Source organism: Muntiacus reevesi, chromosome 9, assembly GCF_963930625.1.
Source record: "Muntiacus reevesi chromosome 9, mMunRee1.1, whole genome shotgun sequence".
Taxonomy (NCBI): domain Eukaryota; kingdom Metazoa; phylum Chordata; class Mammalia; order Artiodactyla; family Cervidae; genus Muntiacus; species Muntiacus reevesi.
Genome location: NC_089257.1, coordinates 41073865 through 41134812, shown reverse-complemented (window position 1 = coordinate 41134812; position 60948 = coordinate 41073865). Strand labels below are relative to the sequence as shown.

General features: G+C 39.8%; 4 protein-coding genes across 4 annotated transcripts; 2 read left to right on the top strand and 2 right to left on the bottom strand.

Moving 5' to 3' along the window:
• Positions 1-8595: 8595 nt before the first annotated feature.
• Positions 8596-9567, top strand: OR51S1 (olfactory receptor family 51 subfamily S member 1). The gene has a single exon (XM_065943747.1). The coding sequence runs from the start codon at positions 8596-8598 to the stop codon at positions 9565-9567; it is 972 nt and encodes a 323-aa protein (XP_065799819.1).
• A 5606-nt stretch (positions 9568-15173) lies between these two features.
• Positions 15174-16115, bottom strand: LOC136175179 (olfactory receptor 51A7-like). Its single transcript, XM_065945503.1, has one exon. The coding sequence runs from the start codon at positions 16017-16019 to the stop codon at positions 15174-15176; it is 846 nt and encodes a 281-aa protein (XP_065801575.1). The 5' UTR covers positions 16020-16115.
• A 9644-nt stretch (positions 16116-25759) lies between these two features.
• Positions 25760-26710, bottom strand: OR51F2 (olfactory receptor family 51 subfamily F member 2). The gene has a single exon (XM_065945216.1). It carries the CDS (start codon positions 26708-26710, stop codon positions 25760-25762), a length of 951 nt encoding a protein of 316 aa, XP_065801288.1.
• A 15328-nt stretch (positions 26711-42038) lies between these two features.
• On the top strand, positions 42039-42995 carry LOC136175782 (olfactory receptor 52R1-like). The gene has a single exon (XM_065946002.1). It carries the CDS (start codon positions 42039-42041, stop codon positions 42993-42995), a length of 957 nt encoding a protein of 318 aa, XP_065802074.1.
• The last annotated feature ends 17953 nt before the right edge of the window (positions 42996-60948 follow it).

The window sequence follows — 60948 nt, the reverse complement described above, 5'->3', positions numbered from 1 at the left end:
CTCATGGCAATTAGTCAAAACAAAGACAAGCATCAAATCCAGAACGTGTCCCTATAGACTAAACCTGGGATACTCTCTGTAGCTCATTATCTGCTCTTTGAAAACAAAGGCTTGGGAGAGGTTGTAAACTGCCAAAGAGCAGAAAAGCCAGGACAAAACAGGGCCTCAAGACCTAATGGGCCTATGAGCTCAGGGTTAGTGTGGGGTGGGAAAAGATTTATTTTACAGGCTGTGAGAGGAAGACTTGATGCTGGGGATGGAAAGATTCTTCCATTCCAGCTACAGTTCAAAGGTTATCATGATGCTTCCTCTGGGCAGAACCATAGACCCTTAACTACAGCAGTCTCAGGATCCCCATGGGGCTCTGGCAACAAGAGACTGGACACCTGTGCTCTACTTTCCTGTACCCCACACCCCACCCACTCCCCCAGAAGCTGTACAACAAGGGTCACATAAAGAGTACATCTAAGTCAGTCCAATAGAACCCCAAAGTGTGTGAGGGTCGCTGGGAGAACCAAGTGAGTGAACCGCACAAAGGGAGAAGCAAGTGTGTAAAGGACCATAAGACTCGAGGTAAGAGTGATAAAGTAAATGGGAAGAGGGTAGTAACTGGGGAGATGAAACAAGAATGAGGAAAGCAGAGGGAGAAATAGGTGTGAAAGTTACTATTTCTGAGCCTGAGAGGGCAGAAAGAAGATAGGGTAAAGAATTTGACCATTTGCGTAAGTTGCTTCCATTTTTGAAGCATGGGAATGTAGATTTGGGTTGGAGAATTGGGATGGAGTAGTAGAAAGGTTAGAAAAGCACAATGGCATTTAGAGGGAGCTATGGACTCAGAATCTGGACAATTAGAGCAATTTTTACATAAGCAGACTCTTTAAAACAGCTCATGGAATTCAACAAATTTATTTCATGTATAATGGAAAGATACCATTATTATATGAATGAAAAACATAAGGGATAATATGTCTGTATACAGCTCACAGAGCAGCAGCAAGGCATGGAAAGTGTTACAATAGTGCACGAGTTTATGCTAGAGGAGCGCATAGAGTTAGGAGAATAAGAAGAAGTGATTTGTTTGCAGGGAGTAATATATTAACATTAGCAGGTCTATGGGAACTGGTAGCAGATGAGCCCTTGTAAGAATAAATTGTTTGCTGAAATGGATAATGGTGTGAAGGTAGAAATAACTGTCCATGCAAAGGCATGGATTCTGAACCAGCTTGCAGTATTCAGGATTGGGTTAAAGTCTTGGAGACTAGACATAAAGGACTCACAGTTGCCACCATACTTTAGAGATAGGAAGTCACTTGAAGCAGACTTTGAAGACCAAATATATCACTGAGAGATGTCTTAAAATTAATATGGTATAGTTCTTAAAGCGCATAACCCACGAGGACCTACTACGTAGCACGGGGAACTCTGCTCAATATTATGTGGCAGGCTGGATGGGAGGGGAGTTTGGGGAAGAATGGATACATTTACAGTCATGGCTGAGTCTCTTTGATATCCACCTGAAACTATCACAACATTGGTAATCAGCTATACCCCAATAGAAACTAAAAAGCCATTGGAAGAATTAATGCAGTATAGTTCTAAGCTTACTGGTGGCCAAAATCTGGATGGTGGAGCATGAGGAATCTTGAAAATTCAGTAGCAGTGTATGCTATCCTCTATACGTGGGCTGGCTTTCTCCTACCTTAGACCCCTGATAAGATTACCAGGGGTCCTTTTCCCCAGATTCTTCAGAGCAAAGCTAAATCCCATGGGTGTCCTCACAAAGACACAGTGTGAGAAAAAATCTGAATATACGGAGTAGCAGAGCTGATCCCCGCCTTGTATTCCAACTAGCCACAGATTTGAGACCAAAAATAGACAGCTTATTACCAAAAGTTAGGCTCTATAATTTACCAAATCAATTTTGTTCTCTGGATTGTTTTATTTCTCAATCCCACATGTGACACCCTTTATAAAATGTTTCTTATATGCCTAGGTCTCTTGCGTATTCAAATTTCATAATGTATCTGATTTGATCTCTTACTTTGTCTTATGGATATACCACCTGTCTCCAGCAGATTCATTGGTTCTTGGCCCTGAAAATATCTCTTTCTGTACAGTCAAGGTTAATATGGAGACAAGCGGAGGTCTCTCAGGAAATGGTGGGGCAATCATCACCTTGGAGAAAAGTCCAATCCCTTAGCCATTTCTTCCTTGGGTGATTTATCCCTTAAGACCTAACTTAGCAATTTCTCAAATTGGCCACTTCTAATTCTGTAGCATTCATCTGCAACTGAAGTCCCTGTCTGACACATACATTCTTTGATGCTGGTCTGGTAAGTAGCAAGGAGAATTGTAGTGAGAACCCTACAACCAGTCTTGGTCTGGACACAACTGTAAATTGAGAACATTTGTTCATAATACTCTGCCATCTTTATATGGCTGCTCCAATCTCTCCATTGCACCAGCCTCAAATCTCCCATATAACCAAATGTACCATGTTCCACCCCTTTAGTAACCTGAGCCACTTGTAATTCAAATGGCAGGGAACTAAGCCAGTAATGAGTGAAACTTGTCCTCTCCCCGAAAACGTTAAGTAATTATACATGTCTTTTGTTGATAATGTCCCCACTTTCAGTTTTGAATCACAGGAATAAACCTTAGAAAGCAAGATTTCAGTATGAGAAAAATGGAGCTTATACTTGTCTTTGAAGTAAAATACGGATAAAAAATGGTCTAAGTAAAATATAGATAAAAATGAGTGATGCGAGATGTGATTGTTAGATATGTGTTTATGATCCCCTGCATTTCTGATGGGTGCAGATGTATGTTTGTGTCCTGCATACTGAGGGAAGTTTGTGAACATCTGAGGAATATGTGTATGTGAAGAGGTAGACTTACTCATTGTCTGCAGGTGTGTTTATGGAAAATGATTGAGTCTGTATTTACTTGGCTGTGACCGTGTAAAGCAGCAAAAGATTGGTTAAGGGCACTTGCCATTCACAGTCTGTGGAGATGAGTGTATGTATGATAATGATATACTAATACGTGTATGTACAGGTGCTTTTGTTCCACATGAATTTTCATATGAATATGTGTGTACATATCAGTACATGTTCAGAAGTGCTTCTATCTTAGGGAATGAGCATTTTGTATGTCTCTGCATGGCTCAGTGTTTGCATGAGTGCATTACATTTTGTTTAAACATGTGCTCATTTAATATGCATCAGCCTCAAAAATACCTCTCTGTCCATGAATAAACCTTTTTTTTACATGAGTACATGAAAGTGTATGTATTTCTGTGTATCAGTATGAATAAACATGTGTGAATGCATATGTATATGTCTGTGTTGTGTGTGGGCATGCATGTTGATTACCAGATGTGAGTGTCCTTTTGTGTGTGAATAGTGTAAATAGGAGACAATATAAGTACTTCTTGTATACCTGTTAGGTATGTAAGAGAGGAATTTGACGATTCTGAAAAGTTCAGCTGGTTAAGAATCCGCCTGCAATGAGGGAGACCTGGGTTCAACACCTGGGCTGGGAAGATCCCCTGGAGAAGGGAACGGCTTTCCATTTCAGTATTCTGGTCCGGAGACTTCCATGGACTATATATAAAGTCCATGGGGTGGCAAAGAGTTGGACACGACTGAGCGACTTTCACTTTCACTTTCATTCCTTAGTGGATTCGCCAAGTACGGTGGCTTAAATATCCCCACAACAGAAACCTGTCCCAAGCATATTTCTACCTTACATCCATCAAGCATAACCCACTACCTGACCTGTTTTAACGAACAGGGATGTTCTGTGAAATGTATGCTATATAGCAGGAACCTTCCTTCTCCTGATTGCAAGCTGCAACACTCAGAAGCTCCATCTAGTGGTTAGAGAGGCAGAGAACCCAAGAAACAGGAGGGGAAGGTGTGAACTAGAAATACGTTGGGAAGAAAGCACTCCACTGAAAGAAAGAATAACATTTTGAAGAAACTTATATGAGATCTGCATTAGGGGTGGATGGGAAGCTTTGAGAAAGGTGATAATTATGGAATAATAAAACCAAGTGGGCATTTGAGAAAGTGATCAAATCCAGGAGAAAATTTAGAGAAATAGAACAGCAGAAGTGCAAAATAGTAATACAAAAGACTTATGAATCAAATTTATTTGCAGCTTAATATAAACTATTAATAGAAGCCCTGTAGGTGGCACAGTGGTAAAGAATTCACCTGCCAATGCAGGAAACACGAGAGAGGTGGGTTTGATCCCTTAGTTGTGAAGATCCCCTGGAGGAGAAAATGACAGAAGCCTACTCCAGAATTCTTGCCTGTAAAATTCATGGACAGAGGAGCCTGGCAGGCTACTGTCCATGGAGTTGCAGAGTTGGACATGAGTGAGTACACTGAACACCCACACATAAACTAGAAACTGGAATCGCTATAATGAATAAAATAAAGAACCATAGCTTAAGGAAGTAACAGTACATTGAGAAGGAAGGCATAGAAGGAAATATTAATAACTGAGAATGTTAGAGACTGTATTAGAGAATGTGCCAGAGTGTGACAGGAGAGGGTAAGTAATCTGTCCCCAGCCCTGGGAGAAAAGGTGGCCCGCAGGGGTTCAGGGGAGAAGCAGTATCTGTGCTGGAACTCCATGAGATATATGAGGCATGATGGTACAGAGAGAGAGAAGAACACTGCACTTATGTATTGTATTTTTGAAGATGTGAAAGTCAGTGACATACCTGAGAATCACAGTAGGGCTGGAAGGCTAAAACGGGTGAGTAGAAATAGAACAGAATTGGATTAAACAGTAAACGTTGTTTGGGGCCAGACGGTACGGGGTTTTGGACTCTGTTTTAAAGCAGTAGAAAACCACATGGATTTGAGGAAAGACATCACGGCCACGTTATCGGACAGCAAACTAGAAATAACACTGTGTGATCTGTATGGTGGAGGATTAAAAAGCAGAAGAATTGGTAGCAGGAAAACCAATCGAGATAATGCAAATATAAGCTTCAGCAAAGACCACAGCATTATTGATAAGTGAAAGAATTGGATTAGAGAGAAATATCTGGTAAGAAACAATGGAGCTTACCAAGTAATTGACAGTTAGTCATTTGATACAAGAAGCTATCAGGTTGAAAAAATAAAATATTAGGCTTAAGGCCAAAGTCATCTTTGAATTCCTATCCTCAGTCTAGTATTAGTCCCTTTTTCACAGCCATTGCTACTCTAATCAAATGGATTGAATGCAAATCCTTCCAGGGCTTCTAGGCATTTAAGTACAAATGTAGCTATCAGGGAGACAGAGTACTTTAAGAGGGTTTTAAACTGATGCCATTGTATAGAAATCACTATACATTTTTTAACTCAACAATATATTTTCATTCTTAACGATTAAGATTTTTACTTATCATGACCATCTCCCTGATTAATTAGTTATCAGACTAATTAATTGAAGAATTATAAAGAACTCTACTTCTTTTTTCCTTTTGCAAACAAAAATTTTTTTTATGCCTCTTTATGCATATGAGAATTGTTCTGTCTGATTAACATATCAAGAACTAGAACTACCAAATAAGGTTTTTGTTTTAATGAGTTCTGCCAAGTTGCTCCCAAAAGGGCTACACAGTTTTATAATCTTGCAACCTTGATTAGGAGCAGGCCCTTAATCTTTTCCAGAATATAATTTTATCAGATTTTATGATTTATTCCATGTGATGGGTAGGAAAACTTTTATTATTTTGAAAGTGTGTATTCTTTTTGTGACCATGGGGACTGATTTTATTGTACATTTGCCTAGTATTTGTATTTATCCTTATAAGGAAAAGAATTCATATTTTGCAAAATTTGATATTAGATCACTCATCTTTCTTATCTATTTGTAGTTTTTAAACATATTTCACATTCTAAACTTCATTCAGTAATGTAAACTGCAAATATTGTTCCATTTAGGGACACTCTATTCCATTGTTTCCCTAATCTTTTAACCTCGTATAAAATACCATGGTTATATTAGATTTTTTTTTTTGCTTTGAAATTTTTTATTTTAAGAATGAATCATGAGATCTAACCTCTTAAATTTTTAAGTTGGTAACTCTAGGTACAGAAGATTTCTAGAACTTTTTCATCTGGCATAACTGAAACTTTTTGTTCATTAAACAGAATTTTCCCCCTCTCCCGGCAACCACCATTCTCCTCTTTGTTTCTATGAATCTGACTATTGATATACTTCATATAAGTGGAATCATGCAGTATTTGTCCTTCTGTGACAGGCTTATTTCACTTAGCATACTATCTCCAGGTCCATCCATGTTCTTGTATTTTGCAAGTTATCCTTCATTCTTAAGGCTGAATAACCTTCTTTCTAGGCTTCCCTATTGACTCAGTGGTTAAAAAAAAAAAAAAAAAAAATCCACCTGCTAATGCAGGAGGCACTGGTTCCAGCCCTGCATCAAGAAGACCCCCAGGAGAAGGAAATGGTTACCTGCTCCAGTATTCTTGCCTTGGAAATCGCACGGACAGAGGAACCTGGCAGGCTACAGTCCACGAGGTCGCAAAAAGTCCAACATGACTTAGTGACTAAGTAACAATAGAAGAAGCCTTCCTTGTGTGTATGCCTTCATTTATCCACTGATTGACATTTAGGTTGTTTCCATATATTGACTATCATGAATAGTGCTCCAAGGAACATGGGGGTGCAGATATCCTTTGAGATTCTGATCTCAATTTTTTTAATGTATACCCCAAAACAGATTTATGGATCATTTGGCAATTCCATTTTTAATATTTTGAGGAACACTACCGTTTTCCTTGGTGACTGCACCATTTCACATTCCCAGTAACAGTGCACAAGGGTTCCAATTTCTTCATATCCTTGCAACTCCTATCTTTTTAAAAAAAATTATAGTCATCTCAACAAGTGTGAGGTTATTATATAATTAAGATTTTATTTGCATTTCCTTGATTATTACTGATGTTGAGTATATTTTCATGTATCTGTTGGCCATTTGTACGTAGTCTTGGGAGAAATGCCTACTCAATTCCTTTTCTGTTTTTAAAATGGAGTTATTCCTTTTTTGCTATTGAGCTGTAGAAACTCTTCATTCATTTTAGATATTAGATTTATTAGATTTATGGTTTAAAAACATCCTCTTCCATTTTGTAGGTTCTTTCTATTCCGTTGATTGTTTCCTCTGCTATAAGGAAGGTTTTCTGTTGATACGGTGCCACTTTCCTAATTTTGCTTTCGTCACATGTGCTTTTAGTGTCATACTCAAGAAATTATCATCAATCCCTATGTTATGAAGCTTTTCCCTTATATTTTCATCTAACAATTCCAGGTCTTATGTTTAAATCTTTAAACCTTCTTGAGTTGATTTTTGTTTGCAGTATAAGAACAAAGCACAATTTAATATTTTGTATGTGAATACATTTGTTAAGATCTGATTTGGATTATTTGAAATTAAAATGCTTACAACATCTAAGTAGAGATTTGAGTGAGCTAAATATAGAATGATCTGGGGATATATTTATGATTCACCAATTTATAAAGTGTAGTTGAAGTCAGGAAGAATGCCACTGAGGAAAAATGAAATAACCAAATAAGGATTCTCAAAAATACCAGTGTATAAATTGTATGGGACAGGGCATGGAGAGCTAAGAATATTAAATTCTGAGAGGTAGAACTAAAAAGAAAAGGAGAAAGTGTTTCATAAGAGCCAAAGCTCATTGAGAAATACATCAGCTTAGGATATGTAAGTGCCCCTAGATTTAGTAATAAAGGCATGAAAGTGAAACAAAGTGACATAGCTGAGTCGTGTCTGACTCTTTGCGGTCCCATGGACTGTAGCCCAGCAGGCTCCTCCATCCATGGAATTTTCCAGGCAAGAGTACTTGGAGTGGGTTGCCATTTCTGTCCCCAGAGGATCTTCCTGACCCAGGGATCAAACCCAGGTCTCCCGCATTGCAGGCAGATACTTTACCATCTGAGCCACCAGGGAAGTCATGGATGACTAATGAGAGCAGTTAAAGTGAACTGAAATGTGTGTTAAGGCAGCACAGAAGTCAGATTGCCTGGGACTGGGAGGAGCAGAAAACATGTTTAGGGACTTCCCTGGTGGTCCAGAGGCTAACACTCAATACTCACAATGCAGGAAGCCTGGGGTTCAATCCCGGGTCAGGGAACTAGATCCCACATGCTGCAACTGAGTTTGCATGTTGCAACTAAGATCCTGCATAGCCAAATTCATTTAAAAAAGAAAAAAAGAAAATGTGATCATAGGAGTATAGACCCCCTTCTGGGTGTTTTCCATTAATGGAGGGACCAAATTAGGAAGAAAGCTACAGTGAAAAACAGGGTTGAGGAAAATGGGAAAATAATTTAAGAGAGAATCAGAGCTTTGAGAACAGCTATAGAAAATGCTCCAAGGCAAGGGATGACTATGGCATAGATACTAGAATGAGTATGTGTATGTGTGCCTGGGGCAGGAGAGGGAGGGGGCAGGCAGTTTTAGAAAGCCTTATGCAAATGTATCATAAGCTTAAATAAATCTTTCTAATCAGTTTTCAGTTTCCAGAGTTCAAAGTGGGATCCTGAAGTATGTCAGCATTCCTCACCCACTCAGCTCCCAATACCAGCACTTTGATGGCCCCCACCTTCCTATTGGTGGGCCTACCAGGCCTGTCGGCTGTACCCTCCTGGTGGGCGATACCCCTCATCACTGTCTACCTTCTCTCTGCCCTGGGTAATGGTGCTATCCTCTGGATCATTGCCCTGGAGCCCACACTGCACCGCCCAATGTACTTCTTCCTCTTCCTGCTCAGCGTGTCTGATGTTGGCTTGGCCACAGCCCTGATGCCCACCCTGCTGGGTCTTGCCTGTGCGAATACTCATGCTGTCTCTGCCTCAGCCTGCCTCCTCCAGATGTTCTTTGTCCATGTCTTTTCCGTCATGGAGTCCTCTGTCTTACTCGCTATGGCCTTGGATCGGGCACTGGCCATTTGCCGCCCTCTCCACTACCCAACACTCCTCACCAATGGGGTCATCAGCAAGATCTGTGTGGCCATTGCTTTCCGATGCCTGGGTCTCCACCTGCCCCTGCCATTCCTCCTGGCCCACATGCCTTACTGCCGTCCACAGGTCCTAACCCATTCTTACTGCTTGCACCCGGATATGGCCCGTTTGTCCTGCCCCGGAGGTGGGGGAGCAGTCTACAGCCTCTTTGTGGTCCTGTCAGCCATGGGCTTGGATCCTCTGCTTATTTTCTTCTCCTATGGCCTAATTGGCAGGGTGTTGCAAGGCTTGGGATCCAGGGAGGATCGCTGGAAGGCTGGCCAAACCTGCGCTGCCCACCTCTCTGCTGTGCTTCTCTTCTATGTGCCCATGGTCCTCCTGGCTCTCATTGATCGTCTCAGGATGCCAGTTCCTCAGCCTGCCCATACTCTTCTCTCCTATGTCCATTTCCTGCTTCCCCCATTGGTAAACCCCATTCTCTACAGTGTCAAGATGAAGGAGATTAGAGAGAGAATCCACAAGAGGTTGCAGCCCAGGAAGGTGGGTTGTGCTCAGTGAGAAGGATGTTCCCTTCATGTATGGTGGTTACCTGATACAAAGGTTTCCATGACTGAGAACTCAGTTCATCATGCATAAAATGTCATTCAGGTACACAAAAGTGCATGTACACAGATATATATCCCTGCCCCTTGAAGTGTGCATGTGCATATTGATGAAAGTTTATGAGACCTAGAAAAGGGGAGTGGTCTATTTTAACCCCCAATTAATATCACGTCTGTGGCACAGAAAGGTTCAGAATCTAAGTCTTGTCACAATTGTTCAGGTGTGTAGGAGCGTGCTTTTTCTGCATGTCCCCTGCAGAATTCCCCTTACCATTATTCTTAGATTTTCATCAATTTTATTAGTGACAATAATCTCATTTTACTTTACATCAGATTTTCCTAATAGAAACAGTGTCTTTCACATGTCTGTTGGCTATTTTGTTTCCTCCTCTATGAAGTCTCTTCAAAAAGCCTTCATCCATTTTTCTACTGGATTGTTTATGGTTTTAAAAACAAATGTGCAAGAAATCCTTTATATAAAATGCTTTTTATACCTTTGCCAATATAGTACTTGCCTTTTTCATTATTTAAGCATCCAAATCTCAAGTAAATACAATTTTACACAATCAAATCCATTTTATATATCTTTATAATTTTTGTGTTTCATGTGTTGCTTTTAAAACAAGTGTCTTTAGCCTGTTCTGCACATATTCTCTTAAGCCTTTTTTAAAAGAACTATTATAATGACTTTTCTAAGTTCAATGTTATGTTAACAAGTTAATTATGTACTTGTGGTAGCATCAACTATTAAATATATTCTCTTTTTCTCACTGAAATAAAAAACTATGTATGTCATCTTTTTGGCTTCCCTAGTGGCTCAGATGGTAAAGAATCTCCCTGTAATGCAGGAGACCTGGTTCAATCCCTGGATTGGGAATATTCCCTGGTGAAGGGAATGGCAACCCACTCCAGTACTCTTGCCTGGAGAATCCCATGAATAGAGGAACTTAGCAGACTACAGTCCATGGAATCGCAGACTCAGACGTGACTGACTAAGCAGCATATATGTCATATTTTAGGTGTGTGCATGGACTTGGATATGGATATGGACTTTACTTTAGAAATCTTTTTATGAAGTATGATATATATGTGAAAAAGCTGACTTAAAATTCAACATTCAAAAAATGAAGATCTTGGCATCTGGTCCCGTCACTTCATGGCAAATAGATGGGGAAACAATGGAAACAGTGAGAGACTTTATTTCCTTGGGCTGCAAAATCACTGCAGATGGTGACTGCAGCCATGAAATTAAAAGATGCTTGCTCCTTGGAAGAAAAGCTATGACAAACCTAGACAGCATATTAAAAAGCAGAGACATCATTTTGCCAACAAGGCAAAGTCAAAGCTATAGTTTTTCCAGTAGTCATGTACAGACGTGAGAGCTGAACCATAAAGAAGGCTGAGCACTGAAGAACTGGATGCTTTCAAACTGTGGTGCTAGAGAAGACTCTTGAGAGTCCCTTGGACAGCAAAGGAGGTCAAACCAGTCAATCCTAAAGGAAATCAACCCTGAATATTCATTGGAAGGATTGATGCTGAAGCTCCAATACTTTGGCCCCCTGATGTGAAGAGCTGACTCTTTGAACAAGACTGATGCTTGGAAAGGGCAGGAGGAGAAGGGGCTGACAGAGGATAAGATGGTTGGATGACATCATTGACTCAATGGACATGAGTTTGAGCAAAATCTGGGAGTTGGTGATGGACAGGGAGGCCTGGTATGCTGCAGTCCTTGGGGTTGCAGAATCGGACACAAATGAGTAACTGAACAACAACAAAGTATGTGTCGTATATATTCACATATCACTGATCTATTAGACTAGCCTCATAGTGTGATTTGGTTAATATGCAGTATAGAGTGATCCTCTCTCAAAAACAATGAAAAACTTTGAAATTCTAATAAGAATTACATTTTGATAGATTAAATATAACCAAATAAGCATTCATAAGTTTTCATATACAAGAATTTATGTATTTCATTTATTAATACCTTTTTTACACTTTTCAATAAAATTATTCAGTTTATTTAAATCTATTTCTATGTAGTTTTTGAAATGCATGATTGTGTTGCTATTATAAATAAAACATTACCCCATTTCTGTGTGTGTGTGTGCTTAGCTGAAGGAGGAAACAGACAGAACAAGCGCCATCTTGAAAGCAGGACTCCATCTTGGGCTGGACTGTGGACTTTGAGCTATATGCCCAGTATCTGTGGAAATGACATACCCGCTGGAAAACCAGACCCCCTGAGTGGAAGAGCCCCAGGGCTCGTACCTAGACTCTCCGTTGCCTAAAAGAATACCCTAATTATCTGTGTAACCGAATAGAATCATAAATTCTATTATGCTTTTTGGGGTATGACCACAGGCCTATTGATAGTTGTCCACTGTTAACTACCTAGGCTTAAGGCGTACAAATCATGGCTTAACTTTGATTGTATCTTTCTTTTCCTTTGTTCAGACTAGTTTCAGGGAATTTGGGGAGGTGGGTTTGAGCACATACACTTAGGGTATATAAGGTTTTCACAAAAACTGGCTGTGGTCCTTGGCTAAGAGGAGACTCTGCCTTGGGCCCGCCAGTGTAATAAACTGCACTCCACTATCTGCATTGTCCTTCTGAGTGAGTGAGTTTCCCGGAACACGTGGCTACAACACAGCCATGTCTGACTCCTAGCAATGCCCAGGACTATAGCCTGCCAGGCTCCTCTCTCCCTGTGTTTCCCCAGGCAAGAATACTGGAGAGGGTGGCCATTTCCTTCTCCAGGGGATCTTCCTAGCCCAGGAATCAAGCCCATGTCTCTCGAGTCTCTTGCATTGGCAGGCAGGTTCTTTACCACTAGCACCACCTGGGAAGCCCTTAACGTATAACCACCTTGGGTGGTAAGGATGAAAATTTTTTGTGGCCTGTACGGGGATCAAACCCACGACCTTGGTGTTATTAGCACCACGCTCTAATCAACTGAGATAACCAGCCATTTCTATCTCCACATATATATTGCTAGACTGAGAAAAACATTTTTATCTTGCATTAGTATGTACTTTACCAAATTATCATAAACTTTTAGAAACATTTTTTTAATTTTTGTATTTTATTTGTATTTCTTAATAGCATTCATAAGTAAAAATAGGTAACAGGTAATGTTCCCCTAATAGTCATATAAATTATTTCATTTTCTTATTTTATTAAATTCATTGGAATCTCCAACCCATTACAAAAGTTTAAGAGTGAACATAAAATGCTGTTTCTCATTTTATTTAAATGGCATTAGTGTTTCACTTACTGGCACAATGGTTGACTGCTAGATCTTTGAATAAACTTTATAATGCTTAAATTGTTCATTTATGTTACATTTAAAAAAATTTAATAAGCTTACTTAATGAATCCTATTAAATGTTTTTTCAACATTCACTAACACAGTAATTTTCTACTTTAATATGTTGAACAGTTGAAACATCCTTGTTACTTGTGATTATAGAAGAACACATTTTAAATGAAAAGTGAAAAAAATCAAATTTTCAGATCAAATCCATTTAGTGACAAGATAAGAACACACAATGATACATTAGAATATATTCTAGGAATACAGAAGCAGTTATAGCCTCATATTTTATCAAACTATTCTTTAAGATATATATTCTCCTGATTAACTAATTAGATGTCATTCTCTCAATTTCACAAATGAGAATACTGAGGGGGAGATTTTAAGAATGCCCCATCTATAAAATTAGTTACTAAACAGAATTTATTTTCAGATTTGTCTTAATTTAAAACCCCTGCTACAAAACACTGTTTTAAAATTATTAAATGGAGAAACAGCTTGGTCTTGAAGAACAGTGATGAGGTCTCTGAGAAACTTTTTTGTTTTGTTTTGTTTTTTGTTTTCTGTTTTTCCCAGAGCCCACTCCTCCCTGGAACACCTACCTCCATCTTCCAATTTATTTACCAAGAGTAGAATGTTGGATAGAAAGAATGTGGAGTCCCATAGGCCTGGCTTAGATTCCTCAGTCCATTATCCCTGAGTGACTTGGCACTAGCTGTCCCATGTTTGTAAAATAGATGTAATAGGATTTCATGCGGTCAAGTCTCTGTATCATAGTGTCTGAACATATAAAATATTCAATTAATGGTAGTTTTATTGGAATTAATCATGGAAATTAAAATAACTATATTTAAACTTCATATGCACATTCAATCTGAATAAAGAACTTTACAGTTGGAAGTTTCTTTAAGTTCCTACCACCTCATTGTATACACGAAACTACTGAAAGCATTTGAATGGCCCTTTGTAACTTGGTGGTGGATGAGCTAAATGCAGACTCAGACTGCCTCCGTGTGTTTATTACTTTACTAAGAGATGGGAGCAAAGAGCTCTTCATTTACAGCAGGGCCTCAACTGCTCTCGCCTGCCTCTCACTCTCTCCTGACCACTGGCCACACCCACATCAATCCTTTAGCATCTTTGGTTTTCAGTGCTCACTATTACCATTCATGGTACTGTTCTCTCTCTGAAAATCATTCCACATCAACTTGAATGATAACCTTCAGGAAGAACGCAAATGTTCTTTCTCCTCTCAGCAGCACATATGGGGATAGAGATATTAATAAGAACTTCTGGAACCATAATTTGTCCTCTAATGTCTATTATGCTTCTTTGTGCTAGCCGTTTTACCCACACCCTTTCATTTAGCCTATTCTTTTAGTTCAAATTGAGATACACCTGCCAAACATATACAGTGGCTGAAGTATTTCATCTTGAAGAGACTTTTAAATTTGAATCATTCACAACTCTTTCCTTATGCAAATTCACAGTGTGTCTATGAGAGAGATGTATGAATGTTGATGATGCATATAGGTCTCCATCCTTTGTGCCCCAAGGATTTCCTCCTACAATTTCCCCCCAAATTGGCTTTAGCAAAAGACACACTCTCTAGATTTCCCTTTCACATTACCCCAGGAAAATATTTTGTATTTTTCAACCATTAATGTACACACCAATCACCTAGAATCTTGTTAAAAGATTCTGACTTAATAGACTTGAAGAAGGATGAGATCCTATGATTCTTATTATTTCCCAGATGCTGCTGAGGCACATCAGTATACCACCCTTTGGTTAGCAAGGAAGAAAACTTACTTAGACAAACCTAGTCACATTGGAAAGTATTTAATATAAATCACAAGGAGGAATCAAATGCTGAGAGGCGAATATAAAGATGCTAAATGGTCCAGAACCTTGCAGAATTCTCCCAGTTACAGTTCAACTCCTACTTAGAAGCTTCTCTGATGTTAGACATCCTCTTTGCTCTTTTACCTGAGGATAGATGTCCTCATCTCCCCCAGCAACATTAGGATCACTACCTACTTTATAAACTGTAGATGTCTTCTTCCTTAATATCAAAAAACTGTAGTGTGTGACATCTTTGATAGATATTAATTGATTACTTATTTAATTATCTAATATAATTAAGAACTCTAAAGTAAATGGAAGCATCTCCTATTTGGAAGAAATGTTGTCCTACTCCTAAGACAATTCGGTGTAGAGAAAATGGAACTTCCACCTTTGCCTCATCATTTAGACTTCAGACCCAGGTTTTCCAATTTTTCCAGAACCTTAACTCTAATCTGCTGAGTTTTCACACAGTACAAGATGGGATTCATCAAGGGTGGTACCAGTAAGAATGCATCAGCTATCAGAATCATAGCCAAAGGGGACACATGCTTGGGAAGGCGATGCATAATAGCCAAGGTGATGTTGGGCACATAGAAGATGAGCACAGCGCAGGTGTGGGACACACAGGTGTTGAGAGCTTTGAGCCATTCCCCATGAGATGCAACACCCAATACAGTCTTCAGAATAAACACATAGAAGACAGCAATTAGCATACTGTCTGACATCATACAGAGTGCAACGAACAGACCATAGTAGAAGTTAACTCTATTGTCAGAGCACGCCAGCTTCATGACATCCTGGTGGAGGCAGAAGGAGTGGGATAACAGGCATTTATTACAGTATTTGAGTCTCTTTAAAGTGAAAGGAAGGGGAAGAACTAGGAGAATGCTTTTAAAAGCAAATGCTAGTCCAATGTGCAAAACTCTGGAGCTAGTAAGGATGGAACTGTATCTCAGGGGGTTGCGAATGGCTACAAAGCGATCAAAGGACATGATCAGGAGTACAGAGGACTCCATTTCTGTGAATCCATGGATGAAAAATTCCTGAGCAATGCAGGCGTCAGCAGAAATCTCTATGGTGTTGAACAAAAAGATCCTCAGCATGGTGGGAAGAGAAGAGAAAGACAGGCCCAGGTCTGATAATGCCAGCATGGGGAGGAAATGGTACATGGGTTCATGCAGAGAAGGCTCTGTCCTGATGACAAATAGAATGGTGCAGTTGCCCAGGATAGCCATGAGGTACATGAGGCAGATAGGGATGGAGATCCAAATGTGTACACCCTCAAGCCCTGGGATCCCAACCAACAGGAATGTGGAGACTGCAGCTTCTGAGGCATTGAGAGGAAGCATCATAAATAGGTCTCTTACATATCTGCTCCTGGTAGATAAATAATCATATTATTATTCTCTTAGTTATATTTACTGAACACAACTCACTTTAGTTATCAGTTAAATTAAACACAGTTCACATTTAGCTGTCAAGGAATAATGTTATATAACTTTTTCTATATAAAGAAAAATGAGTAAATTTTAAAAGGTTCTTCATTTTTATCTAAGACCTTTATACTCTTCGAGTCTATCTTTATTCCCTTATATACTTCTAAACAACTCTAGAAGTCTGTGTGTGTGTGCTAAGTCTCTTCAGTTGTATCCGACTCTTGGCAACCCTATGGACTGTAGCCCGCCAGGCTCCTCTGTCCATGGAATTATCCAGGCAAGAATACTGGAGTGGGTTGCCATGCCCTCCTCCAGAGGATCTTCCCAACCCAAGGATTGAACCCAAGTGTCTTCTATCTTCTTCATTGGCAGGTGGGTTCTTTACCACTAGCGCCACCTGGGAAGCCTGTCTATAGAAGTAGTAGAGTGCTTTAATAACTTTTTTATTTTTTAAAGCCATTGCATTTGGAGGTTTATGCATCAAGTAAACTAAATTGGAATATATTGCAATCTGGAAAAGCTATAACATCGTGGATGTGGACAATGGTCATTTACTCAAACAAACCACAGGTGCTATAGTAACAGGAGTTAAAAGAGGATTAAATCTTATATTATTGTTCATGGTACATGTTTATGAAAATATAAAATCGATCTACCACAATCCTGAGGGTGCATTGTGTCTCAAACTTTCAGATGTGGTTAATGTTCCCTTGGCATGCGGTACATAACACAGTAGTTATTTGTTGCTGCCTAAAGACTCACATCCTTTCATGCAATTGCTACTGGTCCTGCTCAAAATAGCCACATATTTTGCTCTTTTTCCCCTCTTCCAAGTTCTTTTCCCATTGTTCTTGGCTTCTCTGTGAATGCCCTTAAAGTGGTGACTTGACCTCAGGTTCTTATCTCTGCTGTTTAGACTTGGCCCTGCTCACACCGCTGGCATCATCATCACTGACACCTTGACTGACTCTCCTTTTAACAACTCTATACCAGAGAAGCCCCAGTGGTGCAGCTGACAGCCTGCCTTTGTGGGGGAATGGAATTCAGAGGCAGAAAGAAAAGGGATAACCCCTTGTCCATTCTTACTTAATGAAACCCTTCAAAATGGGTAATTTCCAAAGTTCCATGTCTGAGGTTTTTATTGACAGGCTTCCAACCTAATTCAGGTAACTAAATAAATGAGCTACTGTTGATAATATCATTTTTTCAACTGTTCATTATGCAAATAGAAAGATGTACCCCATCCCACTTACAGACCCTAATCTTTTCAGCTATCAACACTGTCCCAAACATAACTTGATCCCTTAGCTGGAGAACCTATGAAACATTTTTATCTCTAGCCCCCTGAAAGGCATTGGGTTGATGCCTACAAATTGCAGAGTTTTCCTTGGAAAACATAAAAGCATCTTAAGGAAGTTTAGTTTGAGTCTTCAGGACACCTGCCAGGCTCCTCGTTACCTTATCCCAGAGCAATGGTGGCACGGTTTCAGGTTATTCAGGTTCGGCAGCTTCTTTGCTCCAGCGACCTGCTGGGAATCCGCATCCTTATTAATGCTCTCATACCCTTCTCTAGGAAGCACAGGCACATCCTCATGAGAATGAACAGATACTGTACCCCTGGGAATACTGACTCCGCTCGCTTGATCACTGTCTGTCAATAATAATCTCTCCTAAGAAACTGCAGAGAGTAAGTTTCTGTCTCACAGTCAGATTTAACTCCTGTGAGCCTGTTCCCACATCAGGTACAGGCTTTGGGAATGCCAGTCTCAGATGTTGGTAAGGCAGCCCATATCCAGCTGTAGCTCCAAGATAAAGTGTATACTTAGCAGACTCAATGTGAGACTATCACAGACCTTATGTAGAGTTCTGTCCACAAAATTTTATTTGGTCATCACAGTGTTTAATTTTAGCTTTAATGTGAATTCATTTAAGTAGTTTATGGACTCTCAAATTTATCAAAGATTCCTTCTTTTATCATTGTCTTCACATTTACTGGCAACCAAAGGCATTTGATCTCATGAGCAAAAAGCCAAGGGTCACAAGTAGTCCTCGTATCTTGGACCCTCAAGTTTAGAAGAGAAAATCAATTTTTATCTAGCCCTCAACTTTGAAGATTGAAAGTAAATAAAAGGTGTAATTTTGATAATGTTTTATGGGATGACGTGATTTTTCAGGCAGAGAGTATTTAGTAAATACTAAATATTAGTAAGATTAGTAAGTATTAGTAAGTAAGTATTAGTAAGATCTAGTAAAACATCTTACTCTTGAAAAAGTAAGAAGAGATAAATGAATCAGTTTTAATGAGCCAACAGTGATGACTCTGTCTCCAGGTTAGTAGAAGAGGGGATGTGCTGGGGATGGGGCTACAGTCATCAACTTGGATCAGGAACGAAATTGAACAAAAGATGCCTGTAAACTATTAATTTTGGTTTTCCACTCCCCTCCAAAAATGTTCATTCCAGATGAAGCACTATATAAAGTAATATAAATGTCTAGCCTTGATATACATATCACTCTAGGATCATAATGCAATTATATGGCTCAAGTTCAACTATGTTAGTTCTTCCCATCACTTTTTGACAGGTATCTGCTTCGTTTTGAGCTGAAAATCCATTGGTCTCCAGGTAACAAAATGGGACCAGGAGGAAAAGCAGCTGGAATCAAATTAAAAAAAAAGTGTGTTTTGTTTATTTGTTTGTTTTTTCAGGGAGGAAGGCAGGGGAACTCTGGACCTATGGGGTCTATATTTAAGTAAAAGGTGCATTTATCTAAGTAAATTTAGGTAAAGTCAGGTAAAATATGAAATAAAATATATTATTTTCTTCCGATTTTCTTCTTCCAATCCAAAATTGCTGCGCAATCCCTACCACTTTCATTTATTTTTTCCCCTTGTTCTTTTTTTTCTTATTGTTAATATTATTATTTTAATGGAAAAGTCCATGAAATTAACAATAAATATTTCTGATAAAAGGGACTGCTCTGAGTGGTCTTTCTGAGACCACTTCTGTATACATCATGTACTCATAGCACTTTCCCCATTGCCCTGGAGATACGTTCATTCTTTTTAAAGCAGATTGCCTATGAAAACCTTTTTCTGGATCATTTTTCTTCTCTAGGGTTTAAAATACAAAGGAACAGAAGTTTATAACTATATGACTCTAACTGACTTTATAGGGCTTCCCTAGTGATTTAGTGGTAAAGAATCTTCCTGCCAATACAGGAGACAAGGGTTTGATCCCTGGGTCAAGAAGATCCTCTGGAGGAAGAAATGGCAACCCACTGCATTATTCTTGCCTGGAAAATCCTATGGAAAGAGGAGCCTGGCGGGCTCAGACATGACTGAGCAACTAAACAACAACAGTTGACTTATGGGGATTTAAAGGGACAATACAACTTGCACAAAAAACAAAAAACGATTAACTTTACAGTACAATAGGCAGGATGGCCCAAACCTCACTCTGAAACAACCAAATCTTTCAACCCACAAACTCTCCAGGCTAGAATATCATGGTCTGAGTTTGCCTTGAAAGTTTTTTGCAGTGTACAATTCAAATCTTTCAGCCTCTTTGTATAGTCACTGGTGCAGTAAGCAGCCCCATCATCCATTTATTTCACACAGAGAAAACAAGATATTAGACTGCTTTGGGCCTGCACCATGCACCTCTTGCTTCTTGCCACAGGACTGACCCTGAGCAGTGAGATTTTCATAAGTACCATTAGGTGTTCATGCTGTAGTCCATAAGGTCACAAAGAGTCATACATGACTGACTGACTGAACTGAACTGAACTAGGTGTTCATGAGGGCTTCTCTGGTGGCTCAACAGTAAAGACTCTGCCTGCTAATGCAGGAGATGCAGATTTGATCCCTGGGTCCAGAAGATCCCCTGGAGAAGGAAATGGCAACCCACTCCAGTATTCTTGCCTGGAAAATCCCATGGACAGAGGAGCCTGGCAGGCTACAGCCCATGGGGTCATAAAAGAGTTTGACACAACTTAGTGACTAAACAACAACAATAACTAACTGTTCATGAATCTGCAACCCAGAAGTATGGGGCAGTCAGCAACAAATGGGATCAGTTTTGACCAAATAGGATCCAATGGAGAACTCTCCCCCACTTTATTTTCCTGGATAGAGTATCAAGAAGCATATTTGATAAGGCTTCAGGGATGGATCTGCAGGATTTGCAATAGTCACCCATAATGGTATCTGGCTTACTGATTTGTCATCTCTCAGCTCCAGATTTCTTTTCACCTGCTCCATGATGATGGTGTTGGATTCTGTGACTATTTCTCTTCTGTCAGTTGGCACAATGTTAAGACATGTCACTAGAGGGTGCAAGGGGAACACCAGAGCCAGAGGGGTTTTCTCTTCCTGTTTTCTGAGTTGCTTGCAGGCCAGACTCACAGAAACATGTTAATTCCCCATTGCCGGGCACTGTGAGGCTTCTTCAGTGCTCAGTTCCAGCAGCGCATAGCTTCCTCCAGCATTTATACCCTGAGCTTTCTCCAACTCTCCAATGAGACAGCAGGGATATAACCAGGGGCCCAGCCAGAATGGACCAGCATCCCAGCTGAAACAGCTTCCCTACCTCTTCTGATAGCCTTGGCTATGTGACTGTACATTGAGTCAGTACCAGCTGAGTTGTCTAACAACCTGGCCACTAAAACCTCCTCCCAGAAAGGCATCCTGGAACTACCTCAGGCTGAGCCTAAGGCAGCCTTCCTGTATTCTAGTTCAAGTAGCACCTAACAGTCATAGGCTTCTCTGGCATCTAGAGTTCAGAGTGCCAACTAAAAAAATAATAACAATCTAAAAGTTTGAGAGTTGTGGGTGTTTGTTTTTTTTTCAGCAGACATACTGAGTACTTCAAACCCATGAGGCAGCATCTCAAGTAACTGAGAAAACTGCTCTGAGGAGTTGGGGGGTGGGGGGGAGCAGGTAGCTAGGATATATAGGAATTTTGCAACAAAGGCAGGTAGTCAGATCAAAAGATTAGTGTTAAAAATAGACCAGTCACCTCAAGTTACAGAATTTCGAATTTCGTAGTTTTCTACATACAGGAAGATACAAGAGTCTGGGCATGTTCATCTCAAGTATCTGGGGCCATATCCTGGGTTTTCTCATCCTGTATTCCCTTAGGGCTCCCCCCACTGTGAGTGGCTGCAGTCTGGTAGTTGCTAGATTGCAAGTATTCTTTGTTTCCTTTCTGAGTTTTCACTGCTGACTGTGACATCCTTTGTTTGCTATTCTGGCAGGGAATATGTTATTTTTCAAGAGGCTCGGCAACTTCCTGTAGAAGCCCTTTCTTGACCTTCCCATGGGGCAGATTTTTGGCAAGCCTCCCAAATAAGTCACTTTAGTAATCTCACAGGCTTAAATAAAAGAGAGAAAGGTTCTTCCTTGGATACCCCACCTCAATTCTAGAAGTAGTGATTACTCCTTACATCTTCTTCTCTCATAGGTTCTTTATATTTCTCTTTTAACTTTTACTAGCCAATTTCCCCACTAGTATACTTTTTAATAACAGAATTCTTTATATTAAATTTTCCCTTTTCAAATCATTGCGTGGTCTCTGTCTCCTGTTGGACCCTTAACAACACAGCATCCAATTTAAAAAAAAAATTTATTACCCTTCCCGCTTTGACTTCAGTTGTTCCTCATGCATCTTTGCTGAAATCACTTTATCAATAACATGGTCGGTTTATAACCAAGAATCTATTGCCAGTGGTCAATGGACTGACAGTGATTTACGAAATGCAACAGTATCACAAGTAAGACTCTCACTTGTTGACAGGATGAGATTCAGGTGGAAGGTGCGATGTTAAGTTACATGGTGACTGTGGATCTTCAATCTAGTCTCCCATTTTTATTAAAAAAACATTTGCTATCAAGATTGTGGAATGAACTGATGGTCCCTGCACTGAAAACCTTTGGTAGGAAAATTATTCAATTAGGACAGCCACTGACAATTCAGGACATGTGTGGAAGTCAGAGCGCCGCTATAGGAACTTTTAAGGAAACCTTTATCTCCTGCACCCAAAGATCATACAGTTCTAAAAAGATTCAGCAGATGATGTAACTGAAAGAGTAACAGAGTTTCAAGGCAGCCTGAATGTTCAGTTTTGATACATTGTCTTTCATTAAGTCAGAACACTGGAAAATACAGGGAATTAAAAACTGAGGAAGTAATGTGATCCTCACTCCCGGAATGTGGACGTTTGTATGAATAAGCTTCAAAATCTCAAAATCTCTTAAGAGTTCACGCCAGAAGAAAGAACTCTATTCTCATTTTACAGAGGATAATTGTTTTATCATATCTGGACACCTCACAAAACCAAGCCTGACTGAGCGCAGTGCCTTACAAGATGGTACTTCTCCCATGCAAGGTCTGCCCCCATCATTTCTCACTGTACCCAAGCCAATAAGCAATCATATCTCAGCAAAGCATGAACAGGGGGTAATGTTAATAACATTTTGGGAGAAAATAGATTAACCACTGAAGCCACTACAGAATCTACCTAAATGTACTAGCTGGAATCAAATGAACCCTTGTAAAACTGGATCTTGAAAGTGATGGATTTGAGACAGCAGAGGAAGTGACTGGTGATATAAGTTGACATAGAGAATAATTTATTGACATAAGGACACTCATACACAGTTGGAGTTCACCATTACGTCAAAGAAGCCTGCAAACTATGATAATGCACTGCTGAGATGGTTGCTTGAAACTTTAACATGATTTACCTATAGAAAATTAGGTAGAGATGCCATATCTGCTCGGCAAAATATATAGAAATCTAAAGGAGGTGAAAATATTAGAATGGATTTATCATGTAGGACCAGATAATTTATCACATGATTATTTTCTCTGGAAGGAAAGAAAGGATATTCCCTCACAAAGGCAATAAAGAAGGGGTTTGCAACAGAGTATCTGATATCTTTGAATAGTTTGGTAGATGCTGTGCTTTGTAGGCTGGACTTGGCAGTGAAAACTGCTTCTGTGGAGCAACTCCCCACTAACAATGAGAATAGAGAGATTTTGAAACCACATGGCGGTACTTAACAATAAGAAGTAAGCTAAATAACTGCAGTAGAGAGTAGCAAGTCTTGAATGACGATCAAGGTGGCAGCACCCATAATGATCTGTTGCATTTGATGATAGCATTGAAAACAAGCTAAGTGGACAGTGACTACTTGAAATACATTTAAAACGGAGAACTTCTGACCATCAGACTGGCATCAACCACTCTAACAGAAAGCTGTTAGACTCCTCAGATTATCTGAAAGATTTGAGTCACTTCACATACTGGGTAGTCATCACCTTGGTTCCCTTGACGAAATAACCTGCCATGCCATTATAAGTACGCAGCTACAACAGCAAAAAATACCCAGGTCTTTCCCCAAATAGACATACATCCATTTACAAAAGTCCTTGTTGACTGGGGAAAGACAAATACCCAGATTCTTTGAGGACTATTGGATATAGGATATAATATCTCACTGATATAGGAAACCAAATATACCATCATGTTCTTATTTGGTTAAAATATGAGATTATTGAAGCAAGATGATTGATGGAATTCTGGACCAAGTTTAACTCTTAGTGAACCTGATGATTTTCAGTTTTACCTGTGTAGAGATACACAGTGATATACACAGATGCCTGAGTATATGACTGGCAAGATTACATTTAGTGGCTGATGAAATCTCATGTTATAACTCTATCTGGGACGTTTAAACCATTATGGTGGGAAAGACAAAGTGCAAGGTCCCATTCACATAATTTATTTATACAAAGCACAAATAAATTATGTGAATGAATGGTTGTCCTAGAATCCAATGGAATCTATCACTGGTATTATGGGTGGATTGGTGGACAATTTGGGGCTGAAAGAAAACTGTAGTCGCTCGGTCATGTCCGACTCTTTGCGACCCTGTGGACTGTAGCCTGCCAGGCTCCTCTTGTTCTTAAGATTTTCCAAGCAAGAATACTGGAGTGGGTTGCCATTTCCTTCTCCAGGGGATCTTCCAGACCCAGGGATAGAACTTGGCCCTCCTGCATTGCAGTCAGACTCTTTACGGTCTGAGCCACAAAATATAATACAACAGCAAAACAGTCCCACACGTGGTGGTTATTAAAAAAAAAAGATGAAGAAAAATTCTCATAATGCACGGTTCTCTTTGTTGTCAACGTTGTGTAGAAAGAGAGGTTATCTGATGTATGTGGATATACAGGGACTTCTGTACTTTTCTGAAAGGTGTGGATAGTTGGTCATGGGATAGAATAAGCAACTTTGAAAGAAGAGAAAAAAGGAAGTCTGTAGAAGATGTATGTGAAGTACATACTGAAGAGGTCTTAAAGAGTGAAAGTCCTTTATCTCATGCTGAAAGTGAAAGAGTTAATCACCCAATCATGTCCAACTCTTTGTGACCCCATGGACTGTAGCCTACCAGGCTCTTCTGCCCATAGGATTCTCCAGGGAAGAATACTAGGGTGGGTTGCCATTCTCTTCTCCAGGGTATCTTCCCAACCGGAGGATCAAACCTGGGTCTCCAGCATTGCAGACAGATTCTTTACTATCTGAGCCACAAAAGAAGCCCCTTACTTCATGCTACTGCTGCTGCTGCTAAGTCACTTTAGTCATGTCCAACTCTGTGAGACCATACCTCATGCTACCACCCACTAAATCTCATGCTACCACCCACCAAACAGTACTTGCCTCAGTGGAGGAACTCAATAACCAAGTGGAGGGAACCTACATAGAAATATCACTTGGCCTTAGCTCCACTGCTGCTGGTCCAGTGGGCCCATCGATGGAGTCACAATGGCAGAGTTGGAAATAAAGCATGAGCCAAAAGTATGAGCTCTCTTTTCTCAAGTCTGATCATGAGGAAACAGTACAATCATCACTCCTGGGATGTTAGAAATGTTATTACAAGTGTTTAGCATTCAGCTAACAGCAGCAAAACTGATCCAGAGCACTTGATATGACATTTTACATTGACGTTGGGTATGCCCCTATAACATAATAAAGGACCAAGATAAATTTACCTACATAAGATACAATATTAGCTTACACTGATGTATATTTTAGGATCCACTATATATATATATATATATATATATATATATATATATATATATCTGTTTTGTAAGCATGCAGAGAATTGAGAGTTTTAAGAAAAAAAGTTCAATTATTAGAAGTGATTTTTATATATACTCAGAAAAGAACTGGCTTATTAATAAAGTTTCCTACATAAATCTGAGCTTTTATTATTGCAGAATCTGACGAATATTTTATTCAGGCCTTTTACTACTTTCAAATATAAATATTTGTTTGCATACATTATTTCACTTTATCTTAAAAACAAAATAATTTAGGTGGCATTAATATGAACTTACTGAATAAGAAAACTAAGCAAATATCATACAACTTATAAGTTGAATAGTTTGTACTGTTGGAGGCATCTCTAGGCTTTTGGTGAGCAGATACACCATTCTACCAAAGCACTCATTCAAAGCACTTAGCTCTGAGACAACTAAAGATTAGATTTGGAGTCGCTTCTGAATTAAGACCTTGATAACAGCCTTTTGAATCTGCTTAGTCTTCACACTATAGATGATAGGGTTGAGCACAGGAGGAATAAGCAGGAAGATATTGGCCATGATGGTGTGGACAAAGGGAGGTGCTGAATGGCCATAGCGATGGACAAGAGACAGGCTGATGAGAGGAATGTAGAAGATGGCAACAGCACTGATGTGGGAAATGCAGGTGTTGAAGGCTTTCTGCCTGCCCTCTATGGAAGCAATGCTGAGGACAGATCGGATGATCAGGACATAGGAGAGCAAGATACAAGGACAGTCAAACCCTGTCGTGGAGAAGAGTGCAAACAGACCAAGGATGCTGTTGATTCTGTTGTCTGTGCATGAGAGTTGAATGAGATCAACATGGTAGCAGTAAGAATGTGAAAGGACCGTAGAACCGCAGAAGGAGAGCCTCTTGACAAAAAGCACAACTGGCAACATGACAGCAACATTTCTTGTCAACATGCTCATCCCAATCTGGGCGATCCTGGCATTGGTGAGGATGGTGGTGTATCTCAGTGGGTCACAGATGGCCACAAAACGGTCAAAGGCCATGGCCAGCAAAACCCCAGACTCCATGAAAGTAAATCCATGGAGAAAGAACATCTGGGCAATGCAGGCATTTAAGTTGATCTCTCGAGCTTCAAACCAGAAGACCCCAAGGGTAGTGGAAAGTGTGCACAAGGATAAACTCAGGTCTGTGGCTGAAAGCATAGAGAGGAAATAATACATGGGCTCATGAAGGCTCTGTTCACGGAGGACCACAAACAGGATCATGCTGTTCCCAGAGAGGGCGATGGCATACAGGAGACAAACAGGGATGGAGACCCAGATCTGGGCTGCTCTCAGTCCTGGAATACCCGTCAAGAGGAAGGTCAGAGGCTGAGCACTGGTATTGTTGATGACCCACATAATGAGGGGCTGAGAAGACAAGGATATTTGAATAATTAAGCATAACACATGATAAAAATGTAGCTTATCACTTAGACACTCTGAAAGTCACTAAATTACTACTGCTGATCTAGGGATTTTAGTATTTTATGAGTTTTATAGAGCCACAAGTTTCTTTCCCTGTCCCTCAGTATTTCTCATTTTTGAGAATTGAAGATTCCCTGGATTATTTTACATCAAATTTTCTTAAGTCTATAATTGTCTTTGGTGGCAACAATAACATAGTTCAATCTTTCCTAACTATAAAAGTCCCCAGTAGAATACCTAAACAATATGCTGATAAATCTGGTTTCCAGGATTTTTAAAAATAATTTATTGATCATAGAATAAAGAACCAGAAAATCAGCTCATATTTGAAATGTGGATATTATTAGGTTTTCCAGGGATATATTCAGAAGTATGTAAGGAATCTGACCACAATGCAGGAGACCTGGGTTCAATCCCTGGGTAGAGAGAATCCCCTGGAGAAGGGAATGGCAACCCACTCTAGTACTCTTGCCTGGAGAATTCCATGGACAGAGGAGCCTGGAAGTCTATAGTCAATGGGGTCGCAAGAGTTGGACACAACTGAGTGACTAACACACATGTGTCTAAGGCATTCCGAAGACTCACATATTTATATATGTGATGATGGGCCCAAGAATCACACTAAGAAAAATTAGTATATCTCTCATTTGTTGAAATTTCCCTGTGTTGTTGACAAATTCTAGTAAGCATTATATGATTTTACCCATACACTAACACTCGAAGGTAGGTAGTATGTATAAGTGTATATATGGCATATGAGGAAATGAAGACTTAATTAAATAACCCCCAGATTAATCTTTAAAGATAAAGATAATAATTGTTGAGAGAAACCACATATTTAGGAAAGGTGGAGGAAAGAAGGAAAGTATAAAAGGAAGAAAGGGAGGGAAGAAGAAAGGAAGGAAGAAAGAAAAATAGACGAAACTTGCCATTATTTTAACACAGTCCAGTAACACCTCATTTTGATAAATTTGGCAAGCTACTGCTAAAATGGCTTCCCTGGTAGCTCAGTGGTAAAGGATCCTCCTTCAGTGCAAGAGACATGGGTTCTATCCCAGGTTGCGAAGATCTCCTGGAGAAGGAAATGGCAACCCACTCCAGTTTTCTTGCTTGGGAAATCCCATGGACAGAGGAGCCTGGTGGGCTACAGTTCATAGGGTCGCCAAAGAGTCGGACATGACTTAGCAACTAAGCAACTACTGAAACCCAAAGAACTACAGAGGCTAACATTTCTTAAATACAAACCACGTGACAGATGTGATTATCTTCATATCCATAATCTGATCTAATAATCATAACTGTCCAATCAAGTACAAAAAAATGTTATCTTTAATATATAAATGGGGAAACTGATGTTTAAAGTGATTGAGTTAATTTCCCCCAGATTATGGAGTTAGACATAGAAGAGCTGAAGTTGGAACCTTCACGTATGTCCCCAATGCACGTATGACCTCGTTCAATGAGGCTGAGGCACATAGAGAAGGGGTCCCTAACATAGTCTGACAAATGTCCATGACAAATATGTTTTAGATGCTTACTTTCAGACACCTAAAATGTTAATTCCATGTCAGCTGTGTGGGTATGATGCTGCTTAGGCTTCTCAAGAAAAGAATCTCATCATGAATAGTCCTGTGTGCAAAGGACCCAGAGAATTAGATGTTAAGGATACACCCAGTATGGAAGACCATGCCAAAGTATAATAGAACCTCCAAAGCCAGTTGAATCATTTTGGTGACCGTCTTATTTATCCACCACTTACACATTATTCTGACAACCCCTTCTTTCTGAAAGTTTTCCTCTCTATATATATTATATGGCAAAAGTCTCTATTATTTTTCTCCTGCCATTCAACAACTTCCCCCTGAACCCCCAGCAAAGGATTCAGTATCAATAGCAACATTCATTTATTAAAAATCTTCTCTATGATAGAAAAATATAAATGAGAAAAATAATATTTTAAACTGAATAAAAATGAGAAAAACACATATCAGAACCTGTGAGGCAATGCACTGAAGGCAGTATATTAACCTGAAAAATATACATTTATTAGAAAACAATGATGGGCTTCCCTGGTGGTTCAAATGGTTAAGAATCCACTTGCAAAGAGAGACCTGGATTTGATCCCTGGATTAGGAAGATTCCCTGGAGGAGGGAATGGCAATCCACTTCAGTATTCTTGCCTGGAGAATCCCCATGGACAAAGGAGCCTGGAGGGCCACAGTCCATGGGGTTACAAAGAGTCAGACACGACTGAGTGACTAAACACAGCTCATATTGGTCAAACCCTCATTGTTTTAATGAAACTTTCTTTTATTCAATGCAGAAAGAAATGATATAAAATATTTTTGTTTTCGGCTTAAGATGTTAGCAAAATATTTAAATAAAAGTCAGAGAAAAAATTAATACAGAAAATGAGCACAAATTAATGCATTAACAATAAAACCAAAGTCGATTATTTAAAAAGAAAATATGTAAATTTTCAAGAAAGTTTTAGAAAAAGCATGACTAACTGGATGAGAAATGATAAGAACAGAGAAGTAAAAGTTTATAATAGAATAGTATGCATAAGTACAATACTATATTTGGCAACATATACAAAATAGATAACATTTATAGAAAAGCAATCACCAAATGAGCCTATGCTATCCATGGTATGACTACACCAATAGAGCAAGGGAAGCAAATGATGATTTTCTGAAGAGATGAGGAGGAAATCAGTAAATTCAATGGCAGTCTGTGATAATATTCTTAATATTTCAAATACAAATAGTGTTCCAAATGAAAGGTTTCTTTCAGAAATTTGGAGCAAATGTATTTACCAGTGACCTATGAAAAGCAGATTTATTAAAGTTAATGACAAGATAAAGATTTTTTTTAGGGAGGGGAAAATTTCCCCCCTACCCATATTGAGTTTTTGGCTAATCTAGTAATTAAATTGACACCAGGCAGATTAACAGGTGAAGCACACACACACACACACATATATTAAATTTGATATCTACATGTGGAGTGTGGAGGTCTCATAGAAACGGAACATAAGAAGTAGCCAAAGTTGGCAGCTTTATGCTCTTAAGACAAAGAAACAGCATATCTGTGAGGAAATGACCAGACAAAGAAACTTAGGCTTGGGTGCTTAATTAGTGACACATCTAAACAGAGTTTTGGTTTGGGGTGGTAAATTAGTAAAGAAGTAGTGAGGTCTGTCTGTACAGTCTTCTGGGTCTCTGATGATAAGGTCCTCTCTTTACCCTATAGTACGGGGAAGGTTTCACATGGGAGATTTATTTCCTACTTTCAGAAAGAGAGAAGACAGTCAGAGTGTCCTTCTTGCACTGGTTGTTTCTTTTTTTTAATTTTTATTTATTTATTTATTTATTTTTTTAATATTATTTTATTAGTTGGAGGCCAATCACTTCATAACATTTCAGTGGGTTTTGTCATACATTGACATGAATGAATGGTTGTTTCTAAAGTAACTTTTAATTCAAAATAGTCAACATGCCATTGTAATGTATTTTGGGATGGACTGCCCTGAGCCCCAACGATATTTATTAACACAACTACTATTCAACATTTAATGGAACCGTCTTCATAAATGAAAAAAGCAAGTAAATAAAAGGAGATAGTGTTACCTTTGAGACAAAGCAAAAATGTCTTTATTTAGGTTTTAATTAATCATTTAAAAGAATAGACCGAAAACTCTTAAAAACAGAATCTGCCAAAGTGATTGTATAGACGATCAATATCACAAATTAATAGCTTTTTTCTGTCACAGAAGTTAGCCACTGAGAGTAAACTCACAGATATAGAAAACAAACTTGTTACCAGAGGCTAAAGGTGGGGTGGAGAAGGGATAAACTGGAAGATTGAGACTGATAAACTATCATGTGTAAAATAGATAACTATTAAGAACCTGTTGTATAGCTCGGGGAACTCCACTCAATATTCTATCATGGCCTATATGAGAAAAGAAATTTAAAAAGCGTGGACACATGTATATGTATAACTGATTCACTTTGATGTACACCTGAAAATAACACAACATTGTAAACCAACTACGCTCCAATAAAATTTTTTAAAAAAGAAATTAACTGCTGGGGAAATTTTATAAAAGTAAGGATTTATTTATAACAGTTACAAAGCTATAAAATGCATTTGTATGACAGAAGTTTATGTCTGGCAGAGATAGGGGAAGTCTGTAAAGACTTACTGAAGAACATTAAGTCCTTTATTCCTTTCCTAAAAGTAAGAATTAATATTCAACAGTAAAATGATGTGAATTTTCCTATTAACACTCCCATAAATTCAGTGTCATCAGTCAATAACACAAAAATTTTTAATGGATAGTGACAGATGTATTATAAAATGTATTAGGTACTATAAATGTGCAAATATATTTGGTATAATATGGAAGCAACACAGATGGGATATCCTTTGACATGTCAAAATGTAATGGAAAGCTATTATAATTTAAAAAATGTAATGGTCAAAGGTTTAAAAATATATACCCCCAGAATAGAAGAGTATTTCCAAAAAATGTATAAATGAAGATAAAGAATATATTGACAATGGCATGTTACATCACCAGGAAAAATTTGATATGATAAATAATACTTGGTCTGTTGGTTAACAATTTATTAAAATATGAAAGGATCCCTATTTCACACATCTCTGCACTTGGGTTAAAAATTCCAAAGCCGAAAAAAAAGCTATAATAATCAACTTTAGAATAAATAAGGGAAAATGCATATTTTTTTAGGGAGTGCCTTCTTAAATAAGATGAAATGAATACAGTTAAGTAAAATACCAATACAGAACACACTATGTTAAACTTAAATACAACTGGTTACAAAAGATATGTGTAAGTAAAATAAGTTGTAGAGCAAATATACACATTAGACTGCTAAGGCCAGAGAACACTGCTGCATCTGATTTAAAGTAGATGGTGCATGTGTTATTTATTTGGTGACAGGCTGTGGTTAGATAGACGGTAAGAAAGTTGGGAACAGGAACAATAACACTTAATACATTTTTGTGTCCAGAGGCTTTGATCATGGATGTTGGGATGTATTATTCTGGCCCAGTATAATAATAAAGATGAAGGTACAAGTCCTTGCTCCTACATTGACACTGGTGAGAAGTAGGACCTTAGTAACCCATTCTCATCTAAGATTCCTTATCTGTAAAGCTTGGACTTAAATATCCCTGGTTCCAAACTCCTAATTTATTTCATATACACACTACTATATATAATATAGCTAACCATCAATGACCTACAGTATAGCACAGGGAACCATACTCAATGTCTTATAATAATCTGTAATGAAAAAGAATCTGAAAATAATATTTATACATATGTATATAACTGAATCATTTGCTGTACACTAGAAACCGATACAACATTGAAAATTAACTATATTTCAGTTAAAAAATAAAATCCCAGGTCTGCCAATATCCAGCTGTTTCTATAATTATCAAATGACAAGATGTATTTGAAGTACTTCTTTCTAAACATAAAAGATTTCTTAGAAGCTCAGACTATAAGGATCCTGTAAAAGGTGGAACTGATGCCAACTGAAAGAATTCAAGAAATTTACTTTCTAACAAATAGGGAGACAGAAATCAAATTTAAAAGCTGTGTGAAATAACAATAAAATATACAATAAATATCAAACTTGGGCCACACAGCAGTACAATTCACTCAATTTCTTGATAGAACTGAATTTCATGCTTTTCCTGTAGACATATATGTGCTTGCAAATGCGTCCCTTAACTTTCACAAGCTGTAGCTTTGGGGCTGTCACTCTGATCCCCTCTACTCTCCCTCCTCAGGTGTGTGTTCTTTTGCCTCCCCTCATCCCTCCTTCTGCTCTGTCCCTTGCCCATCTGATGCGGTTTTCAACAGTCCCTCTTCTTGGTCCACACCTTCTGGTCCTAGCATCTTACCTGGCTCCCAGCAGAGGGGCAGCTGCCTTTTCCTCTATCACCCAGCCGACTGTACAGTGGGTAGCCCTCGGACCCAGCCTTCTGAGGAGCCCAGCATGTGACTCAGCCCTGCTGCCAGGAGCCCCTTGGGGCTTGGAGAAAGTAAAACTAGATGAGCAGCATAATCCTGGGTCATGTCCCAGCATAATCCCAGGAGGCTCACCTGGGAAATACTAAATAGTATGCTTTAGATTGAAGAAAATCTAAATAATATGCTTGCCATTTCTCTTTTAGTTACTTCACCATCTTTATAAAATGTTCCATGAATGTAAACAGTCTTTTTCTTCTCCATTAATTTTCAATTTTGTTTATTGCTGTGCAGGGTGCAGACAAGAAATGCCCTTATCCTTATCTCCTGTCATCATTCCCAGATATTAATATAATCACCTACACCATAATATTTGTCTGAATATGTATATAAATTTATATATGGTTTTATGAGTTTGAGTAAACTCCGGGAGTTGGTGATGGACAGGGAGGCCTGGCGTGCTGTGATTCACGGGGTCACAAAGAGTCGGACACGACTGAATGACTGAACTGATGAACTGAACTGAACTGATGGTCTTATAGCTATTATTACATATACTATATTTGTGTTTCAGTTGTTTGAACTTTAAAGCAAATCAATTTTGATTGGGATATGATTAAATAAACATTATTCAACACAGAATCTAAAACCCGAGAAATTTTCTGTAACTAAACGCATATATGCCTTCCTAGGTGGCTCAGTGGGTAAAGAATCCACCACAGTGCAGGAGATGCGGGAGAGTCGAGTTTATTCCCTGGATCGGGAAAATCCCTGGAAAAGAGCATGGCAACCCACTCCAGCATTCTTGCCTAGGGAATACCGTGGACAGAGGAGCCTGGCTCTACAGTCCATAGGATGACAGAGTTGGACATGACCGAGGGGACTCAGCACGCAAACACTGTGAGAGGAGGCATCCATTCAACACAGTAAAATCACTTTATTTTTTCCTTTGGCTCTGATTCAATTACCCATATTTATGTCACATTTCTGTTTAATTTACACTGGACCATGGATTTCTGGGATAACATTTTGCTTTCTCCAGAATTCAAGTTATCTTTCATTTTGCCCACTAGCAATTTAAAGGGATAAAGACAAGCTTCCAACATTCAGAGATTACGACTGCTGATTTCAGTCTGAGATGGGAAGAAGACATGTTGCTTGTTCTGTGTCCTCCAGAGAGGCTCTAGAAAAGTAGGAAGACTTCCTCCATACACAAACCCTCCAGGAGGGAGGTTGGATCTGAACCCTGTACTACTCCAGAATTATTGTTCTGGGTCTTAGTTTAAAATACACCAAAGTACAAAAAATAGAATCTCAACTTCCCTGAAGCTATTCATTAGCTAAATCTCATCCCATTTATGTCTTTATCCCTTTGGGCTTGAGCAACATGGATTGAACTGATATTTCACTTTGTGAGTCAGTGTGAAGGCACCAGATTCTGTAGGAATTCAGGAAAAAGTACAGAGAGAAAAGACAGACACCTCTCTAGGGATCTCCTTTCCCATTTCAGACTTGGGTGGCAGGTCAACATTGCTTCTCCATTGTCCACCCAGGGGGGGAAAAAAAAATTGCGATCTGAAAGTCAGAATCAGCAGAATAGAATGAGGAAGCTGAGAGGCATCTCTTTGGAGGGAACTTTGGTCTGTGAAAAAGACATTAGAGAGTCTGGAAAATAGATGAATTAGTGGAGACAAGCTGGTTTTGAAAGGGGCTACAGCAAATGAGCAGCTGAACCCTGGTTGAGAATAGCCACCACCCCTAAAGGAGTTTACGGAAGAGGTGAGTTTTCTGTTAAGGCTCATGGGCAGAAGGCAATAAAGACACCATCCTAGAGAAGGCAGTCTATACCCAGAGATGCCAGAAAATCAACCTGGAATCTTGTTATAGAGGCAACCAGTCCAATGAAAAGCAGAGTTCTGCATTCAAATGCAGATTTCCCTATAATTTGTAGGTCCCCTTTGTATCTGGCTTTTTCATGACAAGGCAGGCAAAATTCTCTTCTGTGTGCTACCAGAGTGAGTGTGCCAATCAATCACTATCTAGCTGAGGCAGTGGTGTGGACCACTAAGAGCACTGGGTGTGGAGTTATGCACTCGGCACTAATTTATTGGGTTTCCCTTGTGGCTGAGCTGGTAAAGAATTCACCTGCAATGCAGGAGATCTGGGTTTGAACCCTGGGTTGGGAAGATCCCCTGGTGAAGGGAAAGACTACCCATTCCAGTATTCTGGCCCAGAGAATTCCATGGACTGTATAGTCCATGGGGTCTCAAAGAGTTGGACACGACTGAGCGACTATCACTTCCAAATTTATTATGTGGTCTTGGGCAAATCACAGTCACATCCACAATTGGGCATTGTTTTGCTTTGGCTCTGTCTCTTCATTTTTCTGGAATTACTCCACTCTTCTCCAGTAGCATATCGGGCACCTACTGACCTCGGGAGTTCATCTTTCAGTGTCCTATCTTTTTGCCTTTTCATACTGTCCGTGGAGTTCTCAAGGCAAAAATACTGAAGTGGTTTTCCATTGCCTTCTCCAGTAACCACGTTTTGTCAAAACATCTCCACCATATCCTGTCCGTCTAAGCTCAATCAAGATGGCAGAGTAGAAGGACGTGCACTTGTCTTCACTCATCTTCTCTTGTGAGAACCCCAAAATTACAACTCATTGCTTAATAACCATCTATAGGAAAATGTTGGATCCCACCAAAAAAAGATACCCCATGTCTAAGGGCAAAGGAGAAGCCCCAGCAAGATGGTAGGAGGTGTGAAATTGCATTTAGAATCAAACCCCATACCTGCCAGAGATGCTCAGAGGGCTCAAACAAAACCTTGTGCACACCAGGGGACCCCACAGAGACTGAACCAGACCTGCCTTTGAGCGTTTGAGTGTCTTCTGTGGAGGTATGGGTCAGCAGTGGCCTGCAGCGGGGGCAGGGGCCCTGGATGCAGCAGACCTGGGTATGGTATAAGCCCTCTTGGAGGAGGTCGCCATTAATCCCACCATAGAGTCACCAAAACTTACACAAGACTGGGGAAACAGATTCTTGGAGGGCACAAACAAAACCTTGTGCACACCAGAACCCAGGAAAAAGGAGCAGAGACCTCACAAGAAACTGACTCAGATTTGCCCATGAGTGTGTCCAGGGGTCTCTGATGGATGTGTGGGTCAGCAGTGGCCTACTGAAGCTTCGGGGGCACCGAATACAGCAGTGCGTGTATGGGACCTTTTGAAGGAAGTCGCCATTATCTTCATTACCTCCACCATAGTTTGGGCCGTGCCCATCAACAGAAAACTGGATTAAAGATTTACTGAGTATTGCCTCACCCATCAGAAAAAAAAACAAACCCAGTTTCGCCCATCAGTCAGTATCTCCCATCAGGAAGCTTCTTATCTTATCCATCAGAGGACAGACAGAATGAAAATCACAATCACAGAAATCTAATCAAACTGGTCACATGGACCACAGCCTTGTGTAACTCAATGAAACTATGAGCCATGCCATGTAGGTGCATGTCTCAATGTCCAAATTTTCCCTTTTTAGGAGGAGATCGGTCATATAGACTAGGAACCCTCTCTGCTTCAGCATGAAATTATTATTACTAGTTTATTTTCATTTCATTTTATTATTTATTTATTATTATTATTAGTTTTAATTACATCTGCAATGAGCTTGTTTCCAAAGAGTTGGACATGACTGAGCGACTAAGCATAGCACAACATGAGCTTATTTCCAAATGAGGTCACATTCAGAGGTACTAGAGGTTAGAACATCAGTATCTGAATTCAAGTCCTTACTGTTGAAGTCAAATCCACCCTCTGTACCCCAGCATGAAACTAATTCTCAGACAGAGTTTTCGGTGAAATAGAAAATAATAGCTTTATTGATATTGTAATGCCGTCACACTCTGTCTCCAAATCCGGAGGGATTATGAAGAACTTTATAGTAATGGCTCAAAGGCGACATGGTCATCTATTGGACAGTCTTCTGATTGGTTGGTTGTGTGCTAATAAGTGGGAGTCAGCATCATCAACCTTCTGGTTCCAAGTGGTCTGGGGTCTACATGTTTGTGGGAAGCATACAATTAATTTCTCCCACTTGGTGGGATGTTCAGATCTGCAAAACAGTTCAAAGATATTGTTATGTATATCCCTTGAGAGAGGATCAGGGCACTGCCCCAAGGCTTCACTATTTTGTGTGTGTGGTGGGGGGGTGTTATTTTGACTGTTCCTCCCTTTGTCTCTGTTTCACCTCCCTTCCGTAGCTAGCAACTGTTGAACCCACTCACTGGAATTCAGGGAGTCAAGGATACTGAATAAAGACTATTTCCTGTAACTAAGAAATGGTGTTGCAGAAAGGGGATACCTTCCAGAAACCACTGGTTGGTGGCTAGATGGCTTAATGGCAGGCAATATTCTTTTCTTACTGAAATGGCAGGTGACATTGTTTTCTCCACATGTATAGTGAACTCGCCCTCACAGAGGCCTGTTATCACACTAAAATGTATACTTCACACAAGTAATTATTTGTCCTTGCACGTATATACAATTTAACATACAAACATCCTCAAGAAAATCCACTCGTTTACATGCATATTTATTACTATCACTCATATATACACATCAATATACATGACAAATGAACACACTTGCACATTGCACAAAATATCCCTTCAGTTGTAAATATACATACTCTGGCAAACAATAAAGTACATGCATATAGATAAAGTTACACTCATACGATCAGTGGACATGAATTTGAGCAAATTCCGGGAGACAATGAAGGACAGGGAAGCCTAGTGTCCTGCACTCTTTGGGGTCACAAAGAGTCAAACCCATCTTGGTAGCTGAACAAAAACAATCTCAGCAACACACATTATTATGTGTGCCTTCAAATGCACTTATATAGAGAATTCACACATATAGAGAAGAAGGGAGATTTAGGGGTTAATGCTTCCACTTTTAGTGTCCAGGCTTAGAGGAAGTCAGTTCAAGTAAGAGGCAGTGGGACCTAGGAGGGTGGAGAGAATTGGGACTTGGGGGAAAGGAAAGTGTAAACACTCACAGGTTTTAAAGAGGCTCCATTCAGTGTTCTCGGTTATAAGCTGTTTTCCAGAAGCCATTTACAGTTGTGTCTGGTAAAGTTGGAGTTGGTTAGAGATAAAGCAGAGCTTTCAGTGAGCGGTGCCCTGGGCCCCAGTTCTCTCTGCCCATCCCAGGGAGCAATAGGACTCACAGTATAGGAGCTAGAGGCATGGTATGCTCTGTGCAGAATGGCCTGACTCACTGGGGGCTCCAGGCCCAGAGATCATGACTGCTGATCTCCAGCCTGAGATGGCAAGAAGACTTGCTGCTTGTTCTGTGTCCTCCAGGAAAATTCTAGAAAAGTGAAGTACTACCTCTTTATGCAATCCATCCAGGAAGGAGGTTGGATCAGGACGCCATACTACTCTGGAATTATGGTTCTGGGTCTCAGTTTTAAATGCCCCAAAGTAATAACTGCTACTGCTGCTGCTAAGCCACTTCAGCCATGTCCGACTCTGTGTGACCCCATAGATGGTAGTCCACTAGACTCCTCCGTCCCTGGGATTCTCCAGGCAAGAACACTGGAGTGGGGTGCCATTGCCTTCTCCATCCCAAAGTAATAAAACAGAGTGTAAAATTCCCGGAAGCTGTTCCCTAGCAAGATAGCCCATTTAGTCTTTATCCCTGTGGGTTTGAGCAATGTGGATTGAACTGATATTTCATCAGCTGAGTGATAGTGAAGGTACCAGATTTCAAAGGAACAGAGCAGAAAGTGCAGAAAGGGAGGCGCCTCTCAAGAAGCTCCCATCTTCTACTCAGACTTGAATTTCAGATCATCTCTGCTCTTCCACTGTTGACCCAAGAAAGAAAATCTGAGACCTGAATGTCAGAGCCAACAGAATAGAGGAATAGAGTGAAGAAACTGAGAGGCATCACTCATGAGGTTACTTTGGTCTGTGAAAAGGCCATGGGAGAGTCTGGAAAGTAGATCTATCAGTGAAGAAAAACTGGTTTTGAAAGAAGCTACCATATATGAGTAGTTGAACCCTGGTTGAGAAGAGAGTCACCACCCCAAAAGGAGTTTATATAACAGGTGAGTTTCTACTAAGGCTTGTGGGCAGATTCAGTAAAGATGCCATTCAGCAGTCTATACCCAGAGGTGCCAGAAAATCCACCTGGAACCTATCATAGAGGCATCCAGGTCAGTGACTTAGTGGGGTTCCAGATTCAAATGCAGATCTATCTGTAATTCACTCAACAATTTCATAGGTCCCCTTTGTACCTGGCTTTTTCATGACAGGGCAACAATCACCGCTGTATCCTACCAGCATGGGTGTTCCAATCAGTCGCTATCTTGCAGAGGCAGTGTTGTGGACCACCAAGACCACTGGGTGTGGAGCTGTGCGCTTGGCACTAATCTACTGTGTGGTTTTGGCCAATCATGTAGCTACCCTCGGTTCTGATTCTCTCACTGTAAATAAAGGTGCAGAGGCTTTACGAGAGAAACAATAAAAGGTAAAATTGTATAGTGTTGTATCTACAAAAATAACAGTATCTTTCAGAATTAATCAAAGAGATTATTATTCACTTTGATAAATGTATCTCCAGGATCATCACCAGTACCCACTGCAACAGTGAGGATGACTCAAGTATGCTTTTCCAAGTGACCTTAAGCCTCCGTGACTATGTCCTTGCAAGTGAAGAGTGGCACACAGGAGGTGAAAAGAGGGAAATGAGGGAGCCTCTAGAGTAAACACAGTATATGACTGTATGAGAACATCAGGCCAGGTTAAAGGGGATACAACACAGCCCTAGTGCCCAGATAATGTTTGTATTTCTGAATTTCTTTTCATTTTTGGTTTATGATTGGTGACTTTGTTTTTAATTGCTACACCTTGTGTGTGTGTGTCTGAGTTGCCCAGTCATGTCTGACTCTTTGAGCCCATCAGAGTTGTGTCCAACTCTTTTGCAACCCCGTGGACTGTAGCCTGCCAGGCTCCTCTGTCCATGGGCTTTCCCAGGCCAATGACACTAGAGTGGGTTGCCATTTCCTTCTCCAGGAGATCTTTCCCACCCAGGGATCGAAGCTGTGTCTCCTGCATTGGCAGGCAGATTCTTTCCCACTGAGCCACCTGGAAAGACCCAAATATCTACTATCTAGGAAGGATGGTAAAGTTTTCAATTTAGAGCAGGACTTAGGACCTTAGTTCCACTTTTTTCACAATATTACAAATCTAGATAAAATCAGAAAGAGGCTAGGCTTATTTCAGATCGTGCATAAACCCTTCTTAGGAACCACTGAGTTGTGTGAATGAAACATTTGTCCATACCCAGAGGTGATCTGATAAAGGGAGTTTGAAAAGATGCTCTCCTTGACTATGTCTTTCTGTTCTGAAGGAAGTAAGAGCTAATGCTTTCAAACAAAGACTCGTGTCAACTGAGATTAAATTGTGTAAAGATATTGGGTAAGAACCAACTGTGTTTTTTGCCATTGACTCTGAGATAGACAGTGGTCAGTAGTGAGATCAGACTCAAGCATCAATCCTTGTGATACCAGCAAATACCAGCAGAGGATGATGTTCCCAAAGTCAAACTCTGGCCAGCAGGGCAATGGCTAGTATGAGAAATGGACATAACTATCTTCTGGGTTTGGAGCCAATGTGGAAGGCTCTGTCAGACATTTTAAGATATGGAAAATTGGTTCATGACTCCATTGCTACTGAATAATGACCTTTATTTGTTAGTTTCTTCAGTCAACATTGATTAAGTTCCCTTTCTTTGCAAAGCAGAGGTTCTAGGAAGAGAGCACAGCTCAGGGATAACATCATGAAATTTATCACTTAGGACAAGGATTGAAAAACTATACCCTGCACCAGCTCCCCTTTGCAGCATGGTTTTAAAAATAAAGTTTTGTTGGAGCACAGCCACACTCACAAGTTAGATATTGACTATGGCTTCTTTCATGCTACAATACTTATGCTAACTAGTTTTAACAGAGATTCTGTGGACCATAGAGCCTAAAATATTCATGATTTGACCAAGGAAAGTTTTTTGATTCTCCAACTGAGGAGTCATACACTAAATCCATTATAGGTGCCCAATCGGTCAGTCCTTTACCTACCAACCAAAATCTTCACAGCATTTGTCTTAGAATTAAAACTAACCCAATAAATACACTGCTATGGCCCTTTAAGTCAAAGTATTTTGCAAAGTGACTTCCTACTTTGAAAAGTGACCCACATGTTGCTGCTCTTTTAATTCAGGAGCGTGAGGTCCCAGCACGGAGACTGTTGTTTATAGATCTCTGTCTACTTCATCAGGATGTCTGTGTATACATCTAAGTATTTCTATAGAAGGAAAAAAAGGGATTATCATGTAAAAATTCAAATACAGTCTGGCTTTGAACACTCGTAATACAGGTCAGTCCAAGTGTGTATGAAATTTGGAGAAAAACAGGGCATGTGGGGTAGAAGCCTGGCTCAGTCCCTAACCAGCCTGGTACCCTTGGCCAGGGTGCTTGCTCCACTTCCTAGAGACCAGCCCTGTCCTGGGAGGGGTTAGTGGAAGGCATGACTGGACTTTCTCCTGGGGTCTCGAGAACACAGTAGGATCCTTGGTTTGGGGAGTCTCAGAAGCTATCAGCAGGGAGATGATGGGGTCAGCATCATATTTATCCCCCCTTGGAGAAGCAAGCCCTCTCCCGGCTGGAAGAGCAAGGACAGATCACTGCTTCCCACATCCTCAGAGCATAGGTCGTCCAGAAACTGATTCCTCGTTGTGGTGTAGTGAACCAACTGCTTCCCTGAGTTAGGGATTTCCAGCAGGGATGAAGTGACCTATGCAAAAGTTTAAGCAAATTAGTTTTCAGTTTTTACTAGAACACAGGGACAGAATTAATATGGCATTATTTTTCAATTTTCCTTTTACATATTCTTATTTCAAAAAAAAATGTTTCTTATAAAATATCATGGTTGCAACTAGTGGTGTGTTCTGACCCCATATTGAAGAACATAAATGTACGTAATGAACACAGATTAGCATCATTTTATATTGCAAAATTTTACTTATTAAAATAGCTGAAGTTATTCTGCTTTACCATTAAACTTTTACTTTATTATTCAATCCTTATATCCAAATATAATAAATAATAATAAAGATTTATTTTAATGCTATCTCTCCGCAGAGAGTAGATACTTTCCCAGTGGAGAAATATAAGCCAGAGTGCAATGCTGACTTCAGGGAACAGCTCTTCTCATCCTGTGTCCTTCATCCTGCTTGGGATCCCAGGACTGGAGAATTCCCAGTTTTGGGTTGCCTTTCCATTCTGTGCCATGTATATTGTGGCTCTAGTCGGCAATATCACTTTCCTTCATGTAATCCGAACTGATCCCACCTTGCATGAGCCCATGTACCTCTTTCTGGCCATGCTGGCTACCACTGACCTGGTCCTCTCCACTTCCACACAACCTAAAATGCTGGCCATATTCTGGTTTCACAATCATGAGATTGAATACCATGCCTGCCTCATCCAGTTGTTCTTCATCCATGTCTTTTCTTGTGTGGAGTCCGGGTTGCTCATGGTTATGGCCTTGGACCGCTACGTGGCTATCTGCTTCCCACTGCATCACTCCAGTATCCTGACCCCATCTGTCGTGGGTAAACTGGGGGCAAGTGTGATGATGAGAGGGCTGCTGTGGGTGAGTCCTTTCTGCTTAATGGTGTCCAGGATGCACTTCTGCCCCAATCGGATCATCCCTCAGTCATACTGTGAGCACATGGCTGTGCTGAAGTTGGTGTGTGCTGACACTAGAGTTAATCGTGCGTATGGACTCTTTGCAGCCTTCTCTGTGATTGGCTTTGATGTTATTGTCATTAGTGTATCCTATGTCATGATTCTGAGGACAGTGCTACAGTTACCCTCAAGTGAAGCCCGGCTCAAAGCTTTTGGCACATGTGCCTCTCATATCTGTGTCATCTTAGCTTTCTACATCCCAGCTCTCTTTACTTTTCTCACCCACCGTTTTGGACATCATGTGCCCCGAGTGGTACACATCATGTTTGCTATTCTCTATCTCCTGGTACCTCCCGTGCTCAACCCCATCGTCTATGGAGTTAGAACCAAACAGATCAGGGACAGGGTTATTCAAGGATGTTGTGGAAAAGACCCCTGGGTCAAAGCTTAGGGCTTCAACCACCCCAATCACCCCTCTGACCTGGGAATATAAATGCAGAAGTTCACCAGGATGTCACATATTGTCACAAAGTCATCTCTGTGAAAAACTGGTTCAGAGATCAGCCACCCTCCCGAAGTAATGGGAACACTTTTCAGGATACCCTGAAAGTAGTGACTGATAATGAATACAAGTTTTACCTATGTTTGATAGCTTACAGTGAATGATGTTGGATTTGTGATCTCCAAAGAAGAAAATTTAGCTTCAGGATCAGGGACCAGGCTTATCACTCAGAGCTCTTATGTGACAGTTTTATTACAGTGAAAAAGGACAGAGAAAGTTTCTGACATAGACATCAGAAGGGGGCGGAAAGTGCCGCCCTTGTAGCCTTAGCAATTGGTTATTACAGTAAATCAAAAGAGTGTCTCAAGGTCGTATAGGTCGTACCAGACTCACTCCCACAATATACACTTTAAGAGGTCAGGACTATTCAGAGGCTTCTTAAGGAGGGGAAACATGTCCTCCAGCAGGATGCATTGTTACATAAGCATTCTTACAGAGTTTAAGGAAAAACATATCCTTGAGCAAGATAGGTTTTTCTGTGTGTGTAATCATTAGCTCTGGGCTTAAAGAAAAAGAAAAAATGTTTTATGTGACTAAGATGAAGGAATGTAGGGGGAAAAAAAGTTTTTCCTTTTCTCCTCCTTGAGAACCCCAGATGCCTTTCTCCTCAGGGACCCCAAACTTCTTATCAACTCTGTTTATTTACTAAGCCAAAGCCTTTGTCTTTGTGGATCACAACAAACTATGGAAAATTCTTAAAGAGATGGGAATACCACACCACCTTACCTGCCTGCTGCAATACCTGTATGCAGATCAAGAAGCAAAGTTAGAACCAGACATGGTACAACCGATTGTTTCCAAATCAGGAAAGGAGTATGTCAAGGCTGTGTATTATCACCCTGCTTATTTAAATGATATGTAGAGTACATCACGTGCAACGCTGAGCTGGATGAAGCACAAACTGGAATCAAGATTGCCAGGAGAGAATATCGATAACCTCAGATATGCAGAGGACACCACCTTTATGGCAGAAAGCAAAGAGGAACTAAAGAGCCTCTTGATGAAAGTGAAAGAAGAGAGTGAAAAAATTGGCTTAAGACTCAACATTCAAAAAACTAAGATCATGGCATCCGATCCTATCACTTCATCTCAAATAGACGGGGAAACAATGGAAACAGTGACAGACTTTATTTTCTTAGGCTGCAAAATCACTGCAGATAGTGATTGCAGCCATGAAATTACAAAATGCTTCTTCCTTAGAAGGAAAGCTATGAAAAACCTAGACAGCATATTAAAAAGCAAAGACATCACTTTGCCAACAAAGGTCCGTCTAGTCAAATGTGTGGTTTTTCCAGTAGACAAACTACTATTTGTCTTTAGCATACCCTAATATGTGGACAACTGGCTCATAGCTAACCTTACATATGACAAATGTCTACAAAATACCATCAGAACCCTGAACTATTTGGTTAATTGTGGATAAAAAGTTTCCTAGAAAAAGGCCCAGATATGTAAGCAAGGCATCTATCTGGGCTTTGTCCTCTCCCAAGGACAGTGGGGTATTTCACCTGACAGGCAGCAGACAGTTCCAGGCTTGAGACCACCCAAGACCTGCAGATAACTGAGAGGGTATCAGGGAATGGTAGGGTTCTGTTGGATTTGGATCCCAAATTATAGGCTTATGTTAAAACCCCTCTATGAGTCACTGAAAGGTCATGATCTTGAGCCCTTTACTCAAGATCAGAGGTTAGTATAATAGAGCATGATGTGTGAACCCTTTTCACATCATGTATGGATGTGAGAGTTGGACTATAAAGACTGAGCACCAAAGAATGGATGTTTTTGAACTGTGGTGTTGGAGAAGACTCTTGAGAGTCCCTTGTACAGGGAGGAGATCCAACCAGTCCATCCTAAAGGAGATCAGTCCTGAATATTCTTTAGAAGGACTGATGCTGAAGCTTAAGCTCTAGCACTTTGGCTACCTGATGCGAAGAACTGACTCATTGGAAAAGACTCTGATTCTGGGAAAGATTAAGGGCAGGAGGAGAACATGGCAACAGAGGATGAGATGGTTGGATGGCATCACTGACTCAGTAGACATGCGTTTGAGCAAACTCCGGGAGAAAATGAAGGACAGGGAAGCCTGGAGTGCTGCAGTCAATGGGGTCACAAAGAGCTGGATACAACTTACCAAGTGAATAACAAGAACAGGATATTTGCACAAAGGAAATTGCCCTACTGCCAAAGTGGCTCCTGGTCCTGATTGGATGCCCTGTCAGATCTTAGATGATGATACTAAACCAGCCTCCTGTGTCCTGTGGGTTCGCATAGAAACTACTATTTGTCTTTAGCATACCCTAACAACTATCTGAAGTACTGCAAATTGATTGGAACTTACATTCAACATAGAGGCCACAACCAACAGGAAAAACTTAGAAACTGAGTCTTACATTGAAAAGGAGAATTGCTAAAATATGTCAATAAACTAATGTAACTTGAAATGAGGCTTTGCCAGTTACCCGCTACATATCAGAGTGGCTCTCAGAAGTAGGCTTAAATTAAGCACCTTTGAAATATTTTATAATAAGCCATTTCAAGTGTCTGACCAGAAAGGATATCTGTAAATGCTTTGAAATACCAATTTCTTGCTAATTATATTGAGTCTATGGACTTTATAAAAATCTCTGTTCTTGAGTTTTGCTCTATTATACTAACCTCTGATCTTGAGTAAAGGGTTCACTATCATGCCCTTTCAGTGACTCATAGAGGGGTTTTAACATGAGCCTTTAATTTGGGATCCAAATCCAACAGAACCCTACCATTCCCTGATACCCTCTCAGTTATCTGCAGGTCTTGGGTGCCCTCAACCCTGGAACTGTCTGCTTCCTGTCAGGTGAAATACCCCACTGTCCTTGGGAGAGGACAAAGCCCAGATAGATGCCTTGCTTATATATCTGGGCTTTTTTCTAGGAAACTTTTTATCCACAATTAACCAAATAGTTCAGGGTTATGATGGTATTTTGTAGACATTTGTCATATGTAAGGTTAGCTATGAGCCAGTTGTCCACATATTAGAGTAAAAGCCTTTCATCCAATATTAAATTTCTAAGCTTCCAGCTGCCTATGCAACTGAAGTAGCCTTACATTTTTTTCTAACTCAGTGATGGAGTCCTCCTTAAAACCTAGAGAGAACAGCGGGCTGAGGATCAACTGACTGCAAAGTAGACTGGCCCATACAAGGTATTATTCACCATGAGCTCATCTGTCAAATTGCCTGAGATAAAACCTTAGATTCACCATACTCAGATTAAAGCTGTACCTCTGTCTTTGAAAACAAACCCAACTTCCAAGAGGCCTGGGAAACAATGGGTTTGTGAACCCTTAGAGGACTTAAGATTGCTCTTCAAAAAGGATATGTTGAGTTTACAATTTCCTTACAGCTGGAGAAGGATAGGTCAATCTACTTCTTTAATCCTATTCTACTGAACCATGCAGTATAAGGTTCAAATAGTTGAGAATTATACTCTACTAAAAATTCTAAACATTATTTGCTGCCTGTGGGTTTAACAGTCAGGCAGAGGGGCAGAATTCCCTGAGGCAGGTCTTTATATATGATTATAATAACAAAAGCAACTCTCACAGGTCTTCAAAGATGCTCCAGTGTGTAGAAGTGAAGTGAAGTGAAAGTCGCTCAGTCAGGTCCAACTCTTTGCAAACCCAGAGATTATACAGTCAGTGGAATTCTCCAGGCCAGAATACAGGAGTGGGTAGCCTTTCCCTTCTCCAGGGGATCTTCTCAACCCCGGGATCGAAGACAGGTCTCCCACATTGCAGACGGATTCTTTACCAGCTGAGTTCCAGTGGGTGGCTGTTGCTTAGCAGGATCTCAGCCCATTTTAGTATTTATCCCTTCAGAGTTAAGCAACTTGGATTGAACTGATATTTCACCTAGTGAGTGAGTGTGAAGGCACCAGGTTCCCTAGGAACTCAGCAGAAAGTGCAGGGAGGAAAGAGAGGTGCCTCTCAAGGGCTCCCACCGCCCACTCAGAGTTCTGTCGCAGATCAGCTCTGCTCCTCCATGCTCCATCCGAAAAGAAAATCTGAGAGCTGAAAGTCAGAGCCAGTGAATGGAATGAGGAAGCTGAGCAGCTGCTGCTGCTAAGTCGCCTCAGTCTTGTCAGACTCCTAGCGACCCCTTAGACGACAGCCCACCAGGCTTCTCTGTCCATGGGATTTTCCAGGGAAGAGTACTTGAGGGGTTGCCATTGACTTCTCTGGAGGAAACTGAGAGGCATCTCTTAGGAGGGAACTTTGGTCTTTGAAAAGGCCAGCAGAGAATCTGGGAAATAGAATCAGCAGAGAGAAACCAGTTTTTGAAAGCGGCTACAGTAAATGAGTAGCTGAACCCTGCTTGAGAAGAGAGTCACCACCCCTAAAAATGTTTGTGGAACAGGTGAATTCTCTATTAAGGCTCATGGGCAGAAGCTGATAAAGATGCAGAAAGCAGTGTGTAACCTGAGATTCCAGAAGAGCAGCCTGGAACCTATTGTAGAGTCACCCAGCCCAATGACTTAGCAGGGACCAGGTTCAAATGCAGATCTATCTGTAATTCAGTATACAATTTCACAGGTCTCCTTTGTATCTGACTTTGTCATGACAGGGCAACAATCTCTGCTGTAATGAACCAGAGTGGGTGTTCCAAACAATCACTACCTAGCAGAGGTAGAGGCGTGGACCACCCAGAGCGCTGGGTGTGGCATTGTGCACTTGACACAAATTTATTATGTGGTCTTGGGAAAATCATGTAACTGCACTAAGCTCTGTGTTTCTCATTTTAAATACAGATGCAGAGGTTTTGTGAGAGAAACAATAAAATGTACAATTGTACGGTTTCATATCTACAAAACCAGCAACGCTTACCACATTCAATCAAAGAGATCATTGATTAATCTGATAAATTAAATTTTTAGCCAGACTCTACCAGTGCTCAATGCAGGGATGAAGATGATGTAAGTTATGCTTTTGTTCACAAGTGGAGAGTGATATACAGGAGGCCAAAAGGAGGGAGAGAAGAAGCCTGTAGCTCAAATAGAATATAGGACTGTTTGCAAAGGTCAGGCCAGGCAGAAGGAAATAAAACAAAACCCTAGATAGTGGGTGTGTATTTCTGAATTTCACTATAAGCCAGATAGGAGCATATGTCTTGAGCAAGCCTCTAGTTTTTACCTAGGTAGGATGGTAAAGTTTCCAGATTATAGAGTAAGACCTATAGGGTGAGCCCCAATTCCCTCACAATGTTACAAATGTAGAGAAAATCAGAAAGAGGCTCGGTTTATTTCAGATCTTGCAGAAACCCTTTTTAGGAACCTTTCGGGCTGGCTGACACATGTGTCTGTAGGTTGTTAAAAGAAGAAGTTGAAAAGATGTTATTCTTGCCTATATGTTTCTGCTATGAAGCAGGTAAGAATCAATATTTTCAAGCAAAGACTCAGGTCAAGTGAGATTAAATACTGAAAAAGTGTTGGGTAGATAAGAACCAGATGTTTTTGTGTCATTGACTCTTTGGCGGTGGTCACCAGAGGGATCAAAGTGTATGAACCCACAGAATATCAGCAGTGTGAGGTACATACAATCCTTTCATAGCCAGCAGGGCAACCACTAATGTGAGAAGGGGATGTAGCTCTCTCATGAGTCTGGTGACAAAGTGAACATTTCTGTTAGAACATTTTTAGGTAGGTTATTGCTTAGTGATTCCATAGCTATTGAATAATGACCTGTATTTGTTACTTTCCTCAACAAATGTTTATTCAATGCCTCTTCTGTGCCATGCCAGTTGCTAGGAAAATCTAGCACCAAATTCACATTGCAACCTATTTGTATAAATAAATTTTATTGGAACACAACCATACGCACATATTTATATGTTGACTATGTCTGCATTTATGTCATAATGACTAAGCTGGAGTTGCAACAGAGATTGTATGGCTGACAAAGCCTAAAATGTTTATGATCTGATTTTTTTCAGAAAAAAAATTTACTGATCCTCCAAGTAAGAAAAGTCACACCCTAAATGCATTACAAATGCACGATTGGTTAGTCAGCTCTTCCAGCCCAAATTCTCATGGTAATTGTCATAGGGTCAAAACTAACTCAGTATCTGTAAGTACACTGCTATAGGGCTTTAAACCTGTCTTCCTACCCTGAAAATTGGCCCAAGTGTTATGTTGTTTTAATTCAAAAGCAGGGGCTACAAGATGGAGCCTATTATTTATAGACCTCTGCCTCTCTCATTGGATAACTGTCTGTCCATATATCTGAATATTTCTACAGAAGGGAAAAATGGATTGTGAAACTGTTAGTTGCTCAGTTGTGTCTGACTCTTTCTGATGTCATGGGCTGTAGCTCACTAGACTCCTCTGTCCACGGAATTTTCCAGGCAAGAATGCTCAAGTGGGTAGCCATTCCCTTCTTCAGGGGATCTTCCTGACTCAGGAATAGAACCCAGATCTCCTGCATTGAAGGCAGATTCTTTACCATCTGAGCCACCTACATATCTTTGTACAACTTTTTCTAAAACTCTATAAGTAAATTCCAAAGATGAGGACAATACAGGACTTTTCAACCGTTTTCAGGGAAATTTTAAACTCCTTTTAACAAGGTATATCAATTTATATTTCTACCAGCCATGTAAAAGGAATTTTTACCTTGGGGTCTGTGGAAGATGATATTCTTTTTAGATGTTCACTAATTTGATAACTGAATTTTTTTTTTTTTACTGTTTCTTCAGATGATGAACATAGGCCAACCTTGTGGCCATTATCAGTCACTTCTTTCTGAGAGTTCTTATCCAGGGTTTCCTGAAAACTGTCCCTCTTGCTTCATGAGGGTGTCAGTCCTCTGAGCCAACTGTTCACAGCCATGACTTTGTGACTATTTGTGACATCCTGACAAAATGTATGCATTTGTATTGTAAATGCCTTAACAGTGGGGACCTTGGGGTGGTTAAAACCCTATGCTTTGAGTTGGGAGTATTTTCTACAACATCCTTGAATAACCCCGTCCCTGATCTGTTTCTTTCTAACTCTACAGATGATGGGGTTGAGCATGGGAGGTACCAGGAGATAGAGAATAGCAAATATGACATGTACTACTCAGGGCACATGACGTCCAAGGTGGTGGATAAGGAAAGTAAAGAGAGCAGAGGTGTAAAAAGCCAAGATGACACAGATATGGAAGGCACATGTGCCAAAAGCCTTGAGCCGGGCTTCACTGGAGGGTAAACCCAGCACAGCTCTCCATATCATCACATAGGATACAGTGATGACAATAACATCAAAGTCCTAATATCAAACCTACTCATATGGCTGATGCCAGTTCTTAAACTTAATATATATGTATAGAAAAGGGTTTGGGAAATACATCCAAATGATATAACATTTAAGAATAATGGTGAGATTTGTGATTTTTCGATTTTTTTTTTTTTTTTGGCAACTTTAGGTATTTTTTAAAATTATCAATGACTGAGGAAGTTTAATTTCAGTATGAGAAAAAAAGTAATTGAAATAACAACAAAAGTGTACAGAAGTTAATTTAGTGCCAAAGCCTATGGAAGTGCAGTGGACAACCTGAGAATATGAGGAAATTTGGAATAAAACCCAGAAAGTTTGAAAGTCTAGATTTTGTTGCCAGAAATCACAACTTCTTGAGACTCGTAACAATAAAATTAGGTAGACTAAAACCTGGCCTCTTACCAAAATTTGCTGATTCCCTGATGACAATGGATTTCAAATGAAGAAGTTCTGGGAAAAAAGAAGGAAGAAGAATCTCTTTGAAGATAATTATGTTGTAGGGTTCATAGTAGCAAGAAAGTAACTAGAAATTTAATTATTTGTTAATATTCAATTCCCTTTTAAATTAAAATTTTAAACTAATTTAGAAAACTACATGTCCTTTATTGTTTTCTTATTTTTAACTTTATTGAGCCACATGTAATATACAAATAGTTGCACATATTTAAGGCATACATTTGGACATAGGGGATTTGGACATAGGCATACACCAGTGATGCCATCACCACAATCAAAGTAATGAACACACTTATCACATTTACTGCATTTGTATTTTTGTCCTTACTCACTACTCTCTTGACAAAGTGAGTGATGAAGAAGGTTCTGAAATCCAGGCTCTGACTTTACTAAAACCAATGTCAGGTGAAGGTGCTTTAAGAGAAATCAGGAGTATGTTTGCTTTCTCAGAAGAGGCACGTATTGGAGCCTAAAAGTACCTCCAGAAATAAATGGGTATTCTGAAGGACCACTGTCAAAATTCCCAAATTTTAGAGTTGTAAGGAATCATGATTCCATTATCATTAAATCAGTTAATGAATGTGTGTCTCTATTTCATTTTAAAATTAGCTTTATGGCTGCATAAGTGGGGCAGTAAAATGCAAATATTTTAGTACATAGTTTAATGATTTCTGACACATATCAATGTCTGTGTGGTTACCCACCCAATTAAGATATAGAAAATTTCCATCACTTCATAAAGAGTTTCAATAGGGACAGAGTGAACGGATAAAGTAGGTCATTAAATAGTTAATCCCACTAGGGGATTGTAAGTAGAAAAAAATATGGGCGATCCCTGTAAGTTAATGATTACTCAAGGAATCAGGTTTAGTTAGCCACAAAACCATGCAGGCTTGTTTAGCAACAAAACCATGTGACAGAAGCGTGAGACTTGCCCCCAAAAGAGTAAAACAGTAGTGACATGAGGCCCACAACCTGCCCAGTGAGCTCAGTAAGTGAGGACATGCTTTTTGCACACATAAAAAGCAATAATTTGTGGCCATACTTGACCATGTAGGTATAAGAAAATTCCTCTGCTCAACCTCGAAAATGAACTGATGATGGAAGCATGGTGTCAACTCAAGAAAGGCAAAGATGTTCTCCCCTCCTCAATTGTTCTTTGATTATAAAATTATAGCCCAGTTTAAATTTCAGGGTTATGGATTTTTGAGGTTTACCAAGAGAACGCACTGGTCATTGCAAACATCCTCTTCCAACAACACAAGGGAAGACTACACGTGTGCATCACCAGATGGTCAATATCAAAATCAGATTGATTATATTCTTTGCAGCCAAAGCTAGAGAGGCTCTATCCAGTCAGCAAAAACAAGACTGGGAGCTGATTGTGGCTCAGATCATGAACTCCTTATTGCCAAAGTCAGACTTAAATTGAATAAAGTAGGTAAAACAACTAGACCATTCAGGTATGACCTAAATCAAATCCCTTACAATTATATAATGGAATTGATAAATAAATTCAAGGGATTAGATGTGATAGACAGAGTGCCTGAAGCTCTATGGATGGAGGTTTGTGACATTGTAGAGGAAGAAGTGGTCAAGACCAGCTCCAAGAAAAAGAAATGCAAAAAGGCAAAACAGTTGCCTGAGGAGGTCTTACAAATAGCTGAGAAAAGAAGTGAAGCAAAAGGCAAAGGGTAAAAGGGAAGATACACCCATTTGAATGCAGAGTTCCAAAGAATAGCAAGGAAAGATAAGAAAGCCTTCCTCAGTGATCAGTGCAAGAAATAGAGGGAAAAAATAGAATGGGAAAGACTAAAGATCTCTTCAAGAAAATTAGAGATACGAAGGGGACATTTCATGCAAAGATTGGCACAATAAAGGACCGAAATGGTATGGACTCAACAGAAGCAGAAAATATTAAGAAGAGGTGGCAAGAATACAAGGAAGAACTATACAAAAAAGATCTTCATGACCCAGATAATCAGCATGGTGTGATCACTTACCTAGAACAAACGTCCTGGAATGTGAAGTGAAGTATGCATTAGGAAGCATCACTAAAAACAAAGCTAGTGGAGATGATGGAATTCCAGTTGATGGAATTCAAATCCTAAAGATGATGCTGTGAAAGTGCTGCACTCAATACGCCAGCAAATTTGGAAAACTCAGCAGTGGCTACAGGACTGGAAAAGGTCAGTTTTCATTCCAATCCCTCAGAAAGGCAATGCCAAAGAATGATCCAACTACTGCACAATTGCACTCATCTCACATGGTAGCAAAGTAATGCTCAAAATTCTCCAAGCCAGGCTTCAACAGTACATGAACTGTAAACTTACAGATGTTCAAGCTAGATTTAGAAAAGGCAGAGGAACCAGAGATCAAATTGCCAACATCCATTGGATCATTGAAAAAGCAAGAGAGTTCCAGAAAAACATCTACTTCTGCTTTATTGACTAGACTAAAGCCTTTGACCATGTGGATCACAACAAAATGTGGAAAATTCTCAAAGATATGGAAATATCAGATCACCTTACCTGCCTCCTGAGAAATCTGTATGCAGATCAAGAGGCAAAACTTAGTACCAGACATGGAAAAACAGATTGGTTCCAAATTGGGAAAGGAGTACTTCAAGGCTGTATATTGTCACCCTGCCACCCTTTTGGCAGAAAGCAAAGAAGAACTTCAGGGCCTCTTGATAAAAGAGAAAGAGCAAAGTGAACAAGTTGACATAAAACTCAACATTCAAAAAACTAAGATCATGGCATCTGATCCCATCACATCATGGCAAATAGAAGGGGAAATAATTGAAACAGTGACAGATTTTTTTTTCTTGGACTCCAAAATCACTGCAGATGGAGAATGCAGTCATGAAATTAAAAGACACTTGCTCCTTGGAAGAAAAACTATGACCAACCTAGACAGCATATTAAAAAGCAGAGATATTTTTCACTTAAATGTCTCACTTAAAAAGCAGAGACATTACTTTGCCAACAAAGTAATGTCAAAGCTATGTCCATCTTGTCAAAGCTATGGTTTTTCAAGTAGTCATGCATGGATGTGAGAGTTGGAGTGTAACGAAAATGAATGCCAAAGAATTGGTGCTTCTGAACTGTGGTGTTGGAGAAGACTCTTGAGAGTCCCTTGGGCTGCAAGAAGATGCAACCTGTCAATCCTAAAAGAAAACAGTCCTGACTATTCATTGGAAGGAGTGAGGCTGAAGCTGAAGCTCCAATACTTTGGCCACCTGATGTGAAGAACTGACTCAATGGAAAAGATCTTGATGCTGGGAAAGATTGAAGGCAGAAGAAGGGGATGACAGAGGATGAGATGGTTGGATGGCATTACTCAATGGACATGAGTCTGAGCAAGGTCCAGGAGTTTGTGATGGACAGGGAAGCCTGGACTGCTACAGTCCATGGAGTCACAAAGAGTTGTACGTGACTGAGTGACTGAAATGAAAGTTTCAGGGTAAGGTATTTCTCACCCACCCAGCTGTAAACTTCACAAATGTCTTATTGTAATAAATCACTTCTCATCTATCACTTTGTCTCTCATTGAATTCTTTTCTACATTGAGATGTAAAGGTCAGTAGTACTGGAGCTCTTTAGAGCCCTGCTGAATAGTCACCAATTTCATTTTTGTTGCCTCTTTGTAGTTAAACTCTCCCATCCATCCTAAATGCACAAATTCTGATCTGACTTCTTTCTTGATATTTTTCTCTCTCACTAAAACTTGAGTCTTGTGTCTTGCTCAATATAAAGCTCTTCAGATTCATCCATACTGTTGTGTGTATGAGTGATTCATTTCCTATTATTGCTCAGTAGTATGCTTTACATTTCCTATGTACCTCAATTGGAATATCGTTACCCTTTCTTCTTTGCTTCAGTCCAAGTTTACATACAGTCTGATAAATATATAAAAGATGATATATTTATGTTTCAGTTGTTGGAACTTTTAAGCAGACCAATTTTGATTGAAATATTAAATAACACTATTCAACAAGAATCTGGAATACATGGTGTGACTGAAAAAAAAAAAGAATGACATGTTACTTTACTCTCTTACTAAACACCTATTGCTGTAAAAGAAGGCATTTGTTCAACAAAATAAAGTCAATTCTTTTCTTTGACTCTGATTCAACTGTCCAGAATTATGTCACATTTCTATTTAATTTGCATTAGGCCAAAGATTTCTGGGACAACTTTCTGTTTTTTCTGGAATTCAAATTATCTTCCATTTTGCCCACTTGCAGGATAAAGACAAGCTTTCAGTATCATCTCACTTAATGACTTTCTCTTAATTATTCATAATGTTACTAAATTTTAAGATTTCATTATCATACAAACATCCTCAAGATCTTGTTAAAATGGAAGTTCTCATTCAGTAGATATGGAGTGAGGCCTGAGTCAAGAATTTCTGACACCACTTCTGCTCTGAGGCCGAATTTTTTGTGCAAGACTTTAATACACTCTGCATTTTTAGACATGTTGGAGTGCTGCTTTCTTGAGATTACTCTCCATGGCACCCTTGAGTAATTTCTACTTGGTTATCAGCTGTTGAACTCTATTGGATGTATGTCTCATTTTGCTGAAATACATAATCCAGTTTTATTCAGAAAAAAATAGATGTGATGCATAAATGATAACTTTTCTGTGTGTTCTTGCCTGTTTAAAATATCTTTTTTCTCTTTTTTCCTCTAGCATTTCATTGATAGATTGACTGTGTATAGAATCATTAGGCTTTAAATAATTTTCTTTGAACATTTAAGGTTTAGCTTAATATAGTAACTAAAAATAGAGATAAAATTCTGGTTCTCTATGTCCGCACTATAAAGTGTTAACCTGTCTGTGTCTTAGCTTCTCTACCTGTACAATGAGGATGTTGATACCTATTTCATTCGGTCTTATATAGGATTCATGACTACATAGTTTATAAACCTCTAGAGTGCAACCTGGCATATAGAAACTATTAAATTGTAAAGTGATTGGCCTCCAACTAATAAAATAATATTAAAAAAAAAAAAAAAAGAAACTATTAAATTAATTTCACCCATTCATTTCTAAGTCTGGGTAGACTAAAATTAAACTTTTTGGTTTTTCTTTGTAGGTTATTTTTTCCTCTTATTTTAAAGCATTAGGCTCCATTCTTTATCTTGACATTTTGAAATTCCACTATTATTTCCCAAACGCCTTTTCAGTTCTTTTTTTGTTTTCTTCATTGCTGAGTATGTTGCAAAATTTGTTTAGTCTTTAGTTGACAGATATTTAGGTTTCCACATTTTAGCTGTTCTGTATACAGCTACTCTAAACGTATTAACATTTTCTAAATTGAAGTATGGTTGATTTACAGTGTTCTGATACTCTGACATTTTTGATGTAAATATAAACTAGTTATGTGGGGAATTCAACTTGAAGTGGAGCTGCTTGGTCAAAAAGATGTGAAACATAGTTAGAAATAGTTAAAAACATTTCCTGAAGGGGCTGCACACAGTGCCTGAGTGCCTCCAATGCCCCACAATTTTGCCAACACTTCGAGTTGTCAATGTATTTCATTTTAGTTATTCTAATGACTTTGAACTGACAATTCTTTCTGGTTTGAATTTTCACCTTCCTAATGAATAATAATTTGAGCACATGTTCGTTCGTGCCATTAGAGGTTCATTTACATTCCTTTAGCATAAAATTTTAATGAGCTTTTTGTTTTCTCTATTGATTGCTGCATGTTCTTTCTCAGATTTATGCACTGTGAATATTTTATTCATCTGTGGATTTCCTTTTCACTTATATCTTTTTCATTAAATTGATTTTTATTTTGATGAAATTCAATTTTTGGGGGCGGGGGGGGGGATCCACTTGTGTCCTGAGAAATGTTTTCCTTTCCACAAGTTCATGACAATGTTATCCTATATGATATTTTTTTTAGAAATTTTTATAGTTTCAGCTTTCAAATTTCAGTTTATATTATATTGCAAATAAAGATGATTTACACTGTGGGAAGAATTAAGGTTCATTTTGGTTTTCATACAGAAATCCATCCAGTGGTTCTATCCACGTAAAGATATTTTTATGTCTCTGAAGTTCATTGATTTCTCTGATTAAGTCAGTTAATTATATTTGGGGCTATTACTGACCTCATGATTTTCCTTCACAATATATTGATCTATTTTTCTGTAAATACAAGATCACTCCCAGGATATGTAGAACACTAAGCAAATATGTTCTGTAGGGTCTCACTTAGGAAAGAAAAAATTTCCTTAGAATTCTATTTAAAAAACCACTGGCTTGTGTTAAATGAATTATTTATAGATGACAACTTAGAATAATGGATAAAAATGCATTTATTTTTGTGTTAGTTTTCGAGGGTCACCATTATAAAGTACCACAAACTGAGTCGCTTGAACCCAGAAATTGATTGGTCATGTTAGAAGCTCCAGAGCTTAGAAGTCCCTGATTAAGGTATCAGAGGACTGATTCCTTCTTTTGGCTGTGTAGGAGAAACTGTCCCTGCCTCTCTCCTAGTTTCTGTTGGTTTCCTGGAAACATTGGTGTGTAAACATATTATCTTGATCTTTGTTTTCATGTCTATATGACATTCTCTTTGTGTGTATATCTCAGTGTCCAAATGTTTTTTTTTTTTTTTTAACAAGGACACTAATCATATTGGATTGGGAACCCACCCTACTTCAGCATGACCTCATCTTAACTAATGACATTTGTAATGGTCTTATTTCCAAATGAGGTCACATTCTGAGGTACTAGGTGTTAAAACCTGCTATGTGAATTCAAGTTCATACTGATGAAGCCAAATCCAGCCTCTGAACCCAAATATCAAATCAATTTTGCGACAGAGTTTGGGGTGAAATAGAAAAGAATAGCTTTATTGCTCTGCCAGGCAAACAGGGTCACAGTGGGGTAATGTCCTCAAAACTGTGTGTCCAAATTTGGAGAGGTTAGTGAGTACTGATTATAGTAACACTTCAAAGAGGTCGTGATCAGCTTGTGGACATTCTTCTGATTGGTTGGTGATGTGGTAAGTGGGAGTCAGAATCACCAACCTTCTGGTCCCAACTGGTCTGGGGTCTCTGTGTTTGTGAGCAGCATACTGTTAATTTCTCCAACCTGGGAGGAGTTTCAGTATCCACAAAACAGCTCAAACATATTGTTACATATATATATATATGCACACTAGAACTCAAACAAGATCAAGGAGGCTGAATGAAGCCTATTTCCTGTAACCAAGATGTGATGGTGCAGGAAGGAGGAACCCTTTCCAGGGCCCAAGAGAGGGCTCTTGTCTAACACTTAGAAATGAATTATCTAAGGAGACAAATGAGCTGACAAAGCAAGAGACTTTATTGGGGACTGGAGCCTGGGTGGAGAGCAGCAGCCTAGTGAACCCAGAAGAGCTGCTCTGTCACATGGCTTGCACGCTCAGGGTTTATGGTAATAGAGTTAGTTTCTGGCTTGTCCCTGGCAAATCATTCTGACTCAGGGGCAGAGCCCCACCACACCCCTGCCTGGGAGAGCACTCACTGCTCAGCCAAGATGGAGTCCAGGGAAAAGGATTCTGGGAGGATGCAATGACATATAGGCTGGTGGCTCATCTCTTCTTTTGACTTTTCTCAAGTTCTTTCAGTTGGTGGTAGGTTGCTAGTTCTGCCTTCCTTACCAGGACTTCCTGCTGTGAGATAAGGCATGCAGGGGGTTACCATCTGCCTGGCCAGGGTGGGCAGGTTGGACCTGCCGTTCCCTAACCTTTCTGGTCACAGAAAGTCTTTTATGCCCAGGAATTCCACAGGGTCATGGAAGGTACTGCTGAGTACTATAGCCTGGATATTGCCTCTCAGCTCTGAGAAACTGTTCCAAAGAGATAAGAGAGGAGACGGGATACATAGCACTTCTGCTGAAGAAAAAACAAACATGTCCTTGAACATCAAAAGATTATTGCTAATCATACAAAAATGAGACATCTCAACTTAATGATTTTAGTGCCTTTCCAAGAGTCTGGAATCATTAAATTGATTAGTTTGACAATGTATCTTAACTATCTAGGACCAATATTTGGCTTTTCTGTCTCTTGAATCTTCCTCATGGCATGTGGAGAGAAAAGGGGACTGCACTGGCTGTTGGCATCATGGCTTAATGTCAAGCTGCATTTTTTGCTTACTGATATGGCAGGGGACATTTTTTATCCACAGGTGGCAGTTACCTTGACCTCACAGAGCCCTAATATCACACTAAATATGGATACTTCCTCCAAATGATTATTTGTACTTGCATACAAGATTAAACACACATAAATTCTTAAGCAAATCCACTGCTTTACACATGTATTTATTTCTCTCTCTCAGATATACACATCAACATACAAGATGAATAAGCACACGTTCACATTGCACAAAATATCCTTCAGGTCTGATTATATATACTCTGCCTGCACACATCCTCAGTCATGTCTGACTCTTTGTGACCCCATGGACTGTGGCCCGCCAATAGAAGAATACTGGAGTGGGTTGCCATTTCCTACTCTAGGGGATCTACTCAGCCCAGGGATTGAACCCAAATCTCTTGTGACTTCTGCAATGCCAGGCAGATTCTTTACCACTATACTACCTGGGAAGCCCATGCATAATCTGACTAACAATAAATTACAGTAATACAGGTAAATTTACACTCATGTAATCTCAACACACATTCTTTTCTGTGCATTCAAATCCCATGTCTTTGGATTTGTGTACATGGGAGAAAAGAGAATTAGGGGTTAATGCTTGCACCTTTAGTCTCAGTCTCAGAGGAAGCCAGTGTGGGTAAGAGGCAGCGGGACCCAGGATGGGTTCAGAGAATTAGTCTCTGGGGGAAGGAAAAGGCTAGACTTTCATAGGTTTTTAAATAGGCTCTAGCAGGTGGTCTCTGTTAAAAAGATCTTCTGATTTCCAGAAGCCACTCAGACTTACTTCTGGTCACATTGGAGTTGATGAGTACCAAAGCGGATCTCACAGTGAGGGGTCCCCAGAACCCCATTCATCTCTGTCCATCTTGGGGAGCTGTAGGACTCACAGAGGCTTCAAGCAGCTACAGGCATGGTGTGCCATGTGCAGAACGGCTGAACTCACTCAGGGCTCCAGATCTACAGACCATGACTGCTGATCTCCAGCCTGATATGGGAAGAAGACTTGCTGCTTGTTCTGTGTCCTCCAGGGAGAGTCTAGAAAAGTAGGAAGACTTCCTCCAAACACAGTTCCTCCAGGAAGGAGGTTGGATCTGAACCCCACACCACTCCAGCTTTATTGTCTTTGGTCTTAGTTTAAATACCCCAATGTAGGAAAGCAGAGTGTAAATTTTTCTGAAGCTATTCCTTAGCAAGTTCTCAACTCATTTTAGTCTATCTGTTCAGGTTTGAACAACATGGACTAAACTGATACTTTTACAAGTTAATGATAGTGAAAGTATCAGGTTCATTAGGAATGGAGCAGAAAGTACAAAGAGGAAAGAGACGTGCCTCTCAAGGGCTCCCATTTGTCACCATAGACTTGGGTCATAGGTCAGTTCTGTTCCTATAGTGTTTACGCAAGAAACAAAATCTGGCAGTGAGAAGTCAGGGCCAAGAGAATCACATGAGGAAGCTGAGAGGCATCGCTTATGAGGGAAATTTGGTCTGTGCAAAGGTCATTGGAGAGTCTGGGAAATAGATGATCAGAGGATAAAAACTGGCTTTTCAAAGTGGCTACAGTATATGAGTAGCTGAACCTTGGCTGAGAAGAGAGTCAGCATCCCTAAGTGAGTTTGTACAACAGGTGAGTTATCTGTTAAGGCTCATGGGCAGAAGTCAGTAAAGATGCCATCCTAGAGAATGCAGTTTATACCCAGAGATGCCAGACGATCAATCAGAAACATATTCTAAAGGCAACCAATCCAATGATATAGCAGGGTTTCTGGTTTCAAATGCAGATCTTTCTGTAATTCAGAATTGTAGACAATTGTATATACAATTTCCCCTGGTGGCTCAGATGGTCAAGAATCTGCCTGCAATGCAGAAGACCTGGGTTCAATCCTCGGGTTGGGAAGATTCCCCCGGAGGAAGGCATGGCAACTCACTCCATT

Coding starts and splice junctions, on each gene's coding strand:
- OR51S1 (XM_065943747.1), top strand. CDS start 8,596: ATGTCAGCATTCCTCACCCACTCAGCTCCCAATACCAGCACTTTGATG.
- OR51F2 (XM_065945216.1), bottom strand. CDS start 26,710: ATGTGGGTCATCAACAATACCAGTGCTCAGCCTCTGACCTTCCTCTTG.
- LOC136175782 (XM_065946002.1), top strand. CDS start 42,039: ATGCTGACTTCAGGGAACAGCTCTTCTCATCCTGTGTCCTTCATCCTG.
- LOC136175179 (XM_065945503.1), bottom strand. CDS start 16,019: ATGTACCTCATGGCTATCCTGGGCAACTGCACCATTCTATTTGTCATC.